At 42.4% G+C, this 72,089-nt stretch overlaps 1 protein-coding gene across 2 annotated transcripts; it reads right to left on the reverse strand.

Moving 5' to 3' along the window:
- Positions 1-12,571: 12,571 nt before the first annotated feature.
- On the reverse strand, positions 12,572-30,329 carry mpc1 (mitochondrial pyruvate carrier 1). 2 transcript variants are annotated; one of them, XM_041182288.1, is made up of 5 exons: positions 30,129-30,328; positions 20,339-20,342; positions 19,047-19,143; positions 17,015-17,147; positions 12,572-13,837 (listed from the first exon to the last, which is right to left on the reverse strand). In XM_041182288.1, the coding sequence occupies exons 1-5, from the start codon at positions 30,197-30,199 to the stop codon at positions 13,810-13,812; spliced, it is 333 nt and encodes a 110-aa protein (XP_041038222.1). In that variant the 5' UTR covers positions 30,200-30,328; the 3' UTR covers positions 12,572-13,809. The 2 variants fall into 2 exon arrangements, with proteins under 2 accessions (XP_041038222.1, XP_041038228.1); XM_041182294.1 differs by lacking the exon at positions 12,572-13,837 and having other exon boundaries at positions 17,011-17,147; positions 30,129-30,329.
- Between the last annotated feature and the right edge of the window lie 41,760 nt (positions 30,330-72,089).

Consider the following 72,089-nt stretch of genomic DNA (forward strand, 5'->3'; position numbering starts at 1 on the left):
AAGTCAGTGGACTTATGAATGGCTCACCACATTTTGCGGCCCTGCCCCCACAGCGACAGGGCCGTAAAATTCCATCCATTGTTATTCTAATATATGTCTCCGTGGCAAACATGATGCATGTCGACTATGATGGTATTAACTTCCTTCCTTCTATCGGAGTAATAAGTCTGTCCATGGACGGAAAATGGTCCAGCTGGTACACGGCTGTCTGAGAACAAACATACAGTGATGTGCCTTTATAAATAGCACATAGTCCAGGACAAAGCAGCCCACTTGATTGGCACCCCATCCATAAACATTCACTCCATCCACCACTGACACACTGACACACAGTACAAAATGCACTGCAGGACCTCTCCGAGGTTCCTTTGACAGCACCTTCCAACCACACGACCACCTAGAAGGACAAGGGCAACAGACACATGAGAACACCACCACCTGGAAGTTCCCCTCCAAGCCACTCACCATCCTGACTTGGAAATATATCGCCATTCCTTCACTGTCGCTGGGTCAAAATCCTGGAACTCCCTTCCTAACAGCACCGTGGGTGTACCTACACTATATGGACTGCAGCGGTTCAAGATGGCAGCTCACCACCACGTTCTCAAGGGTAATTAGGGCTGGGCAATAAATGCTGGCTTAGCCAGTGACACCCACATCCCATGAATAATAAAAAAAATTTGGCTCCTGAGCTGCTTTCAATCATCTCGAGTGAATCAGGGAAGAATTCTCCAGAGTAAATTTTTTAGAGGTGGGGTGAGATTTGAAAAGATGTTTAGCCATGTTAGTCCAGCCATGGTTTGAAGGGCATGTTTGACGCACTAGCTGATCTTTCCCTGTTTGCAACAGTTATTTGAGAACGAGACCAGGACATTCAATTCAAATAAAAGACATCCTACAAGTTTCGTTTGAATGTAAATTTGGTTGGTATTAACCCAATTAATGGGAGTGAAGTAACACCGTGCAGGCAGAGAGGAATTTCAGGAGAACGAACTACACACTGAAACACTACAGCTTTCCTCAATTATGCACATGGTTGAGTAAGTTCACTCAGTGAGCGGTAATTAAATATACAATTTGTTCTTTTACCTGTGATGTAGTTGCATTGACAAAGCTGTCCTTGAACATATGAAAATGGACTACCAGACCTTGAAGGAGAGAATCCTCACTTTTTTTCAAAAACAACAACAATCACAATGGAGAGATCTTCAGGAGTTCCAGAGGACTAAGGTATATACAGAACTACCTGAATACCTCGCTGTTTCTAGAGCAATGATATGAATAAATGGTGCCTTTGAATATTAATAAGTTACTGCATTGTTTTGCAGTATTTTGTTACTGAAAGTAGACTGGAGGTTCCTCATGTGACCGCTCTAAAGTCTCATCCAATGTAAGAATGTTCTGTATAATGTATGTTATATGTATTGATGTGCAAATGTGTAGCAGTTTCTAGGCATGTTAGTATTTTTTTAACTTCTTCAAATCCCGCAGGAGAATTATCAAACAAAATTTGACACTAAGTGGCATAAGGGGATCTAAGGACAGGAGATCAAAAGCTTGGTCACGGAGGTAGGTTTTAAGGAGTGTCTTAAAGGAGGAGAGAGAGGCGGAGAGCTATAGGGAGGGAATTCCAGAGTTTAAGACCTAGGCACCTCAGGACATGGCCACCCAATGGTGGAGCAATGAAAATCAAGGATAATTCCAGAATTAGAGGAGCGCAGCTATCTCAAGGGGTTCAGCATTGGAGGAGATTACAGAGCTAGGGAGGGGCGATGCCTTAGAGGGATTTGGAAATAAGGCTGAGAATTTTTAAATCGAGCTGTCACCGAACTGGAAGCAAATGTAGGTCAGCGAGCACAGAAGTGATGAGTAAGAGGGACTGGTGTGAGTTAGGGCACGAGCAACAGAGTTTGAATAAGCTCAAGTTTACAGAGGGTGTAAAATATGCATTGGGATAGTCCAGTCTGGAGGCAGCAAAAGCTTGAATGAGGGTTTCTGCAGCGGATAAGCTAAGACAGGGGTATATAGCAAAAAGGAGCAGGCCCATTGGATAGGGGCCCAGACTCTACAGGGTTCTCAACTTGCTTTGAGGACACCCAAAATCCTGAGTTCATTGAGGGAGTAAGTAGGCAGAACATTTAATGCACAAAAATGTACTTTTGTGTTGGGTGGAAAAATGGGTGACAGATACACTCCATGAGTTATGCTGAAATGGTTTAAAGTTATTTAGAAATCTTGGTAGGCTTGACAACAAATATGTCCAACCAATGCAGAGCAGCACTCAACAAGGCCAATAGAATGCATTGTCAGCAAAGCAGAAGGCAAGCTGAAAGGAATCATGGTCATACTGTGTAGTGCTCTGTGTAGACCACTCCCTGAGTACCATGGCCAGGCCTGGTTACTGAGCTCTGTGCACAGTACAAAGATGAGATGGATCTTTACTGCCTCGGAGTCTAGGTTATAAGGAAAAATTGGAGAAACATGGGTTTACACAAGGCTGCCACTGTGTGTCAGTGACGGAGGGAGTGAACGTTTAAGGTGGTGGAAGGGGTGCCAATCAAGTGGGCCTGGATTGGGTGTTGCTGGAGCTGCACTCATCCAGCATTTATCATGAGACTACATAATTGTGAGTAATTGATGTTAAAGGAGGATTAAAAGAAATCTTAAAATAGGATAAAAAGTGTAAGCTGTGAAGACAAACTTCCCTTAGTATTAGGAATATTGAGTTATATTGAACATTGAATGATTCATAGCATACGAGACCATTTGATAGTCAGTTAGCTTCAGTAGGTACATTCACATTTTTTATACTGATGACTAATGTCATCTGGATAATGTGGTCCAACTTATCCATTTAACGCATTGTAGTTACTTGAATAGTTCAGTGACTCTTTCTCCCAGATAATCAGCCTGAAGATGAGTGATGTGTCATGACAAAATGTCTGTTTTTGTTATAGACTGTCTCAATAATTCCTGCTTCCACCTTGGCATTTTCTGTAGGTGTAGGAGAGTTAGTGGGAAAAGTCAAATGTCCAGGGCTTTTCAGGTCACCTGTTGCTGATCTCGGGAGAAATGAAGCTCTCATCTAGGCTCGGAGAGATCAAGATCAGGCTCAGGTGAACAGCTTTCTTGGGCAGTCTCGTAGAATGACCAATTTCCCTGTTTTTTAACCTGTAAAATTGGAGGAACATAGGACTCTGGAGCAGGAGCAGGCCATTTGGCCCCTCGAGCCTGCTCCGCCATTTGGCAAGATCAAGGCTGATCTGGTTGTGGTTTCAACTCCACTCTCCTGTCTGTCCCCCATAACCCCTGACTCCCTCGTCTATCAAAAATCTGTCTAACTCAGTCTTGAATGTATTCAATAACCCAGCCTCCCCTGCTCCCTGGGGAAGAAAATTCCACAGGTTAACGACCCCCGAGAGAAAAAAATTCTCCTGATCGTCGTCTTGAAAGGGAAACATCTTATTCTTAAACGGGGTTCTCTAGTTCTAGTCTCCCCCACAAGCAGTGCCATTTGGAGTAACTGAAGATATCTTCCCTTAAAACCATTGTTAACTGATCTCTATCCAACACACAGTATTACCGAATATGCAGATGTCCATTCCACATCCGTGTGGACAATATCTCTTTGACTTGTGCTCCAGGTGTGGATGATGTACATTCCTAATTGACCTGAGAAGGTGCTATGACCCTTCTCCTTGAACCATTGCAGTCCTTGTGGTGATGGTCTTCCCACAATCGTGCCAGGGAGAGGAATTCCAGGATATTGATCCAGCGACGTAAGACTGATATAGATCCATGTTGGGGAACTTGGGGGCGGGGCGGGGGTGGTGGGTGGTGGAATGATGGTGTGCCCACAATGTGTTGTTTGTGTGCTCCTTGGGTGGTGGAGGTTGCAGGGGAGGGTGGTGCTGTTGAAGTGACATTGGTGAGCAGTTGCAGAGCGTCTTGTAGAACGTACAATTCCCAGATACAGTGTTGTCAGTACTGCTGGGGTTGGATATTGAGCCAGAAGCAGGGGTGCCAATTACATTCTGTCTGCAGCAGCCCTGCTCAATGGCAGTGTAAATCTGACTGGCTGTTTCCTAAAGGATTTGAAGCAGGATGTTGTTGTACTGGCAGGGGTAACTGCAATTTCTATTTAGCTGTAAGGGTAAAAAAATACAAGTCAAGTGCTAGTGATAAAGGAATATGAACAATCTAGGGATGAACCGAGCTATTCTGGAGCTCACTGAACGGTCAGACACAAGGAACTGACATTTCCCCACATAAAGAACCACTGCTAGATTTTCACCCTGACTTTATAACCTGTTGCCTCGTAAAACAGTCCTTTTACCACATTCAGAAATGTCTTTTAAAGCATTTGCCAAATTTCAATCGCCGTGTGGTTTTGAAGGGATATGTGGAAAGATTGGGTAACCGGGATTGCTTTTTGAAAAAGCCAGGGCAGAGTCAATGGGCCAAATGGCTTCCTCTCTGATTCTTAAGAATAGGCTCCTACAATCGTATTGAAATGGTTGATAAACCATTAAGATAACCAAGAAGAATGTAATTGCATTTCATTTGCTTCCCGCTGAATCGTACCATTCATTTATTTTTTAGTTTCTAAATCTAACTGGATTGTATTGCCTGCTAATTGTGGCAATATGAAATTTCCCTTGATATTATAATTACTCTCTACAGAGATTAGCAAGGGATTTATGCATTCAACGAAATGTACCTCCTCTGGAAATACCAAGAAAAGAATTTAATACGAATGCATTCACAATTAGGCTAATCTTCATATGGAATCATTTTGATTGTTATAATACATTGGGAATAAATGTCACTAAATGATGACATGGGGGAGAATTTCCCCCCCATCAGGGTGGGGGGGGGATTTGTGCGGGGACTCCACCTGTTCAAGCAGGTGGGTTCCCTAACTCGGGAGTGTGCTCTTTCACGCATATGTGCAAAAGAGCACAGAAATCTCCAAGGCACCTCTGCGCCTCAGGGAAATAAGTGTTAGTTCTAAAAATTTTATTAAAGATTTAAAAAATTTAAGACATGTCCCTTCATGTGAAAGGATCACATGAGCTGGGACACGTCAATGAATTTTAATGAAAAAACTTATTTAATTTATAAACACTTCTTGAAACCTCATCCTGCCCGTGGATGAGGTTCCATGTAAAATGCGAAGGCCGCCTGGGCTCTTCGCCTGCCGCTCCACCCCCCGCCAACCTTAAGGTTGGACAGGCATCTTTCTGAATAGGCTTAATTAGTTCATTATTGGCCTTAATAGGACTTTGACAGTTCAGCAGGCATGCAGCTGAGTCGGCTGCGTGCCTGCCGAATTGAAAATCTAAATGACGCGCGATGACATCATTTTATGCCTCGGCGAGCAGGCCCTGCCCCCGCTCACCAAGCCAAAGATTCTGCCCATGAGTACAAAACACACCAAGAATTGAAATAAGAGGAGATTTTTTTTTCATTGAAGGGCTGCAAAAACATTTTCCAAAACTTATTTGGTTTGGGGGAAATTGGAGGGACATTAGAACCATTAATTATTTCTTCACAATGCAAACACGTGATAATGTGCTTCAACAAGATTTACATCATTGCATTATGTTTTTAATCAAGTAAAAACAATTTGCTGGATACATTTCATGAAGACAGTCTCCCCTTAACTTTAATAAACTTCACCAGTCTTATATTTTGGTGCTATCAATTTTGTCAATGTACTACCTGCTTCCTTTGGAGTCTTTACCACAATGATGAACACTAGTGCTGAAATATTGAATTATACCTACAAATAAATGCTGGCACCATTTTATATGCTTGATCTATTAATGCTTAAAGGTAAGTTAAAGTGTACAAAAAGATCTGTTGTATGTCATATTCAGCCAGTTTATTAGGATTCAGGAATTGTTTGAATACTTCCTCTACTGTAGGATGGACAAACATATATCAAGCCCCAACAGATCAAGCTGGTACAAGTCAAATGCAATATGTGGCTTCTTCTGTAATATCCATACGGATGTACGAAATAGGAGCAGAAGTAGGCCATTCAGCCCCTCAAACCTGCTCCGCTTATTATTCAATAAGATCATGGCTGATATGTTCATGTTTCGAGTTCCACACTCACATCTACCCCCGATAACCTGTGATTATCTTGCCTAACAAGAATCTACCAAAAATCTCAACAGTTTTGAGGATCTGCTTCAGAGAAACCACATCTTTTCTGTTTTTTTCTTTTAATTCATTTTTGGAACTTGAGCATCACTGGCAAGACCAGCATTAATTATTCGCTCCTAATCGTCCTTGAGAATTAAGGCGGTGCTGAGCCACCTTCTGGAACTGCAGCAGTCCATGGGGTGTAGTTACACCCACGATGCTATTTTCTGCAGCAGTTTGATACGATCGAGCTGTGTGCTACACAATTTCAGAGGTCAGTTGAGAGTCAACACATTTCTGTGGGCCTGGAGTCACATGTAGGCCAGCCCGGGTAATGACGGCAGATTTCCCTCTTTTGAAGGGCATTAGTGAACCAGATGGGTTTTTAACAACAATCAGTATTTCACCATCATTGTTAAATGAGGCTAACAATTTATTCAAGATTTATTAATTATTTGCATTTAAATTCACCCCCCCCCCCCCCAATGGTGGGATTTGAACTCATATCTCCAGAGCATTAGCGTCTGAGTATCCAGTTCCTGGTTGGATAGACTTTGAAGGCCACCTGAGATTTCGCCATGACATTTTATCTGCAATCTCTTTATTGTGAAAGGTGCCTTTCCTTGTGATGACAGCTGGAGCTGACTCTATTTATGTGCATGTTTACAGGCAAGCAGCAACTGGCAGTCAGTGACGTTGTCACAGCTCATGGCACCGCATTCAACTGCAATTCTGGTGACTGTGCAGGAAGTGCCAAGGGCTGATGGCTATGGGTTCACCGTGAGATGGTGCGCAGCTCATGGCCTACAGATTGTGGCAGCAGAGAACTCACATCTACAACCCAACGACAGGTAATTATAACTATATCAAAGCCATTTAACCCGAAACTCAAGAAGGTATTGGGATAGTTGAGTCTGGAGGTGACAAAGTCATGAATGAGAGTCATAAACAGATGAGACAGTGGTGGAGGCGAGAGATGTTAAAAAGATGGAAGTAAGCATTCTTTGTAGAGGAGAGGATATGGGATCGGTAGCTTAATTTGGGAGCAAATAGGATACCGAGGTTGCAAACAGCTTGCTTCAAACCGACAAAATGGAGGGGAATAGGATTAACAGTGAGGGTATAGACATGGTGGGGGGGGGGGGGGGGGGGGGGGGGGGGGGGGGGGGGGGGTGGTGGTGGTGATGGCAGGGCGGCAGTAAAGATTCAATCTTCAATGTGTTCAGCTGGAGAAAACTGTGGCTCATCCGTGACTGGATTTCAGACAAGCAGTCTGATTACACAAAGATGGTGGAGGCGTGGGTTGTGATGTGGGGGTTGATACAGGCAGCAGAGATGTAGGGCAAGGTGTCCTCAAAGTACAAGTGGAACCTGACCCATTTCTTCAGATTATGATGCCAAGGGACAGCCTGTAAACAAGGAACAGGAGAGGATCCTTGGGGTCTCCAGAGAAAATGGCGAGGGCATTGAGAAGCGAAGGCATTCATGGTGACAAGCTAGATACAATTGCATTGATCAGAATGGAGCCAAATCAGATGTATCTCACTCAGCGGAATAAAGGCGGAGAGGCATTGGAGGAGGAGGGTGGGGCAGTTGGCCACTTCAACGGCAACAGAGAAGTCGAGAAGGGTGAGGAGGGATAGCGCCCCATGGTCATCGCCACAGAGAATGTCATTTGCACCTGATCATGGCTTGTTTCACCGTTGTGGCCAGGGTCCCAAACCTAATTAGAGAGGTAGGACCATGGTGTTGAAGCAAAGATGGGCACTGGTTTGGAAAGTGACAGCAATTTAAGGACTTTGGAGAAGTAAGGGACATTTGAGTTTAGAATGAATGTTTACAAGAACCAATTGATCTAGGATGAGATCTTTGAGAGGGATCGTTGATGAGACGTTTTGAAAGGGAGGGAAACAAGAAGGAAAGTTATAGTAGCAACTAGTATGGAGACCAAGAAGGGAGTAGGTTAGTCAATGGTCTTGCAGGAATGGGGTCAAGGGAGCAGTAGGTGAGTCTAATGGACAAAATAAGTTCAGAAAGGTGATGAGTGGAGTTTGGAGGGAAATTAAATCAGACCAGCATTGTCTAGGGAGCTTGAGTTTTCAGTACTAGCAACGATAAGTCCATTTGTCTTCATCACTGGCATGGATAGGACAAGAGGCACATTAGATGACAGTTTCACAGTCGTGTCAATATTCCCCCTGCCCCCCACTCTCATCAGCTCGCACTGTTTCCAAAGCCTCACTGGGAGGTTCCTAAGATGTATCAAGTTTGGTTCTACTGCCACGGTTCAGCTTTAAACTCAGTTGCAGCAAAACGTTTGGCTCTTGCCTTTGAGGAAATCATGTGAATTGAGTCTCCATGTAAGGAGGACATAAGCCCCAGAGGTGTTATTTTGCTGGTTTACAGCCAATTCGTCAAGTTGTTGCTTGGCTTTTGGACACAGAGTTACACCTGAAACAATCACCTGACATTGCCATTATTGCTTATCCTGATCTTTCTGCCTTTTGAATAATAAGCAAATTAAAGAAGCTTAGTTTGTTGTTTCTGGCAATATTCTCCACAGCTAATTGCAGCCTATTAGATTACTTGAATTCCAAACTAAAGCGCCACCTGTCATGTTGACATGACATTTTCATTGTGCTTAACCTTCTGCATCTCAATTCTGTGGCCAGGATTTTCCTGCGGCGGGTTTAATGGCGGGTGGGGGTGGGGGTGGAGAACAATACGGCGGGAGCTAAAAATTCGGTTTCCCGCCGGTGTGAAATGACGGCGGGAATGTGCGCTCCAGCTTGTCACGGCAGGTCACCATTCCCGCCAGAGGCAGGCGTGACGTCATTTTATGTCCTATTAATGGAATGCGGATGAAGTCCTGAGTGGAATTAACACCCCCGTCCAATCATCCACATCGCCAGCGGGATATCATGTCCAGACCAACGTGGCATGGGCATGTCAGGACTCACCTGGAAGGTGGTCTGGGGCAGCTCATGGATATTGAAAGATAAAGGCCCCCAGAGACCATGGACCTTCTCACTGCAGAAGCTCCCAGGATGTGGATCTTCACTCTCAAGGAGCTCCCAGGATGTGGATCTTCACTCTCAAGGAGCTCCCAGGATGTGGATCTTCACTCTCAAGGAGCTCCCAGGATGTGGATCTTCAACTTGCAGGAGCAGATAGAAGGATAAAGTTCACAGAGACATGTCATTAACAGAGCTTGCTGGTGTCCTCAATACCTAACTCCCTTCCTCCAAACCTCCACCCCCGACAGCATCTGAGTTCTCTGTGTGGAAGGGTCAGGGACTCACAGTGGCCTCTCCACCTGCAGACTATATGGATTGTAGCGGGGCTATGAGACATACGTATGAACATATCAATTAGGGGTAGGAATAGACCACTCAGCCCATCAAGCCTGCTCTGCCTCTCAATAAGATCATGACTGATCCAATTGTAACCTCAACTCCACATTCCCGTCGACCTTCGATAACCTTTCACCCCCCTTTCTTATCAAGAAGCTATCTATCTCAGCCTTAAAAATATTCAGACTGCTTACACCACCTTTTGAGGAAGACGTTCAAAGACTCAAAACCTTCAGAGAAATAAATTCTCATCTCTGTCCTAAATGTGTGACCCCTTATTTTTAAACAGTTGCCCCTAGTTCTAGATTCTTCCAAAAAAGGAAATATCCTCTCCACATGGACCCTGTCAAGTCCCCTCAGGATTTTATATGTTTCAATCAAGGCACCTCTTACTCTTCTAAACTCCTGCAGATACAAGACTAACCTGTCCAACATATCCTCATAAGACAACTCACCCATTCCTGGTATTAGTTTATTAAACTTTCTCTGAATTGCTTCCAATGCATTTACACCTTTCCTTAAGTAAGGAGACCAATACTGTATACAGTATTCCTGATATGGTCTCCCCACTGTCCTGTATAACTATTTCGTATTCAATTCCCCTTGCAATAAATGATAATATTCTATTAGCTTTCCTAATTACTTGCAGTAGCTGCATACTAACCTTTTGCAATTCATGCACTAGGATACCCAGATCCCTCTGCATCTCAGAGCTCTGCGATCTCTCACCATTTAGCTTATATGCTTTTATATTTTTTCCTGGCATACTTTCCCACATTATACTCCATTTGCCAGGTCTTTGCCCATTCACTTAGTCTATCTATATCCCTCTGTAGCCTCCTTGTGTCCTCTTCACATCTTACTATCCTACCCATCTTTGTGTCATCAGCAAATTTAGCAACCATACCTTCAGTCCCTTCGTCCAAGTCATTTATATAAATTGTAAAAATTTGAGGCCCCAGCACTGATCCCTGTGGCACATCATTCATTACATCTTGCCAACCAGAAAAAGATCCATTTATGCCAACTCTTTGCTTCCTGTTAGCTAGCCAATCTTCTAGCCGTGCCAATATGTTATCGCCTATATCATGAGCTTTTATTTTTCGCAATAACCTCTGATGTGACACCTTATCAAATGCCTTCTGGAAATCTAAATACATTACATCCACTGGTTCCCCTTTATCCACAGCACATTACTTCTTCAAAGAACTGGTTAAACATGATTTCCCTTTCACAAAACTATGTTGACTCTGCCTGATTACCCTGAATTTTTCCAAGTGCCCCGCTATATCATCTTTAATAATAGCTTCTAACATTTTCCCTAACCGGCCTGTAGTTTCATGTTTTCTGTCTCCCTCCCTTTTTGAATAAAGAAGTTATGTTCGCTATGGGGCCTCTTAATTTAGCTAACAGTTCTTTGAGATCTGGACTAGCTTGAATTGACTTGAGAAAAAATTTGATGCGTAAATGCTTGCACACCTGTGCTAAGTCCAATTCATTGATATCTAGATAGGAACATAGGAACAAGAGTAGGCCATTCAGCCCCTTGAGCTTATTCTGTCATTCAGTTAAATTATGGCTGATCTGTATCTCAACTCTATTTACTCAGTTTTGTTCCATATCCTATAAGTAAAGTTTTCTGTAATTTAATAGGTTTGAATAAATAATTAAACTGTTGCATAATGAAATTCTAACTATGCTAAAATCTAATGATTCAAAATATCACAAGGTTTGAAATAAAATGCCTACAGGCACTAATATTTTTCACTTAAAAAGCATAGTTTTACTAACTTTTGGGGACTTAAATGATTAATACATAAGAAAACAATGTAATAGTCGATTTAGAAATAATATGGCCAACACCTTTTCTTCGAGCTCCTGCACCTCAAAATTCCCCACTATGCCCTGGCCCAGCAGTTACGGACGCAGATGTCACTGTTGCTCTGGAGAGTGCCAATGAACTAGCTCTCTTAAGGCCCTCTTTCCAGTGCCTTTCCACGAGGGTCCAGCAACCCCTGGTTACTGCAAGTACCAGGCTGCTGGAAGCTGGCTCCTCTAGGGCCATGTGTGCACATTGAAAAATTCACAGCCAGAGTGCATAACAGTACTTTGAGCATAGTGGATTAAACATCGCAGCAAAAGTCACGACTTAACCGTGAAAGAACAGACAAAGATCCATGTGCAGAAAAAGGAACACCAACTTTCAGTGGCAACACAAAATGGCACCACTTCAGGAATGCTTAACAATAGCTCTGAGCATCAGCAATATAGTGAAGGTAATTATTTGGGGCTAAATGGAGCAGGATACAGCAGAGGGCTTAGTCACTGACCCTTGACTCCCTCTATATATGGTGGAACAGGCTCCTGATAGGCCTTAGAGGGGCCAGTGTTTTTTTTGCGGGGAGCTGATGACAGGTAGTGTTTTTCTTTTGTGAATATTTTAGGTAGCAGCATTTTGTGTTTAATACCCCAAATCAAGCCTTAAACGTGAGATAATTCCAAGACCAATCCAAGGTTGACGCATTAATGGTCAAAATCCCACCCTAAACCTGTTTTTAATACTGATGGTGCTAGCAGGACATGCCACATCTTCCTAGCATGTGTCCAAACTTCCCATCCATCAGGTGTATAATGTTCTAAGTACAATGATGTGGGCCACATGGATTGTGCTCATTAAACCTCCTCTCCTGACTCCAGCCACAATAGCAGGCTGGAGCATAAGATCTAGGCAGCCACTCCCTGCTACTTAAGCCAGTGAAATTGTCTAGTGGATTTTTGGGCCTCACGTATGTAGCTTTATCATTGCATCGTCCTCATTATCACAGATTGGAGTTCCCAAGCAATGGCACAGGTATTTAATGTGTTTGTTTCCTGTTTTCTTGCAGACTGGTGGAAGTAAATGGGATCTGTGTACTCGATGCTTCAGAGGATGAGCTTATGTCATTACTTACAACCCCAAGTGCACAAATTCTGGCACTAAGAAATCCTCCTCCCTCTACCAAGGAACCTTAAACCATGCTGAAACTGAATGCTTACTAAAACCATACAAGGTGCTGTTAAACAAAAAAGGTGCAATTACATTTTATTGCAAAGATGCAAATAATATTTTCACTCTACATTGGACAGAGCTCATTGCAGTGAAATTTGTAATAATTCATAAGAAGGACAGTTGCCTCAGCAAATTACCGCAGCACATCACATATTGAAACCTAGGGCTGCATATTAGAGGGGGGTGCAGATGGCTGACCCCAAACCCCCCTACTTTTGGAATAAGTCAGCGAGAAGCCGACTCGCTCTATGCCATAACACGCTGCGGGTGGAGTAGATTGCCTGCTAGTATTCCCCCTTTCCCAACTTATGCATAAGAACATGGCTGATCTGATTGTAACCCCAACTCTAACGGTACAAGATTCCACAAAAGACAGGGATAAGGAGAAATTTTTTCCTCAGAGGGTCAGGAGTCTTTGGAGCACTCTTCCTCAAAAGGCAGTGGAAGCTGAGTCTTTGAAAATTTTTAAGGCAGAGCTAGATAGATTCTTGATTAACAAGGGGGTGAAAGCTTATCAGGGGTACCTGGGAATGTGGAGTTAAGGCTGCAATCAGATCAGTGATGATATTTTGAAGGAAGCTTGGTGGAGGAAGCTTGAGGGGCAGAGTGGCCCACTCCTGCTCCTAATTCATACATTCATATGTACTGGTTTAACAGGACAGGCTCCTTTGGTTTTACCAATCATTCCATTCAATAATGGCAAGTGCTGGAAGAACTCAAATATTAGAAGTAATTCAGTCTCATTTTTATATAACGCCAAAAATTGCTTTTGGAGAAACGCTAGGTCGGTTTATTGGTGACTAATTTGATATCTTTTAATTGACAGCAGTTTAGTACGTGACATTATTAAAAGCAGCTCAAAACTGCAAACACCATTGATCTACCAACAAAATATTGATTACAACACAAGTCAATGCTCGTGATCATAAACCATTTCTTGCAATATCATCAAATACTATACATAGTACCAGTTGGTATCAATTTCAAACGAAAGGGAAAAGTATGTACATGACTAATGTTAAGAATCCATGTATGATGACACGCTTGTCAAATTTAATTTAAGGCAATTTTAGAAAGGGACACAATTTGAAAATTAATTACATTACAAAATACAGTTTGGAGTAAATATCTTTGAAAAATTAGTCATCCGGAATCTTAGGTCAGATTTGTAGAATCTTGTGCATAAAAAAGTGTAAGATCAGGGTGTGTTGGTAACATATGGATTTAGTAAAGATAAAGTGCTGCAGTCTGACATCACTCGGAATGCATCTTCTTCTGAGCACTGCAGAGACAGAATGTTTAACAATTAGCACTGGAACACAGATTAACACAGTTCAGCTGCAAAATAGAGTTGTACAAATGAACCTAGCATCAATTCTTCCCTGAATCAATTTTTGTTTTAAAATAAAGATCCCCATCAATTCCCCTCTGTACTTTTGAAGTCTATGTATCCACCAAGGTGGAGGACATCATTTCTGGAGTTGGAACCTTTGATTCTCAATTCAGTCACCCAGTCATCGTCAGCACCAATTACATCAGGGTAAATGGGATTAGAGTACATGCACTCCAGTTGAATAGCTGGTACCACAAAGGTATGATGTACCAATGGCACTCCTTTGTATGACTCAATCCACCCAAATAGCATACAGCCAGACACGGATCGTTCTGTAGTCTAGTGTGTCAAAAGAATATCTCCTGTGCTAGGGCACATCACATAGTCTCACTGATGTTAAGTGGCACTAGTGGCAAATCTTGAGGCACCTGACAACTGGTGGGGGTGGGGGAGGGGCGGGGAACAGCAGACAGGCAGGCACACACGCAGCCTTTCATTTGTAGAGAGGTGAAAGGCTAGTGTACATCCCATTACTAGTCTAGGCAGCCCTTAAAAGTTGTGCTTTTTCCGCTAAGTGAGCAAACTATACCTGACATCCAAAAGGATGCAATTCCAAGCATATTGCAGCCTGAGAAGATGCGAAAACCATAAACGTTGCAAATGGAAGCCTACAGCAGCCAAAATTCTGAATGATTATTCTCTCAAAGAATTACAAGGGACACATGAGCAACATGCCCTTCCCAAAGAGAGTTAACCAAAGTAAAATTAGGAATTTTGACATAAATGACACACTAATCCTAGAGGGCTCAAAGCAAAATCACTATTGATAGCACGCTGGGATAAATACCATCTAAGAGAGACTAGGGAGGATATTTACCATTAAGCACAGATTGAGTTGAATCGCTGGGTACCGGGGAGGTACCCCAATAGGTTCAATGCAAGTCAAGTAATGTCCGTGTTTGAAAGGGGGAATAAAACAGATGCCTGTAATTACAAATCAATCTCATATCTATTCCATTAAAAATAATAAATTACCTTGGGAAATAACTCAGGATTATTTTTGTAATAACCCAGCAAACAATAGGCAACTTTAATTCATGGGGAAGATAAATTTCTGAGGAAATAATCTCAAGTAGACTAAAAAATGCCTTTTCAAGATTGTGAAATACCTCCTGGAAGGTTAGGGGCACTACCCAGTCATGAAAGGCTATGAGTTAAACTCAAAAATACTGTGGGAATTCAGGGCAAAAAATGGCAATAGATAAGAAACGGGTGGAGAGGGGAGTTATAGAAAATACTCTTTAAAAGAGTTAGGCCGAGGCAGAGCAAGTACGGAGGTGTTTAATTTTGGGGGCCTCCTCGGTAAATAACTAACCCAAACGCTGAAGAATGTGATCAAATTTGGTAATCACACCAACCGTAAGGGCAGTGCAATCAGTGCTGGAATTAGACTAAATTTCAACAAGCTAAATATATGGGTAGATGAAACTTCATGCAGACAAATGCAAGGTTTCGCATGTAGGACGGAAAAATCAAGCACCATGCATACTGCGTGTAGTTATAGAAATAGATAATGATAAAATAGTAAGGGACCCAGGAACTTCACCTCGACATGATGGGAAGGTTTACAAGCTCCCGTAACACCATGAGTGGCAGCAGTACGACTTCTTGACTGGCTGGGGGCGGTCCTACTAGTCGAAAGGTGGAAGGCAGATTGAAGGCAGTTCATTAGTCCTCCTGGTACAGGGGTTGTGAGCCAGGCCAAAGCTTGTGTGTGTAAAAATGCCTCTCATCACATAAACAAGACAAATCAGCGACAGAGTTCCAAATATAATGAATAACCTCACACTGCTGGATGGATGGCAAGATCTGATCAGAATTAAAAGTATTGCTCTGGCCAGTGGAAGAAATGGCTTGCCCCATGCTCCTAGGCACAGGAGATTAACAAACTAGGAGTCTTGGTGGAGTCTACACTAAACACGTCCAACCAATGGAGGGAAGCAATCAAGAAAAGCAGCAGAATGTTCAAATTCTGAGTGAGAACTGTTAAAAACAACTCAGGGACAATCACTGTCAGACTGTACAGTTCTCTGGTCAGGTCAAACCTCAAACCCTATGTCCAGTCTGGTCAGCAAGACACAGGGAGACATGCAAGCACTTGGAGGCAGTACGGAGAATGACCAGAAGTTTGGTGCCAAGATTTGGAGATATGAAGGCTAAAGACTCAAAAGTTTTCATTCTGCAAAGGCGGCATTTGAGGTGATCATATAAGAACATTAAATGGTATGGAAAAGTTAAATCCAGAATATTACTGTAAATTGAATGGTGGAAAAAGGTCACACTGACTTCAAACCAGTAAAATTTAGGAGTGAATGTCAGCAAGTCCTTCTTCAGGCACTGAGCAAGCAACACCTGAGATTGACTTCTGGAGTGGTTAAAGGCTTGTATGCATTCAACAACAATTTGTACTGGACTAATATGGACCAAATGGTCTTCCTGACCCGCTATCACCTAGTGGGATGTGAACTGTAATTCCAATGTCCTGTTTTGTGCACATACTCCGTAACAAAACTTACTGACTTCACAAAATTACATTAGGAGAAAAGGGCTGCAGAATAGACTTCCTAGGATCAGCAAAATGAGAAACATGCAAAAACAGAGAGTTTAAGGGTGAGGGTAGCAAAACATACGAATAACCTAATCTTGCATAAATTGACTGATTTCTGGGTTTTTACATCCAACGCTCTATCCAGTATTAAATGACCAGGACATTAAAAAAACAAGAAGCCACTTCTGGTGAAAATTGAGAAATGGTAGTTGTGCTAAAGGCTACTCAATCAGGCTTTTGTTGCCACAGTCTTTTGATAGTTATGAAATCATGAATACTTCTCTAAATCCACAGTTCAGTATGAATTGGAGTTGATGCAAGCCTAACCCTCCAAATGTTTCACCTCTCTCTTTGACTTGTATGCTCTGAGTAGATGAGCAATTCCACAGCACAGGAGCTCACTGTAAAAGCATTAGCTTACATCAACACCAGAATCCCCAAAGTCAATCCAAAATTAAGCAGGGCAAAGTGTTTAGTATGTCACCCAAAACTGTTTTTTGGAAACAAAGAGCACTTACTTGTATTTGATCAGCCGGCCTCCCTGAATGAGCTGCGCGGTTTCGTTAGTGAAGTGGCAGGCAAAAAGCAGCCAATTTCTGGGCTGTACCTTGTAGGCAAACCGCATGAAAAGCAGAGAGTAGCAGCACAACGCTGTGAAAGAGAAGGGGAGCTGGTCATTTTGTGTGTAAGGCACTGCATTACTAAATGTTTACGCTACATCCACCACACGATTGCTAGGCAAATGCTAAACCAATGGCGGATGGGTGAGCATGGGTTAGATCAAATCTCAACAGACCTATTTATTTGCATCACACTGAACAAATTGCAAGATAACGGTCAACTTAATTTTAAATCAGAGATAATCTATAAAAGGGGAGGTCAGAGGGGTTATCACAGATTAAATATTAGGTCATCAAAAGTTTTAAAACATCAATCTGCTCAAACACTTTCAGTTTACTGAATCCATGTAAACATATGTAAAATAGAGTGAACTGTTGTCAACAACTGAACAGTTCCCAGAATTCCTGTGAAAAGCTAAAAATGTGTGAAATAGAGAAATTTTAAAAGGATGAACAAGGGAAATTACAGCTGTATACAAATGCACTATGGAAGCAGATAGAGCTTCCATAACTTCTCATGCAATTAATCTATTGCAAACATTCGCACTTCCAGAAGACCATCAGTTATTGAACGGAAAACAATGCAGGAATCGCAGAAAAAAAAAACCTCAGGCTGGAGCAATATCCTAACAGTTACAGGAAAAATCTTTTAAAAAATCATGGTGAATGGTGAGAGATTTGATGATCTCATTGATTCCAGTTTGAAAGCCTTTGCCACATAGAATTCTTATGTACAATATTGTACATAAACTAATAACAATGCCTAAATAAATACTGTCAATGACATTTATCAATATGAATTGTTACTAAGTGGATATATGAGGAATTAGAAAGATGTTATTTTGCTGTTATATGGAGCATAAGCTCATGGCAAACTGTCAGAACTTGATTAGATAGGGAATAAATAATTATGTGGTATATTACACTGATTCAGTTAGGACAAAGATCAGCGTACCAGTATGTACTGATGATAAGATCTGGAGATCAGTAAACTTGGTAACACAAAGTTTAATTAGTTAAAGTTCCAATCAAACTATGGTGAATAAATAAATGAAATTGATCCTCACTCATGTTAAAAAGATATAGATAACTAAACTCCACCTTAATTACTTACGCAATCTAATATAGAGCACGTGGGTGGAAAAACACTGCAGGTCCTGACAAGGGACACACTGTTAAACAAGTTATTACACCATTTCCATTTATATATTGTATTGAACAGAGTCGTTGCTGCATAAGAACAATTTGCTTTAAATTTGAATTTTGTTTACATATCCACAGAATATTAGAGTGCTTGATGTGTGTCAAATGTTTACTTAAAAATAATATCGACACATCTAAGAGCTTGCACACGTAGCATCTCTTGATTACAAAGGGAATATTGGTAGGACATGTTAGAATACTTTGTCCAAGATCTCCCAATGAAGCAAAGCCACTATGGAGCGATATGGAACAGAACTGCCTCCTTAGAACAAAAATCACCACAAAATTAACCAGAGTAGTTTCCCCGCGCCTTCTAGTCATCAATTAGAGTGGATTTGGTAGTCATGGCACCAAACCAAAATCGCCCCGCAGAGAAACCACCATAGATCTTAAAGCAAGGAGAAAGCACAGACTGTAGAATTAGGACGCATTACATTCCTGAACATCCTTCCAGTTTTTCTAGCTTAAGTGTATGAGTTTGAACAGTTCAAGTCATGGATAGCTGCCTCAGAACCATTGATTCAGTTTTAAACAAGATACAAGTCAAACAGTTTTGAAACGCTCCCTGCCTTGTATTCCATGCAATGTCCCTACTTGAATATCGCTGCAGATTATGAATTTACCATTTTCAAACAAGTACCAAGGCTGAATGAGGGCTTTATTATAGAATCACTGCTGCACCATTTGCTCACCACACCGCATATAGTTTTAGGAAGCTTTGACTTACCAAATGTCATTCTGCCACTGATGATCTCTGGAGTTTTCTTCATATCACTAAAAGCAGCAATGGGCAGCCCCCAGTTAGCAACAGGACCCCAAAAGTGCTGCAAAACAAAAGGGAATCAAAATCAAATTAACATATTGCTTAGTTTCTCAATCATAAAAAAAATCACAAGCTCAAAAGAATAGCTTGTACTTTTTATAAAGCAATTCCTCATACATCTTAAAATTCTCACCCTTTCATTTACTGTTAATCATTTTGCCTGTTTGTTAACCCATTGAATTTTACTGTTAAAATATAACAGCTGACACAGGAGAGATGTTGCATCCTCTTAAATAGGTCTTATACTGACCCTTATAAAATGTAGGTTAGCTAGCATAGGGGTGAAAGGAACTTGGTGCAAGGTAGGACATGGACAGGGTTTTGGATGAGCTTCTGAAAAGGTAGGACATGAGACACTCAAAACCCTAGCCCACAGATTAGGAATAGTCAGGTCTAGAGCGAACAGAGGTATGGATGAGAGATAACTGATTTATGTCTCTGTGGGTTTAGTTAGCACTTGCCTAAAATTAGAATTAGACCAATCAGGAGAAAAATCTGGAAGCACCTCTTCACACAAAGGGTAGCAGAAATCTGAAACGCTTCCCCAAAAGCCTGCGAATGCTTGCTTACAACACTTAGATCGATTTTTGTTAGACAAGGGTGCAGGAAAAAGAGGGCTGAGGTGCAAATCCACCGTTTTAATTGAATGGTGGAATACCCTACTCTTGTTCCCATATGATTGCATTTCTCAGTATCCATGCTAGATTTAATCTGTAAAGTTCAGCGTTAGTTGACAAAGTGCATCACCCATTCAGTCGTCAGATGAGGTCATCCGCATCTCAAAATACAGCCCACAATGACCAATAGAAAAGACCGCTGTGTTACGGGGGTGCAGACAGGAAAGTGGAATCGAAATCACGACCAGGTTGGCCATGATCTCATTGAAAGGTGGAGCAGGCTCGAAGGGCAGAATGGCCTACTCCCGCTCCTAAATCTTCTAAATCTTATGTTCCTAGCCAGTAAGTTCAGATAAACATTTTTCAAAAGATTATATAGTTAAAACTTTTCTCCTTACCATGCAAATGTTTTATGTGGGGGGGGTGGTGGCGGCAGTGAAGAAGAGGAGGTATAACCCCTTATTTAACAGATTAAGGATATTAATTGACACCTGAGGAAAGTCGAATCGTAATTGAGAAAAATTACAACATTGTGATTGAAGTAATTAAGCAACGAATTTAAAATTTACTCGGGCTTACCGTGCTGATAAATGATCATCCAGTTTATATGGAGCAGAGAAATAAAAGAAAAAAAGACAATTAATTTTTGTAATGTAAAATGGTCAATAATATTGTAAATTCTATACATGATTCCATAATCCAAGCAGCCAGTCAAGGTTGTAGTTTGTGCATCTGAGGCAAGCTTCAATGCAACACACTGGAGATGACTGGATCTTATGACAGAGTCCCCAACATCCTTAAAGTTCACAGGTCATGCCACCTTATCCTAAGTTACTCACTCTGCCATCATTGGAGCCACCTTTAAAGGAGGACCGGCTTTGCTTAACAGACAGAAGTGTACAATCATAAAGAAATAAAAGTTAAGCCTGGTCTTTGCAAAAAATTTAAGCAAAACATTTTGGGAGTAACAGTCAAAAAGATTATACCCTGCACATCACCCCACCCTTACAATAGTATCATGTACACATCACATTATATTTTTCATGGTACCTAATCTATTCGCCCTCTTGGTTAGGTAGATGCAGATTATGTATAACCCCTGAGGATGCTTAAAGATCAAATCAATGCTCCATTTGCATGTGTCCCAAGTGTTAATACTAACTGACATTGGTTTGCAACTCAGGATAAATTTATTAATGAGGCAACAGCACCAAGCACAGCTTTGCGGCCTGGGATTTTCAGGGTTTGACTTTTTTTTGGCTTTGCTGCGTTCGGAAACTAAGCTCTGGGCAAATCTTTTTTTAAAGGCAATAATCAGGAAAATTGTCTTTGATTAAAAATAAATTAACAAATGCAAAATTGTGACATCTGCCCACTCAGTAATACGCTACTTTATTGGGTATTATTGGGCAAAGTTTGCATTTAGAACAATGATAATTATCTTGCTCTATTTAAGCAATGTAACACCCAAGTTATGTTGTTATTTTCCCCAAAATCATATTTCTTTCAGAAAAGTAATGAAATTAAGAAAATAGGATTACCAATATCCTGCAGCACTGAACACAGTAGCTATATTAAGAAGGTCAAGAAAACAAGACAACATTACCCACATGAAAACATAACAGGGTCAGGAGTGGGCCCATTCGGCCCTTCAAGCCTCCCCTGCCAGATAACATAGTCATGGCTGATCTTCCACCCTACCCAAGCCATGGTTGAAACGTTCAATGTTAATGGAACTGTATGTGGTTGGGTCCAGACATTGAAGGCTTAACAGTCAACTCACATGGCATGTACTGAATTGCCAGGAACACACACAATCTCGCAGATGACATCAACAGGCAGTCTGCCCCCAGCTATTACAGAAGTACAGACAGCTCAAGCTCAAGTTTCTGAATCTAAAATTAGATGCAGGCGCATAATTCTACACAGTTTATGCATCACCAGTTACTGTGATTCTGCTGCAAGCAGAATTAGGTGAGCATCTTTATTATCACTACTTAAAAATTCTAAATTGTAGCACAAGTTTTCAGCAAAATGTGAAAAAAGTGCATTTTTAAAATGTGTTAAAAACAGTTTAATGAAGTTCAACAATTAGTTATTTTAAAACCTGTATAGGACTGCATTTAAAAACAGGTCAAAATATTGAAACACTACCTGATAACCAAGTGGACATCACACAATAGTTTGGTAGGAATTTTGCTGTTTTGAAAGATCAACTATAAATCTGCATTTAAGAAAAGTTCTAGCATCAACATCCACCCATAAAATAAGAAAATGAATGAATATTGTTAACAAAATATTTTACACCTTAATCTTTCAACTGACATCAGATATATTTGAATACAAATGTCATGGATGATCAATTTGAATTGCATTAAAAATCTTAGGCCTGCCAGCATTGACTGTCTACTTTTTCCATTATATGGTAAGTTCTTACATCCAGGTTTAGGATGGAAGTCACCAATGTAAACTTGACATGGTGTATCTGAAACATCCCACAGTCCCAGTGGGCACCGGTACTAATAACAGAAATATTAAAAATTCACACAAAACGGATGACTTTAACTGGGGTTCGAGTTACGTTTGCTCATCTTGGCTCAGTCGTCCCTCACCTCTGTGACACTGCACATGGCGAGTTGAAGAATATGGGTCCCTCTTACTTGTCATGTTGCTCTTTCTCCTCCAGTTCTGCCTTCTCCTCCTTTTAACTTGTTTTGCCCACTTCATGCACCATATAGCATCTCACATATACCAAGCATGCTAGAAATTGTTACTGTTTCAATGATATCTGGATTTTCTTCCATAAATGTTCACCTGAAGACCAATTGCTTCTCGAGTTCTTTCTGTTACAAATATTTTTCAGTTGACTGCCAAAATACAATATCACAACACTGTTTTGAAACATGCCCAATGTGTTATTGGTAAATAAGGTTGTGTAATGATCAAGGGGACAAATGATTTAATTTCACGTGCAAAAAAAAGGTCATCGAGTTTTTAGTTGGATGTTGGCAAGGTACTGAACAACACACAAGACAAAATGAGGATCATTTACAACTTAAGTTACTGTACTGCAGAATTTTGTGGCACTGGTTCAGGTGTCATATGACAAGGCATCCTGTTCAGATTTTCCCCCCACTCGCTGCTGTCAGTCACATTGTATTTTCTTAGAAGTATATCCAACTCCCATCAGCCCTCACCAAACAAGATGCCATAAACCACATTCCACCCCTGTTCATCATGGTGTTTCATAGACAGCTTTCATAGCATGATCCTGACTACATTTCTGGCAACAAATAACTAAAGTCATCAACTCTTAAAATTGAACAAAATTATTTATTAAAAGCAAGGAAACTTCAACAACCTCTCCTAAGCTCTCCATAAAGATGGCATCTTAGGCAGTCACATTTCTTTATTAGATTATTTTCCTATTTAGGTTATTTCTCACACTGCATTCATTCAGGTTTGGATTTTAACAAATTAATTTCATGGAAAGTTTCAGGAACAGATCAAGAGAATTGATTATGCTCCAATTTGTATTAGAAACTAGAACAATTTTCCTGGGATTTCACTGCAGTCCAAATGCTATCATCATGGTAATCTTACACATTGTTTGAATTTGTTGTTGGATGCACTCTTCCAACTCAAACAAACAATCAAAAGTCTGCATTAGTTTGATGGAAAACATCTTGGGAAGTGCAGACTACACAATTCAAAGTCAGCCGATTCAAATTACCTGGATACATTTGTTACGCATTAAGTTACCATTCTGATGTGTTATTTACACCATTTAATTCAAATTCATGGGTAATTCAACTTACATCACACACAAAAATACTTTAAACCACTAGGAATAGATTAAATGGTGCGAAGGTTGTTTGTAAATTTCAAAGAAGTAGAGAGCAGTAGAGAGTAGAGCCTCTATAATCTTGTATAATGGAGTATCATCCATCGCCATTGCACATGATCAAGTGGTGTAGCACATATCATGTAGGCACAAGAATGGAGGTACAATACTAAAGATATAAATGGAATTTAATGTTTGCCTTGTGCACTTGATTTACAAATATTATTGCCAGTATAATTTATCCTACAAAAATGTGATAGATAATTGGAAAGGAAGATAAGTACTGTGCAGATAGAGGCTTCACTACAGTTTTATAACTAATAAATCTTCTGACAATTTGCCAGGAAGGCTAGGTCCTCAGAACATGGTGAGGTGATGTGGCCACTCACAGCCAGACTCTGTTCATACATTAGTTAAGGGATCTATCTCTGTGTATTCAAACTTTAAAAAATTATAGAATAATCCACTCAAAACTCTTCAAAGTTCCCAGGAAATAATTTTCTTTCAGAATGACTGCTGATGGTGTCTTTCTAATGTGAGAAATTTTCAATAGATAGAATTTCAGATGGAGGGGTAAAATGGATTCATTCACAATCAGCACCCTTAAAACACATGTGAATGAAAAAAATATTAATGCTGTTTCTATTATTTTTCCTATCTGGAGTGTATATTTTTTTCTACAGAGTCCTAATTATTATCTACAGAGAAAACTAACCAGGGTGCAACTGAAGTAGCTCTAAGAAGTTGTGAAGAATTTACATTTATTTTTGACATTGAAAGGTTACTGAAATTAAAACTGTTAACCAGAGGACAACTTAAGAGAAGAGTTTCCAATGGACAAGTCCTTGGTGTCACAACAGTTGGAACACAGGTTTAACAAGATCTCGCAGTTAAAAATGGCAATAAAGAAAAAGATGCTAGGAGTCCATTGTCAGTAGCTTACAGCACAAAAACAATGATACAGTAGGGCATAAAAAGGCTTTCATTAAAGGAAAATTCTTCGAGTGGTCCCACAGTAACTTCAAAGTCCCAAACTGTTTTAATATTGTAGAATTTCAGTTTTTTTTAATTCACTAAATCAATTTAACACTTAAAATATATTCAATTCAGTTTTCAGCACCATTTTAAAGACAGCAAATGCCCAGAAAGCACCAATAAATGTACCTCTCAAAGTCACTGTACTAAAGAAGAGGAGACTGAATCACACTTTCAAAAATATAAAGGGATCAGTTAAAATTGCACCATTGAGCTCACACAACTATATTCGGAGAACTGTACAAAAGGCTATTACTGTGACTCAACAACAGGATTATGCACAAAACAAGAACAGAGATGGGCTGAGTGACTAAGTACTGGAAAAGAAGGAATGAAAGCCGAGCACTAACAGGTAAAATCAGCTTTCACAAACGTTTTCTATATTAAAAATTATTGGATACATGGACTTCCTGAAGTCATTTCCCGATGCTTCACTCTCCAAACTTGCTAATGACATGGAACATCAGAATTCTGTGCTAACAAAGTAAAAGCTACACATTATGTTCTCTTTGACAAAACATCAAGACTCCTTGGAAGCATCAATCAGGTTTGTGAATCGAGGACAGTGTCAAACCTTCAGAAGGTACACTGGTCCTCCTGGGCATTTTTAAAATCTATCTTACGTCATTTTAATCACAGAAGGGAGCTTGGAGCACTGTCTGTATTCCGGTACAGACAAGACTCTTCTAGACGCAGTTAAAGTTCTAGCAGAAGCTGAGCAGGAAGGATTCTACCTGGCTGGAACTGAAAACTGTAGCTACCGAGTAACATCGTAAATGGACTCTACTGTAATTATTCCCCAGGGAACACTCCACTTAAACTGTACTATTCATCAGTTACAACCTGGCAAGTGGGATAAATTCAGACATATTTGGAGCAGAATGGCAATGATGAATATACTACAGGGGAAGAAGTCAGAACAAGTGACAGTACAGAACTGGTGAATGCTGTGGATTCTTTACATAACAAATTGTTCTGAGCAAAAATTCAGCTCTTGAAATGTTTTGACTTTCCAGAACTGAAATCTAAAAGCCTTTAATTCAGACATCCTACCGGAGGATGACATTAAATAGAATGTAAAGCACAGAAACAGGCCATTCAGCCTCACTGATCCTTGCTGGTATTTTAAGTTCCACATAAGCCTCCTCACACCGCTCTTTATCTCACTCCTTCAACACATCTAGCTATTCCTTTCTCCCTTGTATTTATTCCATTTCTTTTGAAATGAATCAGTGCTATTCTCAAACTATTCCTCGTGGTACCAAGTTCCATATTCTCACCACTCTCTGGGGAAGGAGGTTTCTCCTGAACTCCCTCTTGGATTTATTAATGACTGTGTTATATTTATGGCACTAGTTCTGGTTGCCACCACAGATAGAAACACCTTCTTTATGTCTACCCTATCAACATTTTTCATAATCTCAATGACCTTTATCGGGTCGTTCTCCTCCTCCCTCCCTCCCTCCTTCCTCCCTCCTCCCTCCTTCCCACCCCCCTTATGATGGCATAAGGCAATATGGTGACGTGAGCAGCTTAAAATGCACTGGAAAAAAAACGTGTTTGCAATGCGATCAATGCATTGTGGAATAAAATCTTGTGTATTTCTTTAGTAGTTTTAAAGTTGCACAATATAAATCATTGAACAGCCTAAAATAATAAACTTATTTTCATTGTGGATATGCTTTGCACAAAAAGAATAATCTGAGTTGGGATGAATAAGGGAAAATAATCCTGCCTGGAGGTATTTAGGTTAGCAATAAGGTTCTTGCCGCAGAGACAAAAGGTCATGGGCTCATGTTCAACTCCAGGACACGGAGTAGGTTACCTAAGCTGACACTTTAAGAGGGAACATTCAGGGAATACGGAGTTCTCAGAAGTGTCATCCTTCAGACCAGACATTCCTTACAAAAGATTTTTGTGGCACTCTTAGGACATAAAAAAACAAAGGCAAGAGGAGATCTCCTGGTGCCCTAGCCAAGATTTATCCCTTAGTCACCATTACCAAAAGTATAAATAAAAACAGAAAGTGCTGGAAAAACCTCAGCAGGTCTGGCAGCATCTGTGGAGAGAGAAACAGAGTTAATGTTGAGCCCATATGATTCTTCTTCAGAGCTCTGATGTTAATGCGCTGAAGAGTCACACGAACGCGAAACGTTAACTCTGTTTCTCTCTCCACAGATGCTGCCAGATCTGCTAAGTTTTGCCAGCATTTTGTTTTTATTTCAGGTTTCTAGCATCTGCCCTATTTTGCTTTTTATCGTCAAAATCATATTTGATTCATTGCAATTTATGGGAGCTTGCTGTGCATGAACTTGGCTTTTATATTTGTCTACAAAACAGAGAAACAGTGAATGTCCAAACAACTTTTTGGGACATCCTGGGTGTTGGGGGGGGGGGGGGGGGGGGGGGGGGGGGGGGGGCAGGCAGTGAAATGTTCCTGGGCTCCAGAGGATCCTCTTGCTCTATATTAAAACCTGCAAACAAGAGTTAATATTTGTACAAAGTTCAGAAAATTCCTAAAGTGATCTACCAATTCCAGAACCAGTTACCCCCAGCATGTCCAGAGCAATCAAGGCAACTCAGAAGTTTGACTCTGTTCCATCCTGTAAGATACAGGTCAGGAAGGTACCAATGTAGCCCTATTCTTTAAATAATTCGGATCCTCAATGAAGTATTTAAATGATGCAATTTATATATACTTCAGTACTTAGAATGTAAGAATGGTGTATTGGCTTGTAATTTTAATATAATTTTACCCTTTTGATATCCTGTTCACTCTTCTGTTACCTGCTGAATTTGTTTCTCTATTTTTGTTACGACTGTTATATGTTTTAAACCTGGTTGCTTCACCTATATATGAATTTGCCTATGTAAGCTGCACTGCTATTTAGCCTTTGAGCCATGGATGTTTTTCTTCAATAAAACTTCATTACTATTACATCATTTTGAAGAAGAGCTCAAACTGTGACTGTGGCCACCCAAGTCAGACCACCATCCAAATACTGAACTTCAGCCCAGAGAGATCCAATCCTGGTAGGGAAAATCCCAAGATTTGCTATAAGTATATCAATGGGAAGAGGATAACCAGGGAAAGAGTAGGGCCCATAAGGGACCAAGGGGGCAATCTATGGGTGGAGCCAGAGGACATCGCTAGAGTGCTGAATGAATACTTCACATCCATCTTCACCCAAGAGAATGAGGATGAAGATATCAAACTCAGGGAGAGAACCTGTGAGGTTCTTAAGCAAATTGATATAGGGAGTGACAAGGTATCGGAGGTGTTGGCAGGCTTAAAAGTGGTCAAATTTCTAGGTCCAGATGATTTGTGTCCCAGACAGCTGAGGGAGGCAAGGGAGGAGATCACAGGGGCTATGACCCAAATTTTTAATTCCTCTCTGGCCACAAGGGGAGGTGACAGAGGTGTGGAGAACAACTAACGTGGTTCCACTATTTAAGAAGGGTTGTAGAGATAAGCCAGGGAACTACAGGCTAGTGAGTCTCATGTCAGTGGTAGGGAAACTATTGGAGAAAATTCTGAAGGAAAGAATCTATCTCCACTTGGAGAGGCAAAGTTTGATCAGGGATAGTCAGCATGGCTTTGTCAGAGGGAGGTCATGCCCAACAAATTTGATTAAATTTTTTGAGGAGGTGACCAGGTGTGTAGATGAGGGTAATGCAGTTGATGTAGTTTATATAGATTTCAGCAAAGTCTTTGACAAGGTCCCACATGGGAGACTTATAAAGAAGGCAAATGCACATGGGATACAGGGTAATTTGATAAGGTGGATTCAAAATTGGCTTAGTTGTAGGAGACAGAGGGTGATGACAGAAGGATGATTTAGTGACTGGAAGCCAGTGTCCAGTGGCGTACCACAGGGATCTGTGCTGGGTCCCCTATTATTTGTCATTTATATAAACAACATAGGTGACTATGTGGGGGGTAGGATTAGTAAGTGTGCGGATGACACAAAGATTGGCCAGGTGGTTAACAGTGAGGTTGAATGTCTTGGGCTACGAGAAGAATTAGACGGGACGGTCAAATGGGCAAATAACTGGCAGATGGAATTTAACCCTGAAAAGTGTGAGATGATACACTTTGGAAGGAATAATTTGACAATGAAGTTTTCAATGAACGGCATGACACTAGGAAGTTCTGAGGAACAAAGGGACTTTGGCTTGTGTGTCCATAGATCTCTGAAGGCAGAGGGGCATGTAGGTAGGGTGATGAAAAAGGCATATGGGACACACCTTTATCAATCAAGGCATAGATTACAAAAGTAGAGAGGTCATGTTGGAGTTGTATAGAACCTTGGTGAGGCCACAGCTAGAGTAGTGTGTGCAGTTCTGGTCGCCACATTATAGGAAGGATGTGATTGCACTGGAGGGGGTGCAGAGGAGATTCACCAGGATGTTGCCTGGGATGAAACATTTAAGTTATGAAGAGAGGTTGGATAAACTTGGGTTGTTTTCGTTGGAGCAGAGAAAACTGAGGGGTGACCTGATTGAGGTGTACAAGATTATGAGGGGCATGGGCAAAGTGGAAAGGGAACAGCTGTTCCCCTTAGTTGAAGGGTCAGTCACAAGGGGACATAAGTTCAAGGTGAGGGTCAGGAGGTTTAGGGGGGATGTGAGGAAAAACATTTTTACCCAGAGGGTGGTGACAGTCTGGAATGCTCTGCCTGGGAGGGTGGTGGAGGCGGGTTGCCTCACATCCTTTAAAATAAGTACCTGGATGAGCACTTGGCACATCATAACATTCAAGGCTATGGGCCAATTGCTGGTAAATAGGATTAGGTAGGTAGGTAGGTCAGGTGTTTCTCACGTGTCTTGCAGACTCGACAGGCCAAAGGGCCTCTTCTGCGCTGTGTGATTCTGTGATGGCATCACAAACATTCACAGTGTCAGCTGAGGCTGTTGAATGGATTGTTAACCTCAACATCAAACTATAACTGCTTCTCCAGCTGCATGAGTAATGAAATAATAATTTGCTTGGTAGTACAGAACTTGAATATTGCTGAAAAGAGAGATAGACTCAGAGTTATACAGCACAGAAACAGGCCCTGTGTGCCGGCTATCAAGCACCTATCTATTCTAATCCCATCTTCCAGCACTTGGTCCATAGCCCTGTTGTTATCAGCTTGTTATCAGGACAGACACACGAATGCCAAATTTCAGAGAAACAGTTTGTACAACAGGAGATCAGGTTGCTGATTTGTCAATGATGATCAATAATTAAACCAATGACCTTTATGCAGAGACAGGAGGACATGAAGCAAGGACATGGCTTAAGAGAGAGGGGGAAAGGGGGGAAAGAGGGGAGGGGGGTGGTTACAGACAGGGACAGGGACAGGGACCGGGACCGGGACCGGGACCGGGACCGAGACCGAGTCTCCTCTCAACCCCCCTCTTCCCCCCCCCCCCCCCGGTTAGGGATGACTGGGCCTCTTACTGTCCGGGGGCGGGAGGCTGAGGCCGGTAATGCTCACTCACCTCATGAGATAGTCGCGGAAATCCTTGCTCCTGAGGTAGTCTAAGGCCCTACGGGCCAAAGTCCCGGCCATGGCAGCGACCCTGAGGCGCGGACGGAGAACAGGGGTATCCGGGCGCTTCTGAAGGACAAACAAACCTCTTTACCGGCCTCCCTCTCCGAGCATGCCGGGATAGCCGGGCCGCCCTTGGAGGACCACAGACATCTCAGCTCGTTGATTGGCCGCTCCCAAACCCACAAACAGCCAATAGGGGTTCAAATACAAGGGGGCACGGCAGTGTAGGACTGGTGACGCGAATGGGGGGAGAGGAGCGGGGTCAGAAGAGCCAATGCGCCTGCGCGAGACGTATCGTTGCCGGCAACCGGGCGACGTAACGTGCAAGACGCTTGGGGTGGGGTAGGGTATGGTGGGGTGTTGGATGGGGGTGGGAGGTAAATGGGGGCGTCAGCGGGGTTGCCCGGCAACCCCATTGACCCCGCCCCCCGGGCTCTCCGCTGGCGTTGCCTGGCAACCGCGCGGCGTGACGTAATGTGACGGGGGTTCAAGAGCGCGACTGCGCTTACGCCAGCGGTAGGGCGGGGCGGGGCGGGGCGGGGCGGGGCAGTTCGGCGGGGTTGCCGGGCAACCTCGTTGGGTGACGCAGGCTGGCGGCTGTCACGTGATGCAGGTAGGTCAACTCTTGAGGTGGCTTTGAGATTTGACTTGTTCACAATGGAAGCAACAAAGCCATCACAGCATGAATCAAGGGGGACACCAGTCAAAAAGAAATAAACCATTAGGCTCAGGAAACTTTCCTCATAATAATACTATATAATGGTTAGAAAGAAAACAAGAACACCTAATACATAAAAGCAAATTTTCCTCATGTGGAGACAATATTCAACAGCTAAATGTCTCCTTCACCTCCTTGCTGCTTGTGGGCTCCTACACCCTGCTATATGGTTCTCAGATTCGTCTGTATGACTGCACCAGCAGCTCACAAATAAAGATCATTGTAATATATGATCTGTGATGAAATGCTGCGTAAATGCAAGATCTTCCTCTCTTTGCTATTGCTGCAGCTTGACACTGGATGGCACAAGACACACATCTGTCTTTTAGTCCAACATGGAAATTCAATTTTTCAATTCTACATTTTGCCTGCAGCTGCCTGTGGAAATCCTGACTGTACTAAGTGGGAAAACAGTACAAATGATTTCCCGGCGATGCAACTAGAGCATCTGCAGAGCTGCAGGATTGAAATGTAAGTTCGACACAATGCAAATACCTCTGGAAAAGTAGAGATTATTTAGTGAGTCTGACAACTTTTAAGTTCATAAAGGCTTATGAAAAAAGCTCTATAATAGAGAAGAAATAAAGTAAAAAGAAGGGCTACGTCTACGAGTTTGCACCCTGATGTTTTGTTTTGCCTAGTGTAAGGATGTATAAGACGAAAAACATAAAGCAACAATTCCTGGCTCTGTAATCTCCTCCAGCCCCACAACCCTCTGAGATCTCTGTGCTCCTCTAATTCTAGCACCTTGTGCATACCCAATTTTTATCGCTCCAACGTTGGTCGTCGTGCCTTACAAATTGTTTAGGCCCCAAACTCTGGTGTTCCCCCTCTACCCTCACATCCCTCCTTTAAGATACTCCTTAAAACCGCAGCCACCCTCACGCCTTCTCCTCCCTCCCAGAAATATGATAGGGTCCCCCTTGTCCTCACTTATCACCCCACCAGCCTCCGCATTTAAAGGATCATCCTCTGCCATTTCTGCCAACTCCAGCATGATGCCACCACCAAACAAATCTTCCTTTCACCCCCCCTGGTGGCATCCCGTAGGGATCGTTCCCTCCGGGACACCCTGATCCACTCCTTCATCACCCCCTACACCTCAACCCCCTTCCCACGGCACCTTCCCATGCAACCCCAGAAGGTGTAACACCTGCCCTTTTACTTGCCCTCTCCTCACCGTCCAAGGGCCCAAACACTCCTTTCAAGTGAAGCAGCATTTCACTTGCACTTCCCTCAATTTAGTCTACTACATTCGCTGCTCCCAATGCGGTTTCCTCTACATTGGAAATACCAAATGCAGACTGGGTGACCGCTTTGCAGAACACCTTTGGTCTGTCCGCAAGCATGACCCAGACCTCCCTGCCGCTTGCCATTTCCACACTCCACCCTGCTCTCATGCTCAAATGTCTGTCCTTGGCCTGCTGCATTGTTCCAGTGAAGCTCAACGCAAACTGGAGGAACAGCACCTCATCTTCTGACTAGGCACTTTACAGCCTTCTGGACTGAATATTGAGTTCAACAACTTTAAATCATAAACTCTTTCCTCTATCCCCACCCCCTTTCCGATCCCCCTTTTTTCCAATAATTTATATATATTTTTCTTTTCACACCTATTTCCATTATTTTAAGTTATTTTCATGCATTGTTTTATCTCTACCTTTTAGCCTATTTTGACCCCTTCCCCCCACCCTACCCCCACTCAGGCTATCTGTACCTTGCTCATCCTGCTTTCTACCCTTAATGTCACCATTAGCACCTCCTTTAGCTAATATCACCACTGTCAACACCTCTTTGTTCTTTTGTCTATGATATCTTTTGGTTATCTCCACCTATCACTGGCCCTCTATCCAGCTCTACCTGTCCCACCCACCACCCCCCCTTAAACCAGCTTATATTTCACCTCTCTTCTATTTTTCCTTAGTTCTGTTGAAGAGTCATTCAGACTTGAAACGTTAACTGTGTTCCTCTCCGCAGATGCTGCCAGGTCTGCTGAGTTTTTCCAGGTATTTTTATTTTTGTTTTTGTTTTGGATTTCCAGCATCCGCAGTTTTTTGCTTTTATCCTCTTTAACCAAACTTTTGGTCATCTAAAACTTAATATCCCCTTATGCATCTCAGTGCCCCCCCTCTTTTGTTTTATAATGCCCCTGCAAAGTGCTTTGGGATGTTTTTTTACATTAAATGTGCTATATAAATATTAACTGTTGTTGCTGTAGTTAAGATATTAAAACAAATGAGATGAAACCTTTTATTAAAAGGAATTTTATATAAACAATTGCAAGCATCACCAAGCACAGTCTCAAAAGCCCCCCGGCAGAAAGTGAGGGCAATATTGACTTGGCCAAAATGGTTCCTAGCCGTGTGATCCCACTGCTCCTCCTGATACAAATCTAATATAATCTCTAGTGAGATGGTATTTGCCGTGAGCTTGTCCAGTGATTAAGTCAAGATGCAAAAACTTTCACCATTATTGCTCATTCTCCCCTAACTGGTGAAACATCCTCAAACAACTGGCAACAGCAGTGACTATTCTGATGTGATGAGTCTGCCTTTTCCATGCTTAATGCAGAATAATTGACACAGCAATGAATCTGACGTTCTGCGCAGTAGTTCAGTTGAGAAAGAATAGTTTCTGAAAATAGCGTATGGATTTTTAGGGAATGCTTTGCTTATATAATAGGCTTACTGCTCAGTAAGCAGAAACATATCTGCTCAAGGTCATGTTCTGGAAACATGCTTCATCTACAATTCAGAAACATAAGTGGCACAGAAACACTTCAGTCATGTTGAAAGACTGCAAATGTTTTGAAGTGTAGAGCTTGTCAGTCTCTGGCTACAATCCAGTGAATTTACATTTTCTGGAACAGCATAATTCTTGGCATCCAAAGATATTAAGGAATACAGGGCAAAGGTGGGTATATGGAGTTCAGTCACTAATCAACCAGGATCTCATTGAATGGTGGAACAGACTAGAGGGGCAGAATGGCCTTCTCCTGTTCCCATGTTCCAAGACTGGTTGGAAAATCGACAACTCCTCAATGATTCAATTCCACGCTGTTCAGCAAATAGCTGTTACTGTTTCCATTCCAAAGATAAATTTTAACCATCAATCAGAGTATTCAAGTTTAAACTTATTAATGGCTTCGACCATTTTACATCACTGCTATGAACCAATCTTGTTCTCTAAGTTCTGCACCTGTTGAAAATTTTGCTATACTGTTAGGCAATTAGATCCCTCCCATCCCAGTCCCACCTCCCATCCACCACCCAACATCCCCCCACAGTTCTTGTGACATTTTTGAATGAGTGTGTGGCAGAAACAGCTGCTCCACTCTTCTGTCCCAGCCAGAAGGCAGGAAGGAAATTATATCATCAACCTGGCTACTTTATTAAAATTATGATTTTTATTTTAAAAATGGACAAGGCTTTATCTTGACTAGCTGTGACTCATACTGGAGGAATTTCTAAATTTCAGAAACCAGCAGGGACCTTGCTCTCTTTAAAGAGGTGCTGATGCCCTCTGTGACAGCTGACAATCAAATTCAAAAGAAATGCACCAATCCCCTTTACATTTCTAAGGCAGAGCTCCGGCCAACAGAGACGGTATGTCTGCAAAGGGCAGAGGGGATCCTGACTCCTCATTAAACACATTAAGATTCCAAATCTGGGAAATACATCCTTTGTCCAACATCTAGGAGAAGAAGTGGGAGATATGTCACATGACCTCCCCAAACTGCTAGAACCTGTAATATTGCCATGTGGAACTGAACCCAGTCTACCATTTTACCATCTAACAGGTAGTAGCAGAAGGAGTGCCTGGCCCTCATCTACACTGTGAACTACTGGAACGTTGGAATTTCTGTATCTGTGCCTTCAAGGCGAATTAATCTCTAAGTGCCTACTCCCATCGTGGAAGTCCTCACTTCTGGAAAGATGATCACCCTGCAACAGTTTCAACCTCCTAACTTTCGAAGGAATGCTTTTGATTCTGGACTTTTGATTCTGGACTCTGGTCTCACGTGAAACCATAATTCTTATTTTTATCAAGGTGCTGCCCTGTACCTCTTTCTTTCCCTTTTATTGTATGAATGAAAAAAGGGGTGGACATTGCAAAAACCCCCTCCCATGTTTTGTGTGTATGTGTAAAATAAACCAATCCTCTTATTTTACCTCATCTCGAGTTTGCTGTGGGGTTATTAATAGAGGATTGGATCACTCCAAACTGAAGGGTTGGGGAAAACATGGCACCACTTATAAAGAGGGAAATCAGAAATCAAAAAACACCTTTTTGTTTATGGACAGGTAGAGAGGGGAGAAATCAGGGCTGTTTAAATTAATACCCCTCCTGTCAGTAACACTTCACTCTCGCTGGAAAGATAAATATAAATTACATTAAGAGAGAGTGGAAAATACAAAGTTCACAAAATGTTTAAAATCAAAAGGCATTAACATAAAGAAATCATTACTAACCTAGATATCTGTCTTGGCTCATGGTAACAACAACAACAATTAAAGATATAGTATCTTTAATATAGTAAGACTTCACAGGCGAATTATCAAACAAAATTTAACACCAAGCCAAGTAAGGAGTGGGACAGGTGACCAAAAGTTTGGTCAAAGGGTAGGTTTTAAGAAGTTCCTAAAAGGAGAAGAGAGAGATGAAAGGCAGAGAGGTTTAAGGAGGGAATACCAGAGCTTAGGGCCCAGGCAGCTGAAAGCATGGCTGCCAACGGTGGAGCAATTAAAATCGGGTGTGGAACAGGATTGGAGGAGGGCAGAGATGTCCAAGGGTTTGTAGGGCTGGAGGAAGTTGCAGAGGTAGGGAGGGGAGAGACCACACGTGGATATAAAAACAAGCATGAGATTTTAAAATCGAAATGTTGTCAATATAGGTCAGCGAGCACAGGCATTATGGGAGAATGAGACTTGGTGTGAACTGATCCAGCCAACGGTGAATCAGTAATCCCATTCTGCTTGCTACAACTTTACTACTGCAGGTGATGGGATAAAACACCCAAATCTGTTGGAAGCACCTAATTCTTGCCTCATGATTATCACTGACAGTAAGGCTGGAGCAAGAAGAGGTTGAAAAGACTGAAATATCTTTTCAGAAACCGATGCCCAAGCCTCACCCACCCAGCTCAGAGATGTTGTTTGAATACAATAACAGAGATCTGTCTGGATGGGGACAGCCTGATGGGAGATGGGTTTTTAAAAGTTAAAAAAAATTGCATTGACCTCATCCCCTGTTGATGTTGAAAAAATTGAAAAGTTTCAGAAGACCAATTGATAATTCGAGGGCCCTTCACACTTATAAAACTGAAAATGTATTAATCAAAACAGAAATGATTAAATGGTCAGCCCTCAGAGAACTGTTTAAAATTTGCAAAGAGAGAATGAATAATGAAAGACTATTTCTACTAATTAGCCTATCGTTAACGAGGAGTCTGAAATTTAATATAATAAGTGGAAGCATAAAAGGTGAGGAGAGAAATATTTTTTATCCTACAATGAGTTATTGAAACCTAGAATGCACGACGACAAGTGGTTGCTGAAGCCAATCACTCATAAAGTTTCTGGGGTTAATTAAACATTCAGAGAAGAGAAGTATTAATGGACTTGGGGAAAGAAATTCCACTAGATGTAGAGCTAGCATTGGCAAAGACAGGAAGTGCCAAATGACCTTCTTCCATGCTGAAATTTCTACGACTTATTTCAATAGTATGTGAACTAACGCCTGAGCCAAATCCAGCTCCCAAACTCAAGCAACACTTGTATTACTTACTGGCTGGTTTGTCCTCTTTGGATTTCACGTGGCTGGCTGAGTTTGGAAAGGGCTTTGCTAACATTGTTCCCACCTTCATGGAGAAATCCTGAATCAGAACCTCAACCTCTGAGTATCTCCAGTTTCAGGCATATGAGGGTAGATTTTGACCTTGAGTTCAGTGGAGATAAAATTTGGGAGAGATGTAAAAGAGGTTACCAATTCACTGTTTAACTGAACCGCAAATAGTCAGTTTCTTTTTATTCATTCACAAGACATGAGCTTCACTGGCTGGGCCAGCATTTATTGCTCATCCCTAGTTGCCCTTGAGAAGGCGGAGGTGAGCTGCCTTCTTGAACCGCTGCAGTCCACGTGGAGTAGGTACTAACAGTGCTGTTAGGGAGGGAGTTCCAGGACTTTGACCCAGTCACTGTGAAGAAACGGCGATATATTTCCAAATCAGGATGGTGTGATTTGGAGGGGAGCTTCCAGGTGGTGGTATTCCCATGTATCTGCTGCCCCTGCCTTTCTAAATGGTAGGAATTGTGAGTTTGGAAGGTGCTGTTGGAGGAGACTTGGCGAATCACTGCAGTGCATCATACAATCAGCTGCCACTGTGTGCCGGTGGTGGAGAGAGTGAATGTTTACGGTAGTGGATGGGGTGCTGCTTTTTTCTTGGATGATGTTGAGCTTCTTGATCTACCCCATGCAAGTTTATAGGAACATTGATTTAATCTCTCGCACAGAACTCCATGACACAAACCTACTCATAAAGACTGAAAGCTTAGACGCTTCTGCCTATTTCAATGTCTCAGCAATAAACCTTGAAATTGTTTCTCCTTGTGTTTGCTGTTTCTCTTATCATTAGAGACCAGGTTGTGCGTTAATTGCCAGGAGGAATATTAAACCTGGTATTTCTAAGACAATTTTTGATGAATAATCCAAACTATAACTGATGAGACTATATAGCTAGGCAGAACTCAAGATGGCTATGAATATAAACCAACCATCAGGCATCAGCAACTCATTATTTTAATCTTCCTTTTCCCCTTTACAATCAATAGGATATTTAAACAGTTGCAAGGCAGTTTATTTAGATTATAACAATCTCCTTTAGGTTTGATGTTGTCCTGTTGGCTGTTGGTTGAAGAGTCAGGTGATACAGCTCGATGCACAAGCACGAACAGGAATGCTGTGACAGTGACAAGTTATCAAGATTGCTGCTGTTAAAATGTGGTTTCCCCTAAGAAGCTGCAGGTATAAAGCTGAATTGGCAGTGCTGTCATATCTAATAACTCCTCACAATCAGAAATGGTGTCTGTGTTGGTACTGTGAGCTTTTAACGGTGATGTATTCATTTACAGGACTTCACATTTTTCAGCTTTTTTTTTGACAGTTTAGCGTGACTGGAAATATCCTTTGGCTAATGGCATCTGCAACCATGAAAGAAACTTGTAAGCTCTCTCTGTCTCTCTCTCTCTCTCTCTCTCTCTCTCTCTCTCTCTGTCTCTCTCTCTCTGATGACCCACTGAGCTACCTGTCGAGTTGGTGCTTCAGGAAATTACTCCTGTAATTCAGGCAGAATAGTCAGTACAGCCTGAACTCAAGTTATTAACCCAGCCAATGGGCTAAGCATGTCTGAATTGTTAAAGAGTGGTCACTATGATCCTCATGCCCAGAAAGGTGCCAGGCGTCAATGTCTTATTGATTGCATTGTTAAGGTTTAATGGCAATTACATTAAGGCAATTACATTATTAAACAGGTGATGGATAGTTGGACCAAGTCGATTGGAATGCCTGAGGCGGTGGCTGCGGCTGTGGCTAAGGTCAGTGCGTCCCACATGGCATCGAAGAAGTCGCTGACTAAAGTCACCAAGCAGCCGCCCAAGAAGCGGAGGAAATCTCGCAAGCAGAGCTATTCCACTTACATGTACAGGGTACCGACCCAGCTCTAACCTTCCACCAGGATCTCATCCAAAGCCATGAGTGTCATGAGCTCCTTCATTGTCGACGTTTTTGAGCACATCGCCTCTGAGGCTTCGCAATTCATTGACTAGAACAAGTGCCACACCATCTCGGCCAGGGAGATCCAGAGCACCACCTGATTCATGCCGCCAGGGTAACTGGCCAAACAGGCTGCCTCTGAAGGTACGAAAGCGGTCACCAAATACACCAACTCTGTTTAGTTCGATCATTCTGAAGATTATAAATGGGAACACCTGGAACACTGAGGAATGGGGGACTTTGCAGTTTTGGGAATAAATCTGTCTTAAGGTACAGGCTGGCTTCAGACTCTATCTTCCCTTATTGTACGAATATTGGATTTATCACCAGGAAGTTAGCAGTGCGTCCATATGGTGAATGGGAGGATGGGACAGTGTGCTCCTGCAGATCCCAAATGATAAGAAGATGCTGACAAGAGAGTTGTAAAAGACCAATTGAATCCAGTTGCTTGGTGTACATGAGCAGTGCTCCATAAGTTGGCTTCCATTCTATGTGGGATGTTCAAAAAAAATAATTACAGGCCACCCACCCTGCTAACCACCATCATTTTGCACAGTCTGGAGGTGCAAATGGTTGACAAGACTTTAAACAGAACAGAAGGAACAGAGCAAATGTAGGTGTGTGTAGGTGGTTTAGCTAAATGAATGGAAGAGGTCAAAGAGTTGGGAGGGAGTAGGTTTATATTGATGTCCTTCTTTCTGAAGTGCACAAGGAAGCTCTACTTCTCTGAGGAGGCTGCTGCAGAGCTGGGTTATTTGCTCTCGGAAAACTGCCACACTTGGTACAGTTTTGGCTGTTCCAGTCAAGGTCAGTGCAGCCCTTAATGTTTCTTCAAGTAGCTTCTTCCAGGATACCACAGAGCGAATGAGTAACATCAGTCTGTCAGCAGTCCATGCTTATATGTTTGTCAGAGCAGATACTTTCATCCCACTTCCAGAAGCTGCAGGAGGAGAGAGCGCCAGCATTTCCACCGATTGGACAGCCTTTCCCCAGACTAGGCCTATGCACATCACCTGCAGGATCCTCAGACACCCCTTCCTTCCCCCTAAGTTCTTCTTTGCTTCTTTCTGATGCTTTCAGGAATCATAATTGCTTCCACTCTATAACGCGTGAGTGGTGCGTGATCATTTAATAGTGCATCCCTTGGGCCTGTGACCATTTCCCTAGCAGCTGCCATGCCACCCTTACATTGCGTGACTTTACTGCCATGACATTTCCTGCAGTGAAGAACCTGCTGAAATGTCGAACATTAATTGAAAAGATTAAAATATTACAGAGGCAAAAAAACAATGGAATAATGCTAGGAAAATCTATAATGGGGAGGGGAACTTTCGGTCTTTCTGAACAGGTTGAATTAAAATGGACCCAATCACTTTTCTCATCTGTAACTACCTTGGGATTCCTGCTCGGAAGTGCATGCACAAGCATAGAAAGAGGGAGTAGGTTCAGAATTTGTTGTGCTGTCAATGACCGCCTACCTATATTAGCTGTATAGATTCATTAAATATGGTCACTTGACAGAGAAACGAGAGCATTGCTGCTGTTAATGATATAAGTGTCAAAAATGAGACAGTTCTGTCTAGTTTTAGCACAGTGGGCATTCATTTCATTCATTAAATTCATTCATTTAATCCAGTCGCTAGTTTGAAACAGCACCGAAGCAATAGTAGCCACGATCCAAATCTTGTCTCAAAGTTTCACTCGAAGACTAATATTGTATGTTTCATCGGTCATCTTTGCAGTTTGAGTGAGGAACCAAACTGCTTTACAACAACAACAACTTGCACTTATCCAACGCCTTTAATGTAATAAAATGTCCCAAGGCGCTTCACAAGAACGTAAGCAATCAAAATGTGACACCGAGCCACAAAAAGGAGATGGTGGCGGGACAGGCAACCAAAAGCTTGGTCAAAGAAGTAGATTTTACAGAATGTCTTAAAGGAGAAGAGAGGGGTAGAGAGGTGGAGAAGTTAGAGGGATGGAATTAGAGAGCTTAGGGCCTTGGCAGTGAAGGGATGGATTTCAGAATCAGTATTCGCACACATGGAGGACAGTTATTCAAATTCAGGAAGTGCTGGTGGCCGTCTTCATGAATATTTAAGTGGTTCAAATTGAAGGGTCAGCTGGATGTTCCAAGGGATATAGTTGAAATCCGGTTCTCTTAGTGCTCAGGTGACAAGCAGGAAGGAAAATATGAAAGGTATTTAAAAAAGAAACCTTAGCGTTCCAACCTTATAATCTTGTCCTTTTGAGGAGATGCAGGAGGATTTCTACAGTAAATTATATATGTTCATTATATGTTACCATTTATTTGCTTGATTTTTTTTTGCTAAATATATTTATTTAATGTTTAAACATAAAGTAAAGTCTGATGTTGCAATAGAAAACTGGGGAAAGTATTTGGGAAACTCAAAATTATGTCATACATATATGATGATAACTCCGTTCCTGTACATTTATTTTTAGAGACTACTTATCAACCTTCATAACCAAATAAATATTTTAATAATCTTCACAGCAATATCGGTTGTAGCTTTGCAAAATGTTCTCCACACTGTGAAGCAGTTTGTTGAAAAGGTGTTATTTTCATGGTAATATTGATTAGATGAGCAGCAACAAATTGTATTTCATTTTTAGAAGATATATAAAATTAAGTTTGGTATAACAAACTGCAAATCTGTAAAACTAAAGCTTTCAAAGAAGATTCGTATCTATCAGCTATCCCATAGACAGTTTTCAGTACAAGTAACAGCTATTATGTATGTGTCTCCTTCCAACTGACGAAAGAGATTTATGCATTCATAAAATTCAGCTGGCAAAAGCTTGAAGCTACAAAAGTGATGGCCCGCATCACAAAGCACCTTTTCAAATTACATGTGATGGCAACCACCCCTTCCACGCCCATTGAGGTGATGAAGTAGATCAGGACTAAGAGCTGCTAGCCTCAGTCATACCATTGTTTATTTTGAAGTTTATTTGTTCTACCATTAGGGTGATTTAATACTCAAACTTTCATTCACTCCGTTCAGATGAATATGAACTAACCCGCTGAGTGGGCCCAATTTTTCTCTTCACAACACCTTGCCAGCATCTGTTGCCAGCATGTTCAGGAAGGGGAGAAATGAGTGGAGGCCTACTATGCTCAGTCTCCACCCCAAGAGGTGGTACACTCCTGAGTTGTGCCTTTTAGACGATGGATAGACTTTGGAAAGTCAGGAGTTGCAGAATTCCCAACCTTTGGCCTAATTTTGTAGCCGCAGTGCTTAAAGGCTGATCTAGTAAGGTTCCTGGTCAATGGTAACCCCCGCCACCCTCCAAGGATATTGACAGTGGGGTATTTGGCGATGGTAATGCTGTTGAACGTCAAGTATAACTCCCTTATTGATGAAGGAACATGAAGGTCATTGACTGACACTTAAGTGGTGCGAGGGCTGATGGTAAACATTACACAGATGGCCAGACTTTATTCTTTTTTGTGCCTCCTTAAACAATAGGTAAAACGGGAAACAATGTTAATGGGAAATTGCACCGTAAACAAAAATAGTTATATTATTAGTACTCTATATTGTTGTGAGAAACCCTGACTGCAGTAGTGGCACATTCAAGGGAGTGTTTGGCTGAGTTTGCAGGTGTAATGGTGCAGTTATGCAACTTAAGTACTTAGGGAACATTTGGGAAAATCAAATTGTATTGTGTTATTAGCAATTCGTATTGCTTTGTTTACATGGAGAGGTAAAACAATAGCATGGGCGTCAGCAGATTTCATTGGTTGTATTGCTGCATCTTACTTTCCCTCGCTGGCACATCCTGCCTTTAAGTTCTAGGAGATTTAAGAACTGCACACTTTTTCTTCATAAGGGAAGAAGCTCAGGTTATCAAAAGTGGTTTAATCTCCTCCCACAGTAAGCTGCCCATTCCTGCTTTTCTCCAAGATTCATCTTCACCCTACCACCAGGTCGTGCCTTCAGCTACCTAGGCCCCAAGCTATGGACATATGAATTTGCATACAAATAAGGAGCAGGAGTAGGCCACTCAGCCCCTCGAGCCTTCTCCACCATTCAATAAGATCCTGGCTAATCTGATTGTAACCTCAACTCCACATTCCCACCTACCCCTGATAACCTTTCACCCCCTTGTTAATCAATAATCCATCTAGCTCTGCCTTAAAAATATTTAAAGATTCTGCTTTCACTGCTTTTTCAGAAAGAGAATTCCAAAGACTCATGACCCTCAGAGAAAATATTTCTCCTCATCTCTGTCTTAAATGGGCAACCCTTTATTTTTAAACAGTGACCCCTAGTTCTAGATTCTCCCACAAGAGGAAACATCCTTTCCACAACCACCCTGTCAAGATTCCTGCGGATCTTATATGTTTCAATCAAGTCACCTCTTACTCTGCTAAACTCTAGCAGATACAGGTCGAGCCTGTCTAACCTTTCCTCATAAGCCTCCTTGGCCCAACCATCTTCAGCTGCTTCATCAATGACCTTCCTCCCATCATAAGGTCAGAAGTTGGGATGTTCACTGATAATTGCACAATGTTCAGCACCATCATGACTTCTCAGATACTGAAGCAGCCCATGTCCAAATGTAGTAAGACTTGGACAATAACTAGGCTTGGTTTCACAAGTGGCAAGTAACATTCGTGCCACACAAGTGCCAGGCAATGACCAGCTCCAACAAGAGAGAATCTAACCATCACACATTGACATTCAATGGCATTACCATCATTGAATTCCCCCACCATCAACATCCTGGCGGGTTACCATTGATCAGAAAGTGAACTGGACTAGCCATATAAATACTGTGGCTACAAGAGCAGGTCAGGGGCTAGGAATCATATGACGAGTAACTCACCACCTAACTCCCCAAAGCCTGTCCACCATCTACATGGCACAAGTCAGGAGTGTGATGGAATACTCCCCACTTACCTGGATGAGTGCAGCTCCCACAACACTCCAGAAGCTTGACACCGTCCAGGACGAAGCAGCCCACTTGATTGGCTCCCCTTCCACAAACATTCACTTCCTCTATCACCAATGCACAGTTGCAGATGTGTGAACCATCTACAAGATGCACTGCAGGAATTCTCCAAGGCTTCTCCAACAGAACCTTCCAAACCCATGGCCACTACCACCTAGAAGGACAAGAGCAGCAGATAGATGGGAACATCACTACCTGAAGGTTCCCCTCCAAGCCACTCACCATCCTGACTTGGAAATATATCGCTGTTCCTTCACTGTCGCTGGGTCAAAATCCTGGAACTCCCTTCCTAACAGCACTGTGGGTGTACCTACACCACATGGACTGCAGTGTTTCAAGAAGGCAGCTCACCACCACCTTCGGAAGGGCAAATAGGGATGGGCAATAAATGCTGGCCCAGCCAGTGAAGCCCACACCCAGTGAATGAATTAAAAAAAAAGACAACCCACCCATTCTGGGTATTAGAAACATAGAAACTAGGAGCAGGAGTAGGCCATTCAGTTCTTCGAGCCTGCTTTGCCATTCATTATGATCATGGTTGATCATCCAACTCAATAGCCTGCTCCCGCTTTCTCCCCATACCCTTTGATACCTTTCGTTCCAAGAGCTATATCTAACTCCTTCTTGAAAACATACAATGTTTTGGTCTCAACTACTTTCAGTGGTAACGAATTCTACAGGCTCACCACTCTCTGGGTGAAGAAATTTCTCCTCATCTCAGTCCTAAATGGTCTACCCCATATCCTCAGACTGCGATCCCTGGTTCTGGACTCCCCCATCATCGGGAACATGCTTCCTGCATCTACCCTGTCCAGTCCTGTTAGAATTTTATAGGTTTCTATGAGATCCCCTCATTCTTCTGAACTGCAGCGAATATAATCCTAATCGACTCAATATCTCCTCATATGTCAGTCCGGCCATCCCAGGAATCAGTCTGGTAAACCTTCGCTGCACTCCCTCCATAGCAAATACATCCTTCTTCAGATAAGGAGATCAAAATTGCTCACAATATTCCAGGTGTGGTCTCACCAAGGCCCTGTATAATTGCAGCAAGACATCCCTGCTCCTGTACTGTGAAGGCCAACATACCATTTGCCTTCTTTACCGCCTGCTGCACCTGCATACTTACCTTCAGTGACTGGTATACAAGGACACCAAGGTCTCGTTGCACATTCCCCTCTCTCAATTTATTCAGATAATAACCTGCCTTCCTGTTTTTGCTACCAAAATGGATAACCTCACATTTATTATCCATGTTATACTGCATCTGCCATGCATTTGCCCACTCACTCAGCTTGTCCAAATCACACTGAAGCATCTCTGCATCCTCCTCACAGCTCATCCTCCCACCCAGCTTTGTGTCATCTGCAAATTTGGAGATATTACATTTAATTCCCTCATCTAAATCATTAATATATATTGTGAATAACTGGGGTCCCAGCACCAATCCCTGTGGTACCCCACTAGTCACTGCCTGCCATTTGGAAAAAGACCCGTTTATTCCTCCTCCTTGTTTCCAGTCTGCCAACCAGTTTTCTATCCATCTCAATACATTACCCCAATCCCATGTGCTTTAATTTTACACGCCAATCTCTTATGTGGGACTTTGTCGAAAGCCTACTGAAAGTCCAAATAAACCACATCCACTGGCTCCTCCTCATCAACTCTATTAGTTACATCCTCGAAAAATTCCAGTAGATTTGTCAAGCATGATTTCCATTTCATAAATCCATGCTGATTCTGTCCCATTCTGCCATTGTTTTCCATGGGCTCAGCTATTAAATCTTTTATAATGGAGTCTAGAATTTTCCCCACTACCAACGTCAGGCTGATTGGTCTATAATTCCCTGTTTTCTCTCTGCCTCCCTTTTTAAATAGTGAGGTTACATTAGCTACCCTCCAATCTGTAGGAATTGTTCCAGTGTTTATAGAATCTCGGAAGATGACCACCAGTGCATCCAGTATTTCTATGGCCACTTCCTAAACACACCCTATATTGATATAGTAAACTTTCTCTGAATTGCTGGAATTCCTTCACAAAGCCTCTCCACCTCACTACCTCTCTCGCATGAATAAGGGGTTGTTCTCCTTGGACCAAAGGAGATTGAGGGTAGATTTGATAGAGGTGTACAAGATTATGATATGTTTAAATAAAATAAACAAAGAAAAGCTGTTCCCATTAGTTGATGGTACAAGGTCTAGGGGGACACTGATTTAAGATTTTGGGCAAGATGGAAAAATTTGGTGGGGAGTGTGGGGAGGAACTTTTTAACATAGCGAGTGGTATGATCTGGAACTCCTAGAGGGTGGTGGAAGTGGAGCTGGTCAACGATTTCAAAAGCAAACTGGAAGGGCACTTGAGAGGAATAAACTTGCATGGCTACCGAGATCGAGTGGGGAAGAGGGACTGACTGGATTGCTATACAGACAGCTGGCATGGACTTAATGTGCCAAATAGCCTGCTCCTGTGCTGTAATGACTCTAAGACTCTTCCTTTAAGACATTCCTTAAAACTTATTTAACAAAGCTTTGGTCACCTGTCTTAATCCGTCCTTATGTGGTTCGTTGTCAGATTTTGTCGAATGGTCACTCCTGCAGCACACCTTGGGATGCTTTACTGCATTACAGGTGCTGCTATGTACATACAAATTGTTGTTTGCTGCATCCACTCCAATGTTGATGAAAATGGCGTATTTTACATTCTGTTCTCTGAGACAGTTCTGGGCAGTCGCATCTTTTGCAGTGAATCTCTGGCTGACACATTCTGAAAATGTATAACAAACAATAACATTAAAGCTTTCTGTTCACTGTTTCACTTGCTTTATGTCTTAACACCCATTTATCATCAAGCTTTCAAAAAGGAATATGTTAATTTAATTGTATTTATGTTCATAATTATCAGCCAGGCTCACATTTCAGGAATCTTTTGCATTGGTGTGATTTAATCTATGGACGTTTTGGACAAGTTAAATGAAATACAATTTTTATGAGATTCATTAATTCCTTTTAAAGCAGGCTTAATCTATAGAAGGAAGATTGCAAAGGCCACAACTGCAATTCCTGTGGGATAATACATTGAATGCCTTGGTCAATTATGGATTCTGGTGCAGCTAAATATTGCTAAAAGCATCTGTCAGAAAAATCATCCTTTATCCACATCAGGAGTTAACTGAAGATGTTGCTCGAGTATATGGCTTGGGTCATTTTCACGGTTCCCTTGCTGCATTTGTCCTGTATCTCTACATTTCCTTAGGCACACAGCAGTGACAGAAACCAGAAACTTATTTATTTTAAGACAAATTGTTCTGCTTTCCACTTGACTGAGGATGTTTTTCTCATTATTTTTTCCCCACTCCTTTCTGAAACCTTGAATTTCTCACATGCAGATGATTCATGCATTTGGATGTCAGATACTCTCCATCCCACTAAACATGAATTTGCTGCAACGTTCTCTCTCACGGCAAATACGAACTTCTGTATCACATTTCTTTTTCTTTTGGTTGACCGTTAGCAAGGGCTAGATTTTTAAATTCTGCCTCTGTACATTCATTCCTACACTGAAGCCTCTGTCACTTGAGTGTTAGTAATGCAGCTATCCATCTCTGCCACATTTTCAAACCACCTCATTCGTGAACACATCTTTCGCTTTTCCCGGTTCCCAATCTGTTGTGAATGGTGGCTGAGTTGGTATTAACAATAAATCAGCAGACACTTCTTAGGTGAAAACTTTAAGTTTATTTACAAGGTACTCAGCAGCAACTAACTGTGTGCTTTCAGCTCTAACTCTATTTCTATACAACTAACTACTGATTACTAACTACTAAGGTAGCCCTTGCTACTCTCCTATTGGGTACTATAAATCATGTGATCTTCCTTAACAAGCATTATTCTTAAAGGTATTTACACACTAAATAGAACCTTAATTACCACAACCCACCCCCTTTACTCGAATATACATTTTATATTTACAAGTACAACTTTCTCAAAACAACAAAATATTTACACTGGGTAAGGAATTTACAAGTTCAGTCTGTGTGTAGAGCGTCTCAGCTCTACAATTTCAGATGCTTTGTCGAGAACCTCCTTTTCCTGAGTCGCCTGAACATCAGATGCTTCCGTGGATACCTGCAGTTCTGATTCCCCAACTCTCACAGGAACTTCAGACATGTCTGTCCTGGGCTGAGTACTCTCAACAGGAAACGCTGACCCAGTCGTGAACTGGTGGAATCAATTCTTGGTGATCTGTTTCTCTCTTCCTCAAATGATCCACATGTCTCCGTATGACTCGGCCTTCCACCTCCACGTGGTGAGATAGAGGCCCAGTCACTGCACTTATTTCACCCGGTAACTACTTTGGTTCTTCATGAAAACTGTTTATCCCACAGTACATTTCCTCTCACGACCATGCCAATCATTTCTAGTTTTCTGGCTTCCCTGACTCCTTTCCACCTTCCCCCCTAAATTTGGCATTATTAAGGCCAATCTCATCCTGAGACAGCATTTCACCAGTAACGCCACAAGTGTGACACACGTTGTGTGAGGGATGGTCCTACGTTGGAAAAGAAAGCATGCTAGCTTGGTTGCTAAGAAATCTCCAATTAGCTTCTTCATGCCTGTTTTGAATGTTTGAACTGACCTTTTGGCCAGTCCATTTGAAGAAGGGTGGTACAATGAAGTTTTTACGTGAGTGATACCATTGAGGCTGATAAAATGTCTATTAATGGCAAAACCTAGATGTAGCTTCTCATTTGTAGCAGTCGGCGTTGGTGACTTCGCCTCATATATGTTCATCCATTTTAAGTGGGCATTGACAATAAGAAGAAACATTGTTCGCGTGAAAGGTCCCACATAGTCAATGTGAAACCACACCCATGGTCTTCCTGGCCACTCCCAAGAGTGTAACAGAGCTGTTGATGGTAACTTTTGCAGTTGCTGACATTGCACACAATTATTCACCAAACTCTCTATTTCGCCATCCATCCCAGGCCACAATAGGTAGCTGTATGCTATGGTCTTCCTTCGGGGAATTCCTCGATGGGCACTGTGTAGTTCAATTAACAGTGGCTCCCTTCTCTTTGGAGGTACTATCACTCATGCTCTCCATAATAAGATGCCATCCTGGCTGGTTATTTCATGCCTTTTGTTGAAGTATGGTTTCATTTTGTCAGATACGGGCTCTGGTGACCAACCATAAAGCATTTGTTCTCGTACTTGAGATAGGACTGGGCCCTGGCTTGTCGGGTCTCTGATCTGTCGAGCACATACTGGCAAGGAATCGGAGAAATTTAACAGTAAAACAAGCTCCTGTGGAACTGGGACATGCTCATCATTTCCTTGTAAAGGCAAACGACTAAGGGTATCAGCAGACCGATGTATGAAAGTGTATCCGTACGCTGCCAGGATTAAAATCCTATTAGTAATTTTGTATCATCTTTCTACGTGCCACCTTCTTTCTAGCACTGACTTTAATCCCAGCCTTCTCTTCAACTTCACAGTTGGCCAGACTTCTTTCAGGTGCGAGCTTGACTTGACTGAGCGCAGTGGTTGAGTCTCCCAGAATTTCATCACCTCTCTGCTTCTTAGAAAATTCTGCGGCTTTTGCTTCCAAAATCTCTTTGGCTTCACGTAGCTGATTCTTCAGCTCCTCTGTCTCTTTTTTGTAATTGTTTGTTGCCTCCTGGAAAATTGAGCATTGTTGTGTCTTCTTTGCTAACTCATTCTTCAGTTCATTCAGAGAAGTGCTGAATTCTTTCTGTTTCTCTTCATACTTTTTCAGAGGTACAAACTTTGACCTGAGGGGATCTTGTCGTGTGTGAAGATCTTTCCACAGGTTTTCTTTTTCTTTTCGAAGGTTGCTCACCTCGTCTCGAATTCTGCCATCAAGCAGGGTCTCTTCAAGTTCCTGCTGTTGTTCTACCGTGTTTTGGCTTAAGACAGCCTGCATTTCTTCAGGATGTTGAGTCCTTACACACTCCTTTTCCAAAACAGGAATGTTTCCAGGTTCCTTTTGGAATCTCAGTGGCCATTCAGGCTGATTTCACCCTAGAAGGCTTGGTGCTCTGCCCTTCAATACCAACATTGGTAGCTTTGCCATTTGGCCTCCAATATGGACAGTTATCTACTTATGTCTTTGACTTGAATGTCTTCACCCTGTGTATGTTTTTAGTTTGGCAGCTGTTCCTTCTAAATTTAATTGATGTTCACCATTATTCAGATATCTGAAGGTATGTTCCTCAATTACTGCAGTGGAAGCTCCTGTGTCCACTTCCATTCTAACAGGTCTGCCATTTACTTTCACTGTTACAAATATTGGCTCTGTCTTTCCAACTTTCAGATTAAACAACGAGTAAATGTCTGAATTTGTTGTTTCAGGCTCTTCTACATTGTAGATCTCACTGGGTTTTTTCTTTTGTTTACAAGCCTGCTTGAATCTTTCCTTGCACTGTCTCATGATATGTCCATTTCTGTGACAATAAGAACATCCGATTTTTTTAAACAGTCAATTGTTAAAAGACTGTTTCCAGCTTTATTGAAATTATTCTTTGATTTTGCTGCTAAGTCATTCCTCCTTATTTTTCGGCTAGCAGGGGCTGTTTCCCACTTCTCAGCAGAGTCCTGCATTTTCGCCCCCTTTTTGGCTGGGGTTTCCTGCCCGATGTGGAGGACGACGCCATTTTGCACAACACTGTATGGCTTTTGAATCTCTCACTGCGCTTTCCATGGCCAGTGCTATCTCTAGCACCTTCTTGAAATCCAAATTCACTTTGGACAGTGAACTCTTCTGAATTATGTCCTCATTCACACCACACACTAAACGATCTCTGAACATATCAGTTAGAGATGTACCAAATTCACAATGTTCTGTTAACTGCTTCAAATTTGCCACATAGCATAAAACTGTCTCCCCCGGGGCTCCATTTCTCGAATTAAACTTCAACATTTGCATCATTTCTGAGGGCTTTGGTTAATAATGACCCTTCAGGAAGTCCACCAACTCATCAAATTTTTTTGAATTTGGGGCACTAGGTGCCATCAAACCTTGAAACAAGCTGTAGGTTTTATTCCCACATGTACTGAAGAGGATTGCTTGCCTCTTTTCTTCCCCCGTAATCACGTTCGCATGGAAAAAGAGTGTGAGACATTCAACGAAATGAGACCAATCGTCCGTGGCTGGATTGAAAGATCAATTTTTCCAAATTGCGGCATTTCAAGAGGGCATTAATTCGTCAATTCAAACTGAACTTCTACTTACAATTACTGGGTGAGGTACAATGCTGGTTTCTTTTCACTTGATATCTTCTGTTAAACTTGTTTTATCCTTGTCACCAGTTTATTGTGAGTGGTGGCCAAGTTGGTACTATTGATAGAGTAGACCAGCAGATGCTTCTGAGGTGGAAATTTTAAGTTTATTTACAAGGTATTCAGCAGCAATTACACATGTGTTTTCAACTCAGACTCTATCTCTACACAACTAACTATTGACTACTGAGGTAGCCCACACCACTCTCCTATTGGGTACTAAAGATCATGTGATCTTCCTTGACAAGCATTATTCTTAAAGGTATATTACACACTAAGTAGGATCATAATTACCAAACAATCATTCTTAGGATCTCTCAAATCATGCTCCCACATTTTTGCTACATTCCTTTGCAAATAACCATCTGCTCAGCATTTTGCAGTAGCTTTCTGACACTCTCTCCTTGTCTCTGTAATCTCCTGCAACCCATTGGAACTTTCCTTTCCTCTGACTTGGGCATCTTGGGCAGCCCTCTTCTAAATGCCCTGCTATCAGGAGCTGTGTCTTCACGTGCCTAAGTCCCTCTGTCTGGAACCCTCCACCGCCCTGTTTCCTCTTTTCCTTCTCAAAACTCCAGCTCTTTGGCCTAACCTTTAATCACATACCCCTCCCAATACTCCCTTTCCAAAGAAGAGTCTTATTGTTGCTGAAAAAAGAGACATGTCAAAGATTTTTGTCTTGCACTCATCAGGACACTTCGCAAGAATACCAATATGAGGTAAAACAATGATTTCTACTGTGTGAGAAGAGAGTGTTGATTGGTTGGCAAGTGGACTCTGATTGGTGGAAGCGTTGCTATGGAGAATGCACCAGTGATGGTGACTGACAGTTAACTGCCAAGCATTGTTTGAAATTTAAACTAGGCAGCTTGACCCTGCTTGGTCAAGACATTGCCTTGAGGAATGAGTCAGCAATTGGCTGTCGCATATTTTGTTTAGCTGAAACAGGCGCAATGTGTGTAAATGTTCTTTCTGTCTGCAAAGATCAGGGCCCGTGTATTAATATATGTAGCTTCCAGTACATGCAGCTGTGCCACACTGTGAGCCCAAGTGACAATCTTAAATTGGCTGTCAGCATAATTCTTAACACACTGAGGATTATTTAGCAAATGTTGTCCAATTGCGGAATCACATCTAATGTTGGACACTGTGTGTTTTGAGTTTTGCAAGCATAGGCTGGCTGGGTACATTCTGTATCTTGCCCGTTGTGAACAGTGACTGGGACATGCTGTTTGATATGATCTGCCAATCTTTGGCACAGACGATCTACATACCTAGCATCACACTGCCACTGAAATTCATATATCACACTATTCATTTGTGTGATAGGCAGAATGCCTTTTTGGCTTGATGGCAGCATCCTGTTAGTGGCGAATACCACTCATGTTGCTACTGCATAGTAGCAGCGTGAAACAGTCAGCTTCACCTGTTGCTCACATTTTTGAGATACCTAACCCTTCCAGGGTAATCTGAGGTAGACTGGATACTTGTCAAGGCCAAAAGTGTCAGCCTTAGGCCCGTTCATGAATTTGCGCGATATACAGCACAAAATGATCTGATCAAGGTAGCCATTATCCCGCAGGATGCCTTTGCGCCTTATTTCAGCATCAAGCTGAAATTGCTGTATTTGCTGAGTTCAAATTCCTCTATCCCAACTATCCTGCCACAAACCAACGTCCAATGTAGATGCTGAATCCTCGAATGCGCACCTAGCTGATCTAGTGCATGCACATTGTGGGATTCGTCATCGATAAGATAGGGCATAAAGGGACATCACTTTTATGTGTCCCGGCAGCCCATACATATGCAGATGCAGCAAGCCGTGAGCATGAACCCTATCATATATATCATGCAGCAGCTCATCATTCTTACACAAGTCCAGCAAGCATTTTTTTTTAGCTTACTTTTGAGCACAGCTGTCTGGTCATGTTGAGCGGCAGGTCCAGTGGATGCGATTTTGGATCGTCATTAAGAATGGCGTGCATTTTGTTAATATAGTCACGCTTGTTAAGGATGACTATTCCTGTCCCTTTGTCAGATTTACTGATGTGTGTATTTGGGTTGGTCTTCAGGTCTTGCAAAGCTGTAAGACATTTGCGTTGCATGTGGCAGGGGTCGTGTGGTTACTGGGGGGAGGTATCAGGTGGTTGGTGGGCAGGGAGTAGTTGGGTTTTCAGTGGGGGAGATCGGGTGGTCAGTCAAGAGGGTAGTCGGGGTGGGAGATAGTTGGGGGAAGGGGGAGGCATTGGAGGGGCCCAGAATGGGTAGTTGGTTGGGCATGGTCAGTAATATAATTATCCAAGAATTAGAAGTGTTTTAATTCTTCTAGCTTTTCCTGGGAAAATATTCTGCTAAGACAGTCAGAACCATTTGAACTCTCCAATTTAAATCAGTCTATTGGATGGTTCCCAGTGCAGGGTAATTGTCCATCCAAAGTTTGAACTTCCCGGGCAATTGCCGAGCAATCCTTATATGGGGATTTCCGGGGAGAGCCCAGCCCATCTTCTAGTGTACCTCCTGGGTACAACCACCCCCCACAACCGGATATCAGAAGTTATGGGCCTATATCATTTAACTATGTTGACTGAGAGATAAATATTGGTTGGAACCCAGGGAGATCTCTCCTGCACTTCATTGAAAAAGTGTCATGCAATCTTTTACAAATACCTGAAAGGGCAGTGTAACGTCTCATCTGAAGGACGACATCTCTGACAGTGCAGCACTCCCTCAGCGCTGCACTGGAGAATCAACCTTGGTTATGTGCTCAGTCCCTGGAGGGGTTGTGAACCCATAACCTCTTACTCAGAGGCGAGGTCAATACATGATGATTCCCTGTTGTTCACACTGGGAACCTGGGGTGGGAGGTGAATGGAAGGTGAACGATGGAAGCTAAGTAGAGAGCAGGAAAAAAAGGAAGGCAGTACACAATAGAGGTGTTCACATACAAGGCAAGTGCCCACAAAGGACAAAGAACAGGCATTAAAAATTAAGCAATTATCCGCCACCAGACTCAGTGGGAGAGGGTGGATCAACAGCAAAATGTTTCAACATAGTCCCAGCTGTATGACACAAGAGTTATAAACAACTGAGTCATGAAGATGAACCCCACAGGAATGGTATACATCAAAACAACAACACTGATGAACACTGATCATTAATTCCAATGAGCGACAGGAGAGATAGATAGAAGACGACACCAAGTAAAGTCTAATCCCACACCCAGTCTCGAGAACATACCAAAAATCAAAACATTTGCTCTTCAAGAAATGGCTTTTCAATGCCCATTATTTATGATTGCACGATATATTGGCCCAGATTTTGTAGTTGTAATGATGGTGAAAAGGTCAGCGTTCTTACAACTGTGAAACTGACAACAACTTGTGCATCTTTTTTAACTAAACAAAAGCTGGGGGACAGCCATTCCCTGGCTCATTGCCCAGGGCAATGCTTTGACCAATCAGAGTCGACCTGCCTGGTTTAAGTTTGAACAAAGCTGGGCAGTTAACTGTTTAATGTTGCATTCTCCATGGCAATGCCTCTATCAGTCAGAGTCCACTTGCCAACCAATCAGCACTCTCTTCTCATGCAGTATGAATTGTTGCTTCCCCTTTATAGTTGGCAATGTTTTGCGAGCTATCCTGATGAGTGCAAGACAGAAAGCTTTGACAGCATGTTACTTTTTTCAGCAATACTCAAGTTCTGAACTACTGAACGGCTATTTAACATGACATTTCTGCACTTGGTGGCACTGTCACCCTTCTATTTCATGATCAAAGTTGGATTGTGCTAGTAATACCCAGTTTCAGTCCACTATTTCTCCTGCTTTCTCTGACTATATCAGGAAGGCATAATTTTACGGAAATAGGGCTATCCCAGCATTCATAGTTTAAGAGAAAGGGCCCTACTCTTAACTAAAGGCATTAGTGGCTCTAAGTAGGTGCATAAGCAGTAATAAGATATTGCACCAGCTTTTCATTACACTTACACTTCCCCACAGACTTTGGGTGAGTTTTTAACTCATTCAATACCCTTTCACTTGCTCAAGGTTAAAATCAGGCCCTCTCTGTGGGCTTTTGACACTTGTGTAAAAATGTTAGTATTCATGTCAAGTCTGCTCCATTGGAAACAGTTTATTTATTCTATTTGAACTCTTCATGATCTTTTACATCTCTATTAAGTCTCCCCTTACCCAAGAAGAACAATGCTAGTTTCTCCAATCTATCATTGTAACTACAATTCCTCATTTCTGGAACCATCCTAGTAAACCTCTTCGGGACCTTGTCTGAAGCCATCACATCCTTTCTAAAGTGTGGCATCCAGAATTGGACACAATAGTGCAGTTGGGGCTGAATTAGTGTTTTATACAAGTTTAGCATAAGGGTGGGTGAGTCGGTAGCATTCAAGTCCCACACCAGGATTTGAGCAAAAGAAATCTAGGCCCGACATTCCAGTTAAGTACTGAGGGAGTGCTGCACTGTTGCAGGTGCCGTCTTTTAGATGAGGTACCGAGCCTGCTCTCTCAGGCGGATATGAAGAATCCCATGGCACAATTTTGAAGGGAAGGGAAGTTATTTCAAGTGTTCTGTCCAATATTGATTCTTCAATCAAAAACTGATTAGCAGATGATTACAACATTGCTGTGCGTGGCTGTTTGCTGTGTGCAAATTGCTATCACATTTCTTACACTACAACAGTGACCATACTTCGAAAGTGCTTCATTTGCTGTAATGTGCTTTGGGACATCTGGTGGTTTTGAAAAGCCAATTAGAAATGCTTTTCTTTAACATAATTTACTGCATTTTTTTTGTGTTTTCACAGAATTTCAGAATGGTTACAGCACAGAACGAGGCCATTCGGCCCTTCGTGTCTGCACCAGCTCTCCGGGTGAGCAATCCACCTAGTGCCTTTCTCCCTGTACCGCTGCACATTCTTCCTTTTCAGATAATAGTCTAATTCCCTTTTGAATGCCTCGATTGAACCTGCCTCCAACACACCCTCAGGCAGCACATTCTAGGCCTTAACCACCCGCTGATTGAAAAGTTTTTCCTCAATGTTGCCTTGGCTTCTTTTGCCAATTACTTTAAATCTGTTGACTCTCATCCTCGATCCTGTTTTATGTCTCTGTTAATAAATAACCTCCCTGTTATTTCGATGGCAAAATTGGGGCCAATGACTTGGTGTTGACCCATAATTAGTTATTCCTGTAGTTCATGTGACAGGCACTGCCTCTCAAGACTGAACGTTCACACCCAAGATCTCCCCTAGGTCGGACTGAAGAATACATAGTCAATTTTCCGAAAGTACTAAAAGCAGATTGCAGCACACAAGCGGCTTGCAGGAGCATGAGTTTGTAGGAATATTTGCTAAAAAGAGATTCCCTTTTACAATGACAACTGAAGAAGTGTGAAGAATAAGTTAATGGGAATGTAAATTATAGTGGAGTTTGAACAGGCCATTTTTCGAAATAGGCCTTTCAAATGGTTTGACATTTACAATTTTCACAATGAGAGGCAGTCGCTATGTAGGGTGCTGATTTACAGATGAGTTCGTTTTTTTTAAAAATCAATAATGTAGAAGAATAACTTAAAGCTCCTTGGCTCTGAAGTTCCTCAGACTGAATTGTTGGCTGAGATTGTGTCCAATGGTGCTTTAAAGCTCTGAGCTCGCTGGAGTTTGCAGGGTTAGTGGGAGGACCACTTACTTCCCATTGTCAGGAGGGCTCAGAAACCACTTAAAATGCATCTCTGACACCCACATGACCATGCCTACTGGAAATTACGGTGCCGCCACCCTCCCCCCGCCACCCCCCCAACCCCAGCCAGCAATGGAGAGGGGACAGGGGTTCGTAAAGCCTCCCACTGCCGTGTCAGTAGTCGCTAAGATCTTCAGGGTGCAAGTCACACACTTGATTGTATGCCTACTAGTGATTGCAGTATCTGTCCAGTTACACCACCACACCTGTGTCCCAGCCATCCATTACTATACTGGGTCCTAGTTCAGCAAAGGGTAAGAAACCTTTGGTTTATGGGGGCCTATTTGTCCCTAATACCCAGCCTGATTACATCGGGCACCCTGTTCTTCCAATATACAAGGAGGTTTGATTGTTAATGCTTAACACCCCAGGGGGTGCAACATGCAACTCTCCAAAATGTCCGGCACCTTCTTCCCCAGCACCCCAACCCAGACGTTCCAACAGTCAGTCAGTAGAATTCTCAGAAACAGTGAAAGCTGATTTGGCAGGGTTTCCTGGGAATTCGGTCAGATTCCAGTCAGAGACGCGACATTGAAGCTGCATTAAATGAGGTTGGACATCATTCCTGAAAGCAAAGGGTCCACAGAGACATGGAGAAAGGTGGCCCATAGCACCCTTACAAAGTCTTTCAGAATTAATCATTGTCATTCCATCCCACGGAAACACTGAAAATTTAGACGCTGAAGGAGGCCATTCAGTCCATCGTGTGACCCCCACCCTGACCGATTTGACCATCAGGACACATGAGAGTCATTCAAAGCACTGGAGGTGTTCCAGACGGAAACTGCAGGTTGATATCAAGAGTAGAGAGACTGAATTATGATGAAAGTTTGGATAAATATCAGACTTTTCAGCCTTAATAGGAAATGAGCAAGAGAAACTTATGAAGATATGTTACTAGTAAATGATATAAAAAATTAAATGATATATAAAATTCAACTGTCAGGGGGAAAAGTGCCAACAGCACTGTAAAATGGCCCTTACTTGGACCTCTAATTATTGCAATTGGCAGCCCACTTCCTTAGAGCAGGCAGCCTATCTGCCTCCTGTCCCATTCATTGGTAAAATGCCCCAACAGTGGGATCGTGTCAAGGATTCGAGCTGACTCGGCTGCTCATGATTTTACCAGCTCCTCGCCTCCCAGTTTGCCTCACATTGGCTGTAAAATTCAGCCCTGCGTCTTTTGGTTAGCATCCTTATTGCTGGTAGAAACCATTACTCCCTGTCCAATCTTATCAAATACACTAACCTTTTCATTAAATCTTTGAAATCTCCTTTTCATGTCCTCTACTCTAAGTACAATTTCAGTTTCTCTGCTCTCTCCTCCCTGACAGCACTCAAGTAAATCTCCTCTGTAACCTCTCTAAGTCCTTGAAATCCTTCTTAAAATGTGGTATGCAGAACCAGCCTAACCAGAGATTTATAAAGGTTTAGCATAACATCCTTGCTTTTGTACTCCATGTCTCTATTTATAAAGCCCAGGATCTTGCATGTCTTTTCAACAGCATTGATAGAGGATTGGTTATCAGACAGGAGGAGAGTAGAGATAAATGGGGCAATTTCAAGTTGGCAGGCTATGACTGTTATAAGGAAGCCAAGCCAGATGGTGAAGATGAATCTAGGTACAGATCCTTCACCTGGTGGTCAGCTTATTCACAGAATGTAGCATTACATAACTCTGCCTCCTACCTACCCAGCAACCCAGTGCCTCAGCAGTCCCTTTTTACAGTTCATTCAGGGAGTCCAAATTGCTGTTACAACATCCACATTGTAGTCGTGGAGCTATCGATAGTGATGGTAGGGGCTCCAAAGTTCTTTGCACCACATGGCTGAGCAGGAATCTCTCCCGCTCTTACCATCTGCCACAATTTGGAAGGGTTTGCAGATTGATACTCAACTTTTTTGGCCATCAAGCCTGGGTGTGGGATTAGAACCCAGAGCTTCTGGCCTAGAGATAGGAATGCTACTCACTGTGCCACAAGACCCCCAAAGCAATGGCAGCCAACGTGGGGCTTGAACAAACGACTCTGAGATTAGGAGCCACATGCTCTTCCCACTGAACTGGCCAAGCATGCCAGTCCCTTTTTACATGTGTTCAAGATACTTAATCAATCAAGACCTTACACCAGTTTATCTTTAACCTCAACAATATAATTAACATAACATTGAAAGTGACCAGTGGAGTACCACAAGGATAAGCGCTGGGGGCCTCAGCTATTTACAATCTATGTTAATGACTTGGACAAAGAGACCGAGAGTAACGTATCTAATTTTGCTGATGATACAAAGCTAGGTGGGAATGCAAGCAGTGAGGAGGACACAAAGAGGCTGAAAAGAGATAGAGACAATTGAGTGGACAACAAGGTGGCAGATGGGGTACAACGTAGGAAGTGTGAGGTTACTCATTTTGCTTGTAAGAATGGAAAAGCATGATATCTTTTAAAAGGAGTGAAACTTGTAAATGTTGATTTTAAAGAGACTTGGATGTACTCCTACAAGGAACACAAAAGGTTTATTATGCAGCTATGACAAGCAATTAGGAAGGCAAATGGCATTTTGGCCTTTATTGCAAGGGGGTTGGAGTACAGGAATAAAGAAGTCTTGCTACAGTGATGCAGGGCTTTGGTGAAACCACACCTGGAGTACTGTGTGCAGGTTTGGTCTCCATATTTAAGGAAGGATGTATTTACATTGGAGGCAGTACAGTGAAGGTTCACTAGACTGGTCCCTTGGATGACATGGTTGTCCTATGATGAGAGGCTAAGTAAATTGGGTCCATACTCTCCGGAGTTCTGAGGAATGTGAGGTGATCTCATTGAAACATTCAAGGTTATGAAGGGGCTTGACAGGGTAGACACTGAGATGTTGATACCCCAGACTGGGGAATCTAGAACCAGGGGGCACAGTCTCAAGACAAGGGGCTGATCATTTAGGACTGAGATGAGGAGAAATTCCTTCACTCAAAAGGTTGTGAATCTTTGGAATTCTCTACAGGAGAGGGTGATGAATGCTCCATCGTTGAATACATTTAAGGCTGAGATAGACAGACCCTTTGGGTGGAATTTTAAGGCCCCGCCATGGCGGGAGTGGGGCTGTAAAATGCGGTCAGCCATTCAAAATCCAGTTGACTTTGGCGGGACTGTAAAATCCCGCCGGCATAAAATTTTGCCCTTGGTCTCTTGGGGAGTGGGTGGGAAAGTGGAGTTGAAGCCCAAGATCAGCCATGAACATATAAATGCCAGACCAGGCTCAACGGGCTGTACAATCTACGCCTGCTCCTATTTCTTGTGTTCCTTTGTTCTAATATTTAACTGCCTTTTCAGCTGGTCCTGCCACCTTCAAGGATAAGGTGTGATAAAGTCTCTCTCAACATTCTCAGGCAAACTCTGACTGGAGCTCAATCTTTCAAACTGGGGATCAGAAACAAGGAAGTAAAATTAACCAAACATGAATCCAGACTCCAATTATTCAAGGCAGCATGAACAAAACCAGATTAATTTGTGAATTGTCTTCCTAATATGGAATCCTGTGCTGCCATGCATTTAATGTGTTTTCAGAGCTGGTGCAGGTACTGATATCTTTCAGTGAAAGTGCACATTGTCTCTGACCTTTTCTCCTATCAAAGTCCCAAATGATTTTCAAATGTATTCTTCTAGGATGGAGCACAATCATTTTTTTAATCATTTTTCCTTTGTGGCGTGAAAAAATGGCTGAGTGTGTCAGGGCGCAGCTAATTGAGCGTTGATAAGCAACAGTGTGATGAAGAGGAGTGAAGCTGGGAGTGCAGATGTGTTTGCAGTTACCAGTGGCTCTGAGGATTGCTGTGTGTTGATGAAGTTCATGGCAAATCTCAGATCAGAGTCCTGAAGCAGTGTTTGACTGATTACTTCATCAAAAGGATTGCCATCCTGAGATTAACTCTTCACCTCTTATTTCTCCTCTGTTGCCTTAATTAATGACCACTGATGCCTCGTTTCTATTGCAGGCACGCTCAATTAGGAGTCTAATTTCTATACATACATATCTTTTTTTTCAAAAGACTTATGTTTAACAGAATCTGTCCTTTGGAGGAGTCGCAGGTGGGCTTAAAGATTTCATGGCACTATTTTAAAGAGCACTGGAGTTATCCCCTGTGTCCTAGGTCAATATTTATCCCTCAATCAACATCACACAAAAAAAAAGCATTGTCTGGTTATCACAGTGCTGTTTGTGGGAATTTGCTATGCACAAATTGACTGCCACATTTCCTCCATTGAAGTGACTACACTTCAAAAGGTACTTCATTGGCTTTAAAGCACTTGTGGGGTGGGGGTGTCCTGAGGTCATGGAAGACGCTGTACAAATGTAAGTCTTTTCGATTTCAGAAATTAATCTGAGGTGTATTTGCAAGGAGGAAGACCGACTTAAAGGATGAAAACCCAAAGAGAAATTGTGGAGAGGAATAGAAGTCAGGAAAGAAAATAGAGAAAGGAGTAACAGAGAAAGAGAAAGCATTAGAAAGTGTTTACAGTGTAAACAGAGTGTCAATATTTTATACATAATGCAGGAAAAGATACTTATTTGGCTAATATCTCTGTCATGTCAGCTACATACATGAGGTAGCAATGGTGTATATTTTGTATGCAAAGAACCACTTACTATGTGATAGACACACAATGCACTTACAGCTGTGACTTAATAGATTTTTGTTAGAATCATAAGTCATAGAATGATACAGCACAGAAGAGAATTATGCGGTTCATCATATCTGCAATGGAAGGTACTATCCAATACTCCAACTCATGTCCTCATGTTCTTTGTCCCTAACCTGCAATTTTTCCCCCTTCAAATATTTATCCAATTCCCTTTTGAAAGGTAGTACTAAATCTGCTCCCACCACCCTTTCAGGTAGTGTAATCCAGATCCTAACTGCGTTAAAAAATGTTTCCTCATCTAGCCTATGGTTCTTTTGCCAATCACCTTGTAGCTGGTTCACTGGTCACCGGGCCTCCTGCCACTGGAAACAGTTGCGCCTTATTTACTCTGTTCAAACCCTTTTTGATTCTGAACACCTTTACCAAATCTCCCCTTAACCTTCTATGCTCTGGGGAGAACAACCAAAGTTTCTCTGGTTTCTCCATATAACTGAAGTGCCTCATCCCTGGTACCATTCTAGTAAATCTCTTCTTCACACTCTCTAAGGCATGGACATCCCCCCTAAATTGTGGTGTCCAGAATTATACACACTACACCAGTTGGAGCAGAACCGATGATTTGCAAAGGTTTACCTGTATTTGTACTCAATGCCTCTGTTTATAAAGTCAAGGATTTCATATACTTTCCTCACAGGTTTCTCAACGTTTCCTGCCACCTTCAAAGATACACACATGATGGCCAGGATTTTCAGGCCTTATCGTGCAGGTCTACCTGCAGTGGATGTGGTAAGCCAAGCAAAAGTCCATTGACGTCAGCGGGACCAGAAAATCCCACGCCATGTTTCTTACAATCTTAATGATACATATAAGACCCTGAGAGGACTTGACAGGGTGGATGCTGGATGCTTTCACTTATGGGCAAGGCTAGAACTAGGGAACGCAGTTTAAAAATAAGAGGTCTCTTATTTAGGATGGAGAGAGGAGATTTTTTTTCTCTCAGAAGGTAGTTAGCCTGTGGAATTCGCTTCCTCATACAGCAGTGGAGGCTGGGTCATTGAATATATTTAAGGCTGAGTTTGATAGATTCTTGATTGACAAGGGGTCAAGTGTATTGGGGGAGTGGTGGGGTGCAGACAGGCAACTGGAGCTGAGGCCACATTCAGATCAGCCACAATCTCATTAAATGATGGTGCAGGCTCGAGGGACCAAATGGCCTACTCCCAATTCATATCCTTATATGTTCTCTGCTCCTGTATCCCCTTTAAAGTTGTACATTTAATTTATATTGTCTCTTACTTCACACTTGCAGCCATGTGTCTGTGCCCATTTCTCCAGTCAATCAATGTCCTCCTGAAGTCTGTAACTATCCTTCTCACTGTTTGCTTATATTTCTGAGTTATGCATCATCTGGATGCTTTGAAATCAAGTCCCCTATACCCAGATATGCCCAGGTCATTAATATATATCAAAAAGAGCTGTGATCCCAACACTGACCCTTGGGAGACACCGCCGCACACTTCCTTCCGATCTGAGAAACAACCATTCACCCATTTCTCTGCTCTCTGTCCTTTGGCCAATTTGATAACAATACTACCACTGTTGCTTTACTCATGTAGAGTTCAATTTGCCTAAAAAGTCTATTATGTAGTGCTTTATCAAACACCTCTTGAAAGTCTATATACCCCCCAACATCAACCTTTATCAACACTACCCATTACATGTGATACGAAAGGAAGATTTTCATTACAATTCAATCAAGAATAGAGCCTGGCAATGCACAACACAAAATTGATAGGCAAGGAACCTTTTCAGCAAGTAAGTCATAAAAACTCATTTCGAATGGAAATCATGCAAATTCAGCCGGCGGCGTATGCTATAATTTCTTCAGAGACACATTTCAAGAGCAGTTCTAATGTGCTACATTTCGAAGGCTTACCCCGAGGGTGCCGACAGAACTAATTTTTTTAGATGACCCATTAAGAGAGGCTTCGCCAGTGTTCTGAGCTGTGATGCGTCTGACACCGAAACAGGCCCCATGTATCAGCAAAGTAGAACCGCTAATCCCTGATCGCAATTACACAGATTTATGACAGCCAATTTAAAAAGAGCTGAAAGCGTGTCTTAGTTTTGCAATATCGTTACCGTGGAAAGATGAAGCAGTATTTGTTGAGGAGAAATATATGAGGTTACATCTGGAGAAGCAAGTCATGCGAAGGCTCAGCAAATGGCACTTACTATCGGGTTCCCCTACACTAACGTGAGAATTTATCTGAATATAGCTAATAGATGATAAATCCAGACAATTGCCTTAGTCGAGCTCGGCATGGCAATGATTGAAAATATTGACTGGTAATTATGATGCTTTAGACAGTTAAGTTACTCCTCTTTTACCAATATTTTATTCTTAGCATAGCAATCTGCCTCTAAAATTCTTAGAAAGCTTGACAGGATAGCTGCTGAGAGGGGGCTGTTTGTCCTGTTTGGAGAGGTTAGAACAAGTGGTCAAGGTCTCAGGGCAAGGGGTAGGCCATTTAGGATTGCGATAAGGAGAAATGTCTTCACTCAGAGGGCTGTGAGCTTTTGATATTCTCTAGCCGAGCGGGCTTTGAATGCTCAGTTGCTGAGTATATTTGAGGCTGAGATCAATAGATTTTTGGATACTAAGTGTACCAAGGCTTATGGGGTATAGGGCAGGAAAGTGGAGTTGCTGTGGAAGTTCAGTCACAATCTTGCTGCATGGCAGAGCAGGCCCAAAGGGCCACACGGCCTACTCCTGCTCCTATATCTTATGTTCTTAAACTGCTTACATTGGCAGAAGGGTCAGTTACCAGAGGGCACAGATTTAAAGCGATTGTTAAAGAACCAGAGGCGAGGTGAGGAAACATATTTCCCCACAGCGAGTTCTTGTGATCTGGAATGCACTGCCTGGAAGGGTAGTTGTTATGGAGTTGATTTTCCAGGCAACTTTTCTTGGTGGAAACATTGAACCTTATTTACAAGACAACAGCAGCAGCCACATGTGTACATCTAACTCTATAACTAAAGAAGCACTCCCGCCCAGAGGTTCCCTGCGCTGCTAATTCATTAGTTTATACAGATCATCTGATCTTACAACACACGATTATTCTTAAAGCTACGGTCCTATGTTTATCAGAACTTAAATACTACAGTAGTGGAAGTAGATTCAACAGTAGATTCAGCTGTGATCTTACTGAAAGGCAGAGCAGGCTTGATGAGCCATGAGACTCCACAGGCAGAATTTTATGGCCCCGTTTCGGTGGGGACGAGGCCGGAAAATGTGGCGAGACATTCTAAACCCCATTGACTGCAGCGGGAAGGTAAAATCCACTGCCGTAAAATTCTACCCTATACTCCTGCTACTATTTTTTATGTTGTTATATCTAAATTGTAAGGCTTGAAGGCAGTTTGAGACACCAAACAGTGTCTCTCTCTATCTCTTAGGATAGAAATGGTTTGTTTTTCTTATATTTCATTTCCTAGAGTAACCATCTTCATTGATGAATGTTAAGGTTAAAGTCTCTCCATGCAACTGAAGTCCCCCATTCTTAGTTCCATTGTAGTAAATCTCCTCTACACCTGCTCCAAGGCATTAGCATCCTTCCTAAAGTGTGGTGCCCAGAATTGAACACAAGAGTCCCATTAATGCAATATGCTAGTTACTCATTTGGGATTAATTCTGTGTAGAAAAAACCACAGAATGAATTGTCTCTCTTTCTCAAAGCACAGAAATGCAGGATAGTTAGTAGGCCTTCTTATTGTTCCTGTTTTCGACGTCCGCAACATCACCCATCTCCGTTCTTGTCTCAGCTCATCTGCTGCTGAAACCCACATCCATGCCTTTGTTACCTCTAGACTTAACTATTCTAATTCTCTCCTGACCTCCTACCTTGGACCCTCTGCAAAGCGCTCATCTAAAACTCTGCGGCCTGCATCCTAATGCCCCTCTGCTCGCTGGCCTACATTAGCTTCCGGTGACACAATGCCTCAATTTTAAAATTCTCACCCTTGTTCTTCCCTATACCTATCCTCTTCCAGTCCTACAATCCTCAGAAATCACTGCACTCCTCCAATTCTGGCCTCCTACATGCATGCTCCTGATTCCTTTGCTCCACTATTGGTGACCATGCCTTCGGCTGTCAAGGCCCTAGGCTCTGCACTTCCCTCCCTAAACTGCTACAGCTCTCTCTCTGTACCTCTTTCTCCTCCTTTTTGACGCTCTTTGAAACCTTCCTTTTGACCAAGCTTTTAGCCTCCTGTGCTAATAGCTCCTTAAGTAACCCACTGTAAAATTTTAATAATCGCGGCTGTGAAGTGTCTTGGGATATCCTATGACATTAAAGGCACGATATAAATACAAATGTTGTTGATGTTGAGGAGGTTTCTTTGGTATTAGTTGCCATTCATTGCAGGCACCTCATCTTTCCTTGCCCTCCGTCTGTGTAGGAGATACTATAGAGAGTAGCGAGCTCTGCGCTGTCGATTGAAAAGATGCATTAAAAATAAAGTGGAGCCCTCTTTAAAATCAGGTTCACTCACCAACGTGTTTCAAGGAATGCTGGACAAAACAACTGAAGTTAAATGCTTGAGTAAAGATGCTGCAGGAACCTCCTGGTGGGAATTCAATTGAACAGCGGTGAAGTGAAGTAAGATAGGTGGAGGTCAGTAGTTAATAATAATGCTGATGAAAAACGATAAGTTTATTCTGTGCCGTAAAGTTTACGAGTTCTTTCTCCGCTACGTGTTCTGCATCTTTCCCCGCAATCCTCTCGGATAAGCAAGACTCCAACTCACCTTTAGACTACACTCAACACTCAGAAAGGATCTTGCCGAGGGCGAACAGGAGATTTACTAGAATGATACCAGGTTCGAGGGACTTCAGTTTTGTAGAGGGACCAGTGAACCAGAGATTGCCCTCTTTAGAGCACAGAATGTTATGCGGATGTTTAATGGAGTTGCTGAAAATTATGAAGGGTTTTGGTGGAGCAGAGAGGGAGGAACTTTCCACTGGCTCCAGGGTTGGTAACCAGAGGACACAGATTTAAGATAATAAAAAAAGACAAGTGAATATCTAAATACTTCTTAAATGTTACGTGTCAACCACCCTTTCAAGGAGTGAGTTCCAGACTCCCACCACCCTCTGGGTGAAAAGATTTCTCCTCAACTTCCCTCTTAGCCTTCTACCTCTTACCTTAAATCTATGCCCCCTGGTTATTGACCCCTCTACTAATGGATAAAGTGCCTTCCTATCCACCTTATCAATGTCCCTCATAATCTTATACACCTCTATCAGATCCCCTCTCAACCTTCGCTGCTCCAAGGAAAACAACCCCAGCCTGTCCAACCTTTCCTCATAGCTCAGACCCTCCAGCCCAGGCAGCATCCTCGTAAATCTCCTCTGCACCCTCTCCAGTGCAATCACATCCTTCCTATAATGTGGTAATCAGTACTACATGCAGTACTCCAGTTGTGGCTGAACCAGCGTTTTATACAGTTCCAGCATAACCTCCCTGCTCCTGTATTCTATGCCTCAGCTAATAAAGGCAAGTATTCCATATGCCTTCTTGACTGCCTTTTCTACCTGCTCTGCTACCCTCAGGGATCTGTGGATAGGCACACCAACGTCCCTCTGCTCTTCAGCGCTTTCCAGGGTCCTGCCACTCATAGTATAATCCCTTGCCTTGTTGACCCTCCCCAAGTACATTACCTCACACCTTTCTGGATTGAATTCCATATACCACTGCTCTGCCCACCTGACCAGTCTTGGCCTACACGTCACATCCACAGCAATGTGGTGGACTCTTAACTGCCCTCTGAAATGGCCTAGGAAGCCACTCAGTCCAAGGGCAATTAGGGATGGGCAACAAATGCTGGCCTTGCCAGCGATGCCTGCATCCCATGAAAGACTTTTTAAAAATGCCCAGGCACCAGTTAGTTTTCAGCAGATTTCACCACCCGTTCTTGTACTATTTGGCTTCCCTAAGGTTTGGCAAACCAGCTCGAGTTTTGTCAGCTGCCTCATGCTGGCTGTTGAAAAATAAATGGCTTGTTCGTTCATAACCATGTGATTTTAGGAGTCTACAGCAACGTCTCCTGAATGCAAGAGGGTTATTCCATCGGAAAACTGCAGTCGGTGGGGGACAGGTATGTAATACAAGCGAGGAGCATAAAATCAATCCCAGTCACTCATGGCATAACTGGGTGGAGAAATTACCAAATCAGCTCCAGTCAGGCAGAAATTTGCGATGGGACAGTAGCATAGCCGTCACGTTAAGAGACTAATAATCCAGGAGCCTAGATCAGTTCTCCAGAGACGTGAGCTTAGATCCCACCAGATGGGAGAATTTAAATTCAGTTAATTAAGAAATCTAAAAACCCACCAAGTTCATGAATGCCCCTTCAGAGAAGGAAAATCTGCCTCCCTTGCTGGGTCTGGACTATACGTGACTCCTGGCTCACAGTAACGGGGTTGGTTGTTTAATGCCCTCTGAAATGGCCTGACAAAAGCCACTCAGTTGCAGATGGCTCACCAAGGGCAATTAGGTATGGGCAGTAAATGCTGGCTTTGCCAATGCTGCTCACATCCCAAGAATTAATTCTTTAAAAAAAACTTTACATAGCTTTAAAATTAAAGGTTGGAAATTTGTGGGCGATGTGCAAGTGAATTTCTGATTGGTGCTGCCAGTACGAGGTGCACTCCCGTACCAGTGCAACTGTATAAAGGCAAAGGGCAGGTTGGGCAAGGGTCAGGCTGAACTGCCCCCTGCCCCCAAAGTCCTCCAATGATACTTGCTCGTTGACAATTGTTAATATTGCAGCCATTTGTTTTAAAGATAAACAGCTATAGTAAGGTCATTCAGTGAAAAATGAAGACTGGGTAAATGAGGGAGGAATCATGGAATGATACGGCGTAGGAGGAGAAAAACAAAAATTGCTGGAAAAACTCAGCAGATCTGACAGCATCTGTGGAGAGAAAGACAGAGTTAACGTTTCGAGTCCCTATGATTGGGGAGGAGGTAGAAGCAGGAGGTAGGAGGAAGTGTCTGTGAGTTGACGCTCAGCCTCTGCGAGGTAGAGGTCAGTGTGCCAGACAACAACAGCACCACCCTTGTCAGCAGGTTTGATAGCAAAGTCAGGGTTAGACCTGATAGAACAGAGCGCAGTAAGTTCAGAAAGAGACAGGTTAGAGTGGGTGAGAGGAGCAGAGAAATTGAGATGGCCGATGTCACGCCGACAGTTCTCAATGAAAAGATCAAGAGCAGGTAAGAATCCAGAGGGAGGGGTCTAGGTGGAGGGAGAATATTGGAGGCGGGTGAAAGGATCCGTTGAACGGGGAGAGGACTCCTGCCCAAAGAAGTGAACACGGAGTCGAAGGCGGCGGAAGAAGAGTTCAGCATCGTGCACCACCAACACCCCTCCCACCTATCACTGGCCCTCTATCCAGCTTCATCTGTCCCATCCCTCCCTCCCCCCCCCCCACAACCTTAAACAGTATATATCTCACCACATTTCTACTTCTCTTTAGTTCTGAAGCAGAGTCATCTGGACTCGAAACATTAACTCTTTCTCTCCACAGATGTTGTCAGACCTGCTGAGTTTTTCCAGCAATTTTTGTTTTTGTTTCAAATTTCCAGCATCCACAGTATTTTGCTTTTATCTCAGCATTGAAGGAGGTTGTTTGACCATTATAGTCATGCTCACTCTTTGGTAGAGCTATATAATTACTCCCTTGCCCATTCCCCAAAGCCCAGCAAATTCCTTCACTTCATTCATTTATCCAATTCCCTTTTGAAAGTTACTATTGAATCTGCTTCCACTGCCCTCTCAGGCAGCGCATTCCAGGTCATAACAACTCACTGCGTAAGAAAATGTTTCCCTCATCTCGTTTCTGCTCCTTTTACCAATCACAATAAATCTGTGTCCTCTAGTTACCAACCTTCCTCCCACTGGAAACTGTTTCTCCTTATTAAGTCTATCAAAACTCTTAATGATTTTGAACACCTCTAGCAAACCGCCACCTAATCTATGCAGTGAGTTTAATCTAGCAGCATAATGGGTGCATGCATTTTGTTTAATGATTTTCCAGACTTTAAAAGAAATTCTGAACATCAATCCGCTCATATATTCTCTTGCTGCAACTATTCCGCTCGCTCAGCTTCTGTAAGGCAAATGAGAACATGCACTCAAGCAGTGAACATTTATTGCTGCTGTCAGTAAAACCCTAATCCGGTGGAGAATAGGTTGGCACGCAAAGGGGTTTTGGTCACAGGCAAAAAGCAAAAGGAAGAACAAACTAAAGAAAAACAGAACTAACACAAATCTTTCTTGAAGTTAAGAGTTTGGGTTGACCTGGTTCACTTTCAGGGCAGGGGAACAATGGAAGCTCCACCCACCCTAACCCCCCATCCACCCCCCCCGCACCTCCCATCCACCACCCCCCACACCCCCCATCCCTGCCACTCCCCCCCATATCGCCACAGAAAGAGCTCAGCGTGAGAAACTGAATCATTTTAACTCTCATTTTGAGTGTTTCCCTGAGGTTGCCAGCTGTGCCGACAGCTGTAGTTGCCAGTTCTCTGAGTTTTGACCAGGCTGACTTGGAAATTTGAGAAGTGTTTTCCGAATGCCAAATATTTGTGCCCCACACCCACCAACCTGTGCTACCCTCCTCTCCCACCACTTCTCTGTGTCAATATAAAGGGATTTTTTTTATCAGTTATACAGACATCGGCACTCAAGCCTTCATTGCACCAGTGCCCCATTCTTATCCAGTGACCTTTTCAGTTTGACCCTGGCTACACATGGAATCTTATTCACTGCTGAGGGTTAGAGCTCAGTTCCTTAAGGGAAGTCTCCCTGGACTTGGCATTAGATTAAATGATTCATTGAGGACACACTTGGCATCTGTTCATCTTACAGCGGCTCTATTAGAATCATTGAAAGTAACCAATTGGATGTGTACTCATGGGTCAGGCAGCAATTTGCCATGAAAAGGACTCATAAAGAGCATCACAGCCACTTACTGATGTGAATATTTGTAACTGTTAGCTCAGGCCCTGGGCCATTTAGAACATTTAACCTTTCATTTCTTCTTCTTATGTTTCACACATTAATGCCACTGTAAAGGGCATGGACATGGTGCAATAATTTGAGTACATTCTGAATCATTTATCATTGTTCCTGGACAGACAATGCTAGGGGAATGTCCTGGAGCCTGTGAGTGCAGCCTGTCTGATTTGCCGTGTAGTCCTCCCTTGCAATTGAAAATCTAGTCCATGCCCCAGTGCTTCCCTCTGGCAGTCCAACATAGACTGGCAAAGCCAATTTTATAAAATTCTTCAACTGAGCAAAAGGCTTGTGCCACAGGTTACAACAATAACATTTACATAGTTCATTTATATAGTGCTTCTAATGTCCCACAGGAGTGATTACCAGGCAAAGAAAATTGGCACTGAGCTGAAGAAGGAGACATTAGGCAACCAAAAGCTTGGCCACTTTAGAAATCTTTCTGACCATCCGTCCCCTCTCTCCAACCCTCCACCAGTCTCCTCTCCCATCACTTCTCTGTGTCTTTCAATATAAAGGGTTCTTGTTTCTCAGTTGTACAGGCATCAGCACTCAAGCCTTCATTGCACCATTGCCCCACTCCTATCCAATGACCCTTTCAGTTTGACCCTGGCTACAGGTGGAATCTTATTCACTGCTGAGGGTGAGAGCTCAGCTCCGCAAGGGAAGTCTCTCTGGACTTGGCATGAGAGGTACAGGTTTGAGCTTTTATAATTACTTCACAATCGTTCACTGCTTTCTTTGCCATGTTTTACAAGTTCTCACCCCACTCTTTAGCAGTTTCAAAGGCAGATTTTCCTGGGACTCCACACTCGATTGCCTTGGGGAGAGCAACCAGGAGAAAATCGAGTGGATCAGAGTGCTGGCCAGTAAGGGTCCCCATCTGATTTCCTCATATTCCCTGAAATCCATGTAATCCAAAGCACTTAGGCATGGACCCAGGAAACCCCCCTTTCCATGTGTCAGACGCTGACTGATGGAGAGGGGAGTCATCCTTCTTCCAGGCACTGCCAGATGTGCATTCCAGTCACTTACTAGGCAGTGTTATGATTGACTACCAAGCCAAGGTGAGCCAAGAGATCACAGCCAGATTCTTTGATCTTGCTTGACTCCTCCAAATTCTGCTGGTCAATTTAACACCTGGTTCCTGGAGCTGGGAGATGCCAGAACTGAGGAACCCAAAGCAAATTCTACTGAATCAGAAATGTTTTTTTAAATACTGAACAAAGTATGAGAATGCTAGAAATGTGGGTATTTCATTCTCTTGCCACCAGTTAAAGACAATTTGTTCAATAAACAGTTATTTACTTATTAAGTTTACAAGTCTGATGCTTGTATTCTGTTAACCTAAATTAAACAGTTGGGTAGAATTGGGGCAATCTGGTGGTTTGGTCAAACTTTTCACATGTGTCTCAGCTCGGAGAACAGTGGGGCTCGATATTAGAGCGCGCGATACCCAGTGAGTCATGACACCAGCCTCTCCCCATATCTTAAAGCTGTCACTGCCTCCTGTAGAATGTCAATGAAACCACAGGTTAGTGATTACATTGGCTTAAAAAAAAAACAAGGAGCCTCAGCAGTGTCCTTTTGATACTTTACTTAGGCATTGAAATTGCAGGGGACTTAGAACCATAGAACCATAGAACACTACATTGAAATTGCAGGGGA

This window comes from Carcharodon carcharias, chromosome 2 (genome assembly GCF_017639515.1).
Source record: "Carcharodon carcharias isolate sCarCar2 chromosome 2, sCarCar2.pri, whole genome shotgun sequence".
In the NCBI taxonomy this organism is placed as follows: Eukaryota; Metazoa; Chordata; class Chondrichthyes; order Lamniformes; family Lamnidae; genus Carcharodon; species Carcharodon carcharias.

Coding starts and splice junctions, on each gene's coding strand:
- mpc1 (XM_041182288.1), bottom strand. CDS start 30,199: ATGGCCGGGACTTTGGCCCGTAGGGCCTTAGACTACCTCAGGAGCAAG. Junction 17,148..19,046: donor CAGTGGCAGAATGACATTTG/GTAAGTCAAAGC, acceptor TCTCTTTCACAG/CGTTGTGCTGCTACTCTCTG. Junction 13,838..17,014: donor GGCCGGCTGATCAAATACAA/GTAAGTGCTCTT, acceptor CTGTCTCTGCAG/TGCTCAGAAGAAGATGCATT.